Below are 71,553 nucleotides of genomic sequence, written 5' to 3'. Positions count from 1 at the left end.
TTAACCATGTACATACAGTATCCCGTCAAAGGAAATATACATTTCAAAACATTAAGATGTTCATATTCTTTCTACTATAAGCATATTGCGTCCAATAAATCCCAGAAAGTTATTTGTAAAGTCAAAAAGAACCATAATCCTGAAGCCACAGCCATCATCAGTTACTACAAAGAACCGGAAAACATTTAAAAAGCTAGTTATTCAGCAAATTGTCCATCTCTAGTATACTCATCTCTAGCAGGCAGCACTGGTAACACCTATGGGGAAGCAAAGTGTATTTCTGAAGCTCTTCCAGCCATGAAATTCCTGCAAAATCAAAGGCAGGCAAAAAACAAAATCACACAAGTAATGAGAAGAAAAGTGCTCAATTAGTTTTTGATCACTGAACTACAGCCGTGTTTTAATTCAAAAATAACACAAGACAGAGTCATACACGTCTACAAAATTACTTTTAGGTCCTACGTTTCTATAAAATACATTTTTAAGTGTACTAACTACAGGATTCTCTTATCGCCAGCCGGGTTTTGTTAAAACCTCTAAGATGTGTAATTCGGCAATATCTCTCAAAATTTTAATGACACATAACATTCAACCCAAAATGTCGACTTACAGGAATTCATTCATATACATGGAAAATAAATTATTATAGGATTATTCTTTATAGCATAGTTTTATAAATGCAAAAGACTGGAAAAAACTAAATGTTCCTTAGTAGAGGGCTGGGTAAATTACGGTATGCCATACAATGGCATACTATTCAGCCATACTCTTCATTTTCAAAAAACTATGAAGAAGCCTTTAATGTATTGATACTGACATAGACTGATTTCCAAGATATATTAAGTAAAAAAAAAAAAAAAAAGCAAACAGCTGGGCTTCCCTGGTGGCGCAGTGGTTGAGAATCTGCCTGCTAATGCAGGGGACACGGGTTCGAGCCCTGGTCTGGGAGGATCCCACATGCCGCAGAGCAACTAGGCCCGTGAGCCACAACTACTGAGCCTGCGCGTCTGGAGCCTGTGCTCCACAATAAGAGAGGCCGCAATAGTGAGAGGCCCGTGCACCGCGATGAAGAGTGGCCCCCGCTTGCCACAACTAGAGAAAGCCCTCGCACAGAAACGAAGACCCAACGCAGCAAAAAAAAAAGCAAAAAGCAAAATTCAGTAGTCTACCATCTGTGCAAGAAAAGAGAGTGGGGGAAGGCATAGATATATATGCACTTTGTCATACATATAATTAATAACATTAGTGTCTCCAGGGAAGGGTAGATGACAGACAGCAGAGGAGGGAACCTAATCTTTAAATCATGTGTATGTATTAACTGTTCAAAAAATAAATATTTTATAATTTAAAATTTTTAATGCATTTAACTAGCAGTTCTATCTCTCCTTTCTAGGTAACTTAAACAAGATGAAAGGAAACTGCAGGCGCACGAGAATACCCCTGAGGTATGCTTTAAAAAATTTTTTACAGCCAATAATGCATGTAATAAGCTTGTGACTACAATAAAAATTACATAAGTTTAATAATTTCATAACTATCCATATGCAATCTCAATAGCAACCAATTTCCCAAAAGCATACTGTCTAACTCCACCCCAAAAATTCCAAAACAGAATGACTGATCAGTTGATGATTCCAGTAAAATAGAAGAGTCCGGATTTTACTAAGACCCAGGGTTCTCTGTGAGAGGCTAGTTTCAGCCTTCTCTCAGCTAGGGTGCTTTCTTGGCCACTTCACAACATTAGACCGTGGGGTTAACATGGCCAAGAGTCAGGCTCCTTGTCCCCTGTCACAAGCTCCGTCTCCAGCCAACATAGCTCTCTCATAAATGGAAGGCAACAGCCAGGCCCCAGAGTGTACAGCCAGGGGGCTGTGGACCTGTTCAGGGCTTCACATCCTTCCGAGGAAAACAGGAAGGGACACATCCTTCCCCACTGCCGCACGAGAAGCCCTTCCCGCTTCAGCCTTCCACACTGAACTCAGCACGCTCACCAGGGGACTCCTTGCTTGTCCCGCTGCCTTGGGGGCAGAGCTCTCTGGCAACAGGGCTGACAGCCCTGCTCTCTGTCCTCAGGCACACAGTGAAGTCTGTTGAAGATTCTCATCAGAGTTCATAGTGCATTCTCTACTAATTACCCAGATACACCCCAGAAAAACTCTCTCATTTTAACAGCAGTGGTTTTCCTTAAGGGCTTTCAGTGTTTTGGGTCCATTCCTCATGAACACCTATGTACACACCTTCTGTGTCCCCTCCGGTCACCCACGCCACCCAAAACAGATCTAGCGAGCAAATGACTACAAGGTGCGCCTCATCTTCCAGGGCTTAGTCACGCTTTCATGATTCCACAAAACCATTACTACACAATTTGGCTAAATACTGTTACACTGTCTAAACAAATGCTTCTGTGGCAATTTCCGAAATCTACTCCAAATTCTGAAGTGAATGAGAGTAAGAAAAGCTTTTCCCATCGTGTTCCCTTCATAAACGCAGTCACAGGCCACAGGCAATGGCTCCCAACAGGCGAGTTCAATCAGCAACAGGCTGAAGTAGCACCCCGTCAGCCCGCATCACGAGCTTGGCAGGAGAGCATTTCTTTTGAAAGGGCCACCCTCCTCAGAATGGGATCCTATGTCTGGAGGGTGATCTATTAAGTGATAAAAATACTTCTTAAGTCAAACTTTTTAGACAAAGATATAGCCTTAGGTTTAGATACATACCAGGCCCAAATTCTCCATAAATAAGGCCAGAGGTAGCAAAAGAAAATAGCATCTCTCCTTCCTACCTGCCCCCCCAACGATGAATAACCAGTATCTCATGATAAGTGTTTATAACAAGAAGCTAAGGAATATCTACTTAGGAGTCAAAACCTACTGGAAAACAAAACACCAAAGGCCAACCTTTAAAATGAGCCTTCCCCTCCCTGATATCTGGATGGCAGATTACAAAATGGACTCCCAAGGGAGGTCTGATCACTTAGGACAAGTAACATTAGACCCTACTGAACACTAAAGAGTGTGATGGAGGGAAATCTGATAATACGGACCCAGAGAGAAAGATCAGATACTTGTCCACTAGTTAACTTTTCAGATTTCTAGGCAAAAGAAGATTTTCTAATGATACTTAATTCTCTCGTTAGAAAAGTAATATACACTCATTGTATACAAATTCAAAATAATTTTTGAAATTAAAAGCATTTGTTGGGACTTCCCTGGTGGCACAGGGGTTAAGAATCCGCCTGCCAATGCCAGGGACATGGGTTCGAGCCCTGGTCCGGGAAGACCCCACATGCCGCGGAGCAACTAAGCCCATGCACGACAACTACTGAGCCTGAGCTCTAGAACCCATGAGCCACAACTACTGAGCCCGCGTGCCACAACTACTGTAGGCCCCGCGCTCTAGAGCCTGTGCTCTGCAACAATGAGAAGCCACCACAATGAGAAGCCTGCGCACTGCAACGAAGAGTAGCCCCCGCTCGCCGCAACTAAAGAAAGCCCGCGCGCAGCAACGAAGACCCAACGCAGCCAAAAATAAATAAATGAATTTATTTTTTTAAAAAAGAGCATCTGTCAAAAATGAAAAGGCAGGGTCCAGATATACAAAATCACACCTAAAATGAGTAAAATTCCCAATTTAAAACTCATCATAATCTTAAATAACAAGTTAAAAATGTTTTAATCATCCATGAAATGAACACCGTATTATGCAGCCGGACATTTATCCATATAGCTAACGTCACATACAAAAAAATTCCTAAGGCATTTAAAAGGCACAATACTATGATTAATCCCCACATTTGGAAAATGACTTAAAAGGACCTGAACTTAAACTCTTAAAGAACTTTATAATATACTGATCATTATTCTTTTAAGAATAATTTTCTGGGAATTCCCTGGTGGTCCAGTAGTTAAGACTTGGCCCTTTCACTGTCGTGGGCCCTGGCTCAGTCCTTGGTTGGGGAACTAAGATCCCACAAGCTGCGTGGTACAGCCCCACCTGCCCCCCCCAACAAAAGAATAATTTTCTGCGATTACCCAAATGTATTCACAAAGATCTATGTTTAGCTTCACAATTCAGTCAATAAAAGTTAAGCACATCACTTAACACAGTACTGGACTGGGCACTAGAGTGAATGGGGGACAAAAGAAGGTTGGAAATTGAAAAACAGAGATATATAATCTACTCTGAAGGTCCTTATAATCTATATCTGAACACAGGAGACTTAAAAGTAACTATACAAAATCTAAAGAAAGGGAACTCACATTCACTAAGTGTATCTTACACGTCAAGTAGCAAAGCTGCAATACACACACAACATCCCTGAATCCTGTCTCAAGGGAAGAAAACAAGGCAGGGTGGGAGGGTGTTGAGGTTGAGGAGGGCAGGCGGTGAAAGCCAAAAACCCAAAGAAAAACAGAAACGCCAACTGAGTGATACAGAAGATAAGTACAGTCGTCATTAGTCTTCCACAAATGGCGCTGGGACAACTGGACATCCACATGCAAAACAACGAAGTTAGAGCCCTATCTCACACTATTTATACAAACTAACTCAAAATGGGCCAACAACCTCAATGGAAGAGCTAGATCTATAAAACTCTAAGAAGAAAACACGAGAGTAAATCGCCAAGACCTTAGATTTGGCAATAGATCCTTAGATATAACACTAAAAGCATAAGGAGCAAAAGAAAAAATACATTAATTGGACTTCATCAAAATTAAAAACTTTTGTGCAGCAAAGAACATATGTTATCAAGAAAGTGAAAAGACAACCTATAGAATGAATGGGAGAAAAGATCTGCAAATCATATATCTGTTAAGAGTTTAATATTCAGAATACGTAAGAACTCCTAAAACTCAAAAACAAAAAGACACACAATCCAATTTAAAAATGGGCAAAGGACAACAAGGTCCTACTGTATTGCATAGGGAACTATACTCAATATCTTGTAATAAGCGATAATGGAAAAGAATATGAAAATATATATATGTATAACTGAATCACTTTGCTGTATACCAGAAACTAACACAACATTGTAAATTAACTATACTTCAATCTAAAAAAATAAAATGGGCAAAAGACTTGCGATACATGGATATTTCTCCAAAGAAGATATACAAATAGCCAACGAGCACAAGAAAAGATGCTCAACATCTCAGTCATTAGGGAAATGCAAATCAAAACCACAGTGAGATACTACTTCACATCTACTAGGATGGCTATAATTTTAAAAAACAAAAACAAAGAGAAGATAACAAGTGTTGACAAGGATATGGAGAAACTGAAACCCTTGTATGATGCTGTCGGGAATGTAAAAATGTACAGCCACTGTGGAAAAAGTCTGGCAGTTCCTCAAAAAAGCTAAACATGGAATTACCACGTGATCCAGTAATTCTACTCCTAGGTATATACCTAGAATTGAAAAAAAGACTCAAACAGAAATTTGTAAACCAACATACATTACAGCATTAGTCACAACAGTCAGAAAGTGGAAACAACCCAAGTTCCATCAGCAGATAAAGGATAAATAAAATGTACAATATCCATACAACAGAATAGTATTCAGCAATTACAAAGGAATAACATTCTGACACAGGCTACAACATAAATGAACCTTGAAAACATTACGTTAAGTGAAATAAACCAGTCATAAAAGGACATATATTACTCCATTTATATGAAATATCTAGAATAGGCAAATTCCTAGAACTAGAATATTAGAAGTTACCAGGGGCTGAGGAAGAGGGACCAACAGGGATTTACTGCCTAATAGTTACAGAGTTTCTGTTTGGGGTGATGGAAAAGAGTTGGAAGCAGCTTGTGGTGACTGTTACCCAATGTGAATGTCATTAATGCCACTGAATTATATACTTAAAAATGGTTACAATGGCATATTTTATATTGTATATATTTTACTACAATAAAAAGAAAAATAAAAAGTTTCTATAAAGTCTTTAGGAGTCTGGATTGCCCAAAGGTAGACTTCAAATCAGGGACTCAAATCCAAAATGGACTGTAGGTCCCCAGATCTGACTAACCCTCATGGAAACCTTAGTGGGAAGCCTGCATCTCTACATCCTTCCTGACCAGTGAAGAGGCCTCTCCAGATGCTGCCGGATGCTGCAAGCAGACTTTCCCCCAAGGCAGCCCAGTGACCTTCCATGCAGGAAGAATAACCTGTGCTGGAAAAAAACAGAGATAAGTGGAAAGGAAGGTGAAGAATCCAAGAGCCAAACTCTGCTACTCTGCAGCTGTGTGACCATGGACACATTACTCAAGTGCTCTAACGAAGCTTCAGCTTCCTTTCGTTAGGAAATGAAAACAGCATCTACCTTTAAACGTTGACATAAGACCTGACAAAAGTACTCCTACAGCACCCAGCCTAGTGCCTGGCAGGTGGTGGGTGTTCAGTGTATGATGGCTGTTGCTATTGGGACGAGAGGTCTGTTTGTCACCCCAGAGGCAACCAAAGGCTGAGCAGGACATGGCTTGGATCTGGAGAATTCTATGACTTACCAGAACTTAAATAAAACGCAGACTTCAGAGAAGGAGCTGTTTCTATGCAGTTCAAACTCTTAGAAAGACTGGCTTATTGTTCACAGAATGAACCCAGCCACTCCACGTTAGGAAGGGCGCGGCTACACAATTCACTCTCTCTGTACAACAGGCCTCTGTTCACAACAGAGCCCTGCCTTTACCAGCAGGAGAGACACGCTCTGTGGAGAAGCGCAGCAGGAAATCAGCTAGGAGGTGGACCTGAGGCAGCTCTCCAACGCTGGTGGCCTCAGAATCACTTGGGAAATCTGCTAGACACAGATGCCTCACCCCCACCGCCAGACACTCTGATTGCTAAATATTTCAGGCAGGGCCCTTGAGCACAACTGTGTAAAGAAACAGTTGAAAAGGGAAGGCACGGAGATGTTACAAGACTACCTTCTGATGTTGGCAAACAGACCGGTCCGCCCCACAAAGTAAGACCTGCGTTTTCCTCCACACCTGTCGAAAACGCACTAGCTTTGGCAATGCAGAGAGATCACCTGCAGGTGATATTCAATTCAACCTGCATGTTCTGCACCTCTCACAGGAACAAAAAGAACAACAACAAAAAAATGACTTAAATCATATTACCAGAAGTTGGTAAAATTTTTGTCAAACACCCTTAAATTGCTTAGGAAATTATTACCTTGTTCAACTTTTGGTCAGCAATCAGGCAGTATGTATCAAAAGTCACCCAATATTCTCACTTCTTAAAATTGATCTGAAGGAAACAACACAAAAGCAGCAAACTACATGCAAAAAAAAAAAAAAAAAAGCCACCGTTGTAGTATATATAATATCAAAAAAAAAAAAAGATAACGTGCCTGTCAAGGATCCCAGTTTACCAAAATGTGCCATATCAACTCAAATACGACAAAGCTATTAAAAATTTAAATGATGTGTACTATGTCATTACAGGGAAACTATTCAAAAACACGCAAGACCTAAAATTACTTACTAAAAAGCATGGACATATGGACAGCTTTAGAGGGTGACGCATTAAGCAAAAACCTTGTGGTGGGGAGGAACGGGTGAAGGCCATCAAAAGGTGCAAACTTCCAGTTGTAAATAAATAAGTCCTGGGGTTATAATGCACAGTATGATGACCATAGTTAATAGTACTGTGCTGCATATTTGAAAGGTGCTAAGAGAGTAGATCTTAGAAGTTCTCATCACAAAGAAAAAATTCTATAACTCTGTAGGGTGATGGATCTTGACTTACTGCGGTGATGACTTCACAATATACAAAAATATTGAATCATTACGTTGCAAACCTGGGAACTAATATACTATTGTATGTCAATTCTACCTCAATAAATGCAAAAAAAGGGACTTCCCTGGTGGAGCTGTGGTTAAGAATTCACCTGCCAATGCAGGGGACACGGGTTCAAGCCCTGGTCCAGGAGGATCCCACATGCCGCGGAGCAACTAAGCCCATGCACCACAACTACTGAGCCCGCGCTCTAGAGCCCACGAGCCACAACTACTGAGCCCGTGCGCCACAACTACTGAAGCCCACGCGCCTAGAGCCCGTGCTCCGCAACAAGAGAAGCCACCGCAGTGAGAAGCCCATGCACCACAACAAAGAGTAGCCCCCGCTCACTGCAACTAGAGAAAAGCCCACGCGCAGCAACGAAGACCCAATGCAACCAAAAAGTATAAAATAAAATAAAAATTTAATTTTTAAAAAAGCGAGTCACATGAATGTTTAAAAATAAATAAAAAGACAAGACCTTGTGTTAGGACAGCTTGACATGGGTTTTCCCCCTCTGGCCTCTCAACTTTTTGTATTATTGCCGTATCACTGTAATAGGACTCTAAGTAAATTTAACTGATTCTACTTGGAAAGTTAACTGGACAACCATTCTAGAGAGCTGGAAAGTGGATTCACTGACCTCAGCCATCCTGAACGAAGATAAACACACCCAAATGTGCCATGGTAACAAGATGGCCACGAGGCCAGTTCTAGGCTTTTTTTCAGAAAAAGATAAATCTTAACAGATATGGTGACTATTTTTTTAATTTGAATTTTATTTTTTTTATACAGCAGGTTCTTATTAGTTACCCATTTTATACATATTAGTGTATACATGTCAATCCCAATCCCCCAATTCATCCCACCACCACCCCCGCCCCCAGATATGGTAACTATTAAACTTAAATTTACATTTTTTTAAAAAGCAAATATAAACACACTAAAAGAAAGGAGGAAATCTGGTTTGGCAGCTATTCACGTGGCAAAAGATCAGAGGACTTCAGAACCACAACTTCAATATAAGGTAACAAACTCATGCAGCTAGGAGACAATTTACATGAAAACAACATTAGGCGAGAAACAGAAGGCCCAGTTCGCATCCTAGTTCTATCATGTACTGGGATTTAACTTGCAGGTCTTGGGTTCTCATCTGTAAATTGATAGGATAATGATGGTATCTTCTCTGCCTACCTCACAGGATTTTGAAGGAAACAAAGATTATGAATGTACAAGTGCTTTGAAAATCCAGGGTTTGTTCCCCTGAATCTGGCTATTAGTATTATAAAGACGTTCATATACATGCAGCTACTAACAAGGGTAACCGTGTTTAGGAGGTACACTCCAAACCAATAATAAGCGGATATGCCTCCCAAGGGGCCCAGGGTCTGGGGCCAGGCCTGTCCCTTTATCCGGATGTTCAAATCTTTCAGGAGAATCTATTCGTCTACTTCTTGGTCATTTTTTTTAATTCGTAAAAGCAAATGTAATCACTGACAAAATTAATAGAGAATGCAGGATTCTCAAACTGGGTTTTTAAGAATTAACTGGGGATTGTTAAAACTATGGCTGCCCAAAGGCTTCCCTGGTGGCACACTGATTAAGAATCCACCTGCCAATGCAGGGGACACGGGTTCGAGCCCTGGTCCGGGAAGATACCACATGCCACGGAGCAACTAAGCCCGTGCACCACAACTACTGAGCCCGCACGCCTAGAGCCCGCGAGCCACAGCTACTGAAGCCCGCGCGCCTAGAGCCCGTGCTCCGCAACAAGAGAAGCCACCGCATTGAGAAGCCTGCGCACCGCAACGAAGAGTAGCCCCCGCTCGCAGCAACTAGAGAAAGCCTGCGTGTAGCAACGAAGACCCAACGCAGCCAAAAATAAATAAACAAACAAACAAATAAATAAAAACTATGGCTGCCCAGACCCCACGCAGACTGAACTAACCAAAATCTCTGGGTAGCTGTGGATAAATAAGACCCGGCCACCTGTATTTTAAGAAGCTCTCCAAGTGATTCTGGTGACCTGATTACTGCTATTATTATTACGCTGTTATTAATGTTAACTGCCACCATGAATACATGACAGGAATTCCATATACCCACTCAGTATACACCAGTCACTGTTCTCAGCATCTTACATATATTATCTCACTTAATCCTCACACAGTCCTATAAGTAGATACTACTGTTAACCTTGCCCTCCCTCCACCCTCCTTTTATAGAGGTAATCACTGAAATACAAAGAGATGATTTCACTGGCCCATGGCCCAAAGGCACAGGGCTAGCAAGTGGCAGAGCCAGAAAGCACAACAAAGTTTGAAAATCCTTGATACAGTTTCCTAACCTACAACAGTAACTGTATACTCTGGTCAGTATAAATAAATTCTGCTTTATTTCAAACATCGCATTTAAAGGACCCTAACAAAACCAAGTTGTCTCAAGAGAGCGTGGTGACATCAGGTTGAACCATGAGGGGACAAAGGGTCTAGGGCTGTTTACATACTTCAGCATCACCAGCACCAATTCGTAACTGTTTTGTCTGTCTTCCCTATTAGATGGTGAGTGAGCCCTTGAAGTATGGGGACCGGGTATGTCTTTTCAACTGTACCCTCGTGGTACAGTTGTACCATGGTATCTAACTAAAGAAAGGGTTTAATAAATTAATCAATAAATCTAGAGAAGGCCTGATGACTGTCCTGGGAAATTGAAAGGCTCTTTCATAGAAAAGAAACCGACATGATTCATGTTGCTTCGGGGGTTACAACTAAGACCAACAGGTAAAAGGGGAGGGGCAGTTTTGGAGACAGTCTAAAATACCTTTCTAGCAACCAAGACCTGTCCAAAGACAGGAAAGCGTGCCTGCAGTTTGTGGCTAAAGACAAAATATCATAGATAAAAGGCAGGATGTGGGACTATGGGGCCTCTAAGAGCTCTTCCAAGGCTCAAATTCTGTTACTCTAGTTACGACACATTCCTTTATTCCTTCACACATTTTACAGTGACTAGTTACACCAGTGCAGTCGTCCAAGCACAGAGGCTAGCACAAAGTGTTCTACAAACTCCCAGAACCCTCAAGGATCTAGAGAAAAGTAAATCACCAGAGTGAATCTTCCAAGGAGGAAGATAATGGATACAACAGGGACCAGCAAGGAGGCGGGAGAATTCCAAGCAAGAAACAAGAGAAAAGTCAGAAAAGGTGTTATGGAAGCAATGTTGCCATTTGAACACATCTGAGCTACGTCTTTCGGGATCCTTGTGGGGAAGTGGACTGCGGCTGCCGTAAGAATCTGGGGAGGAAATGCATTCAGCATGGCAGTAATGGTCTGAGCAAAAGGGAGGCGGGAAAGCCCTGGGGTGACGAAGACCCGGCTAGAAACACTCAGGAAATGCTGGTGCTAAAAAGAAAAGGCTTTCAGAGGTCAGTCAGCCCAACACACATACTCTTTATGGATGCCAACCTGGTTGCACTGGGTAAAGAAAGCTTAGTTTACTTTCTTAAATTACATTTCACAAACCAAAGACTGAATCATCAGTGATTCTGTCTTTAAACATTTGTTAGTTTCTGCTATGTCTATTCTTTCCACTGTCTGACAACCAGACTTGCAGTTATCAAAACTCTTATAAAAACTCAGCTCTGGGGCTTCCGTGGTGGCGCAGTGGTTGAGAGTTCGCCTGCCAATGCAGGGGACATGGGTTCGTGCCCCGGTCTGGGAAGATCCCACATGCCGCGGAGCGGCTGGGCCCATGAGCCATGGCCACTGAGCCTGTGCGTCCGGAGCCTGTGCTCCGCAATGGGAGAGGCCACAGCAGTGAGAGGCCCGCGTACCGCAAAAAAAAAAAAAAAAAAAACTCAGCTCTGAGCCCAACATTTATGATCCCTGAAATGATTATAACATTTACCAACAGTACTATGAAATAAAAAGTATTACCTACCAATCTAAAAAGCTACAACTTTATAAGTAGAAGACTTAAGAATAAATAGAGCCTGAAAAGATTAATTTATGTCTCAGGTCCAAAAAACTATCTCACCCAATTTATAAACTGTGAGATTAAGCCACCTAAAAACAAAGAGAATTAACAAAGGACTGAAGGAAAAAAATCTAAATCCCAGACCAATGAACAAAATATAACACATCTGAATGATAAACTTAATGGTCTTCTGGCCATTCATTTCTCAACATCACTGTCAAACTATTTTAAGGATCTGAAATCTTGCTCTATAAAAAGCAAGTTCCCATCATCTGAACTACACTTAAGAGATTCTATCGCAGTAGTTACTGAGGCATAAAAAACCAAGCTTCAGATTTTTGCTTCCTGTTAGTACAAAAAAATGCCCACCTCTTTTACGTAAAGTTGAGTCTGTGGCCAAAATCCTGGCACACTAGGAGATCAAGGTTTTCAGTTCTAACACTGATTTAAGGTGCGAAGGCCTTTTCCCTACTTACTACCGCTTAAATTGTGACATGGAGATAAAATATATGACACCTCCACCACCAACAGTCTCTTCAAAGGATTTCTGACTCCGCTTAACCTTAGCTGGGAGAATATAAAACTACGGCTGAAAACTCCTCAACAAAAATTAAAACTTTAGAAATCTGAAACTGCTACACGTTAGCTGATAAACTATTAATTATAGAAACTGAGATCTGAGTAACAATTGCCAAAAAAGGTGCAATTACACAACCTTACAAAAATGGATAAGCAAACAGCTCACCAAAATTTAAATCTTTCTTAGCAAATGGAGAAGATAAATAATGTTCAGTAACTCTGGAACACTGTGGTGTAGTTTTTCTTATCTATATGGTCTCTGCAGCAATGTTACTATTCTCCACTGCTCCCTTTGCTTTGGATGAGCAAAGGGAGCCCACAGTCCAGGATTCCTCATATCAAGAGCACGGCAAATGTCACAATAGTAGTAATAAAAGCAACAATTTCTAAAGCCATCATTTATACCGGACTCTGGCCCCCGAATAGGGTGCAAGGCACATCGCAGCAGGCAACTATTTCTCGCTTCTGATTCTTCTGCATCACTGCCTCCCAAAGGACTAGAGAATCTAAAGCTCTGGACGCCACATCTACAAATCAAAGTACCATGTTTAAAGAGCTCACAGGTTCTACGGATGGTCAGCAGTTAATGAACGAACACCAAGACAGAGAAACTCACCCAGATGCAACAAAACACGCTTCAAGGCTCCTTCTAATTTTTGTTTTTAATTTTTGGAGTAAAAAGAAGTATTTTTAAAAAAATTATGTAATAAGTGAGACTCTGGAAAACCCCAGACTCATCCGAGCGGCTCGGAAAACGGGAAAGCAAAATGCGATTAGCTCCATTGTAGCCAACCAGGCTAACGTGCAAGAGCACACACTCCTCTCCGTCAGAGCGTCCCTGCCAATACCGAAGAACAACAAAGGCAAGTTGAGGAGGCTGCACAAGGCTTAACTCAGCACTTGTCCACTTTGCCAGCCTCCGAAGAAGCTCGCTGCGGGCCCAGGGACCGCGGGCTCCCTGCGCATCCGGCCCGGCCAGCGCTCGGCTTTGTCTGGCCCGCCTGGACCCGTTCCCCCCGGATCTTCCTCCACACCCATCACTCGCCCGTGACTATAGTTGTGGTGGGTTTCTCCCCCTCGACCCCTCCCCTCGCGAGCCCCGCTCTTTTCAAACGCGGCTTCGCCCACCCGGCCTGGGAGACTCGGGTCGGGAAGGGGGCCCGGGGTGGGGTCCGGGAGAGGAGAAGAGAGGGGGACACACAAAGCCGGACTCACCCCACAGCCGACCCCCTCCCTCTGCAAAGCAGCCTGGGATGAGCGACCTGCGGTCTGGATAAACAGCCCTCACCTCCCGCTCCCCGCCCGGCTCCCACCTAAGGGCCGCCCCCTCCCCCCAAAGTGCACCCAAGAGCGGATGACAGCGCTGGACCTCGCCCCCACCCACCCTCGGCGCCCACCACCGCGAGGGGGGGCTGGGGCCTGGAAGGGCTGGGGTCTACACATCCTCGCCCTAACCGGGGACTTACAGCCGTATTAGTTGCTCCTGTTGCCCCTGCAGACCAGACGGCCGCCGCCTTCTCCTCCACCCCAATGAGGTTAAGCGCTTGGTGCGGGGATTAAAAAAAAAAAAAAAAAAAAAAAAAAAAATTAGAAGCCCAGAGCGCCTGCGCAGTGCGGTCTCTCTTTTTTCCCCTTACCGCCACGACCCGGCTAGACCATAGAGAGTGTAAACCGAGACCAGAGAGGCGCCTGCTTCTCTATGGTAACGCCCCCGCGCAGGCGCTGCCCTGGCTGCGCCGGGCTTCGGGACCTGCAAGTCCCAGGAGCTTTTACCTCCTTGGAGAACGTCAATTGGCCCTGATGGGGACCCGTAGGGAAAAGTTCTTTAACGAAAGGGGGGCCAGAATGGAGTTCGCCCCCGCCTCCAAGGAGTTGCGGCAAAACTCAGGCAAGGCGGGGAGAGTCGGATCTAAGCGGCCATGGCAGTAGGGCACCAGAAAGCAGGGAGCGTAGAGCTCAGGAGGAACCAAGAAAGCCTGTGTAAAAGTCGTCCGGCCGGAACTTCCTCCGGTGGGGGCGGGGGGTGTCTAATACCTGAAGGAACCGGCCTTTCACTTCTGGGTTACGCGCGTCGCGTCCCGGCCGGGCGTCCGGGGCGAAGGAAATTGTGCCTTACGACTCTCCGTACCTCGGCTCCCGCTTCCCCGCTCGAGGAGGCGCGGGCGCTGGAGCCGGAAGCACACCTTTTTAACGGTTCTTTTCCCTTTTTGAAGCCGAGCCAGCTCCGTGGAGGCCTCGGAGACTCTTGAGACTTTCTTCCTGGAGCAGCTGCACAGATGAGGCTGCTTGTGTCTCCCCGTCGCGTTGCTCTTGGAAGACGTGTGGGAGAGTGTCTCGGAGGGTTAAAAGTTGTGCAATTTACAGGGCTCCCTTTGAGGACCCCGGAGGCCCCACCGTCGTTCCGCCTCGGGCCCCTGCGCTCGCGAGTAATTTGACGTTGAAAGCTTTCGTGAGATTACACACTGCTCCGTGGAAACCACTGTTAAAGTGTTAATTGGCTTCCCTCCGTCTCGATTCTTGTATCTGAGCTTCTGGTAGTGGGGGGTGTCGTGTGTTGGGGGACCTGTGAGATCCTACCCCTGATAGTCGGGGGCTTAGATGTTGTGGTTGGAGACACCCAGCTAAAACAAAGCCCCGTGTAGACTCCTCTGTGGAGTGCAGGGAAGGCAGCGGACTGTAGTCTGAAGGAGTAGCGATGACAAGGTGGATGTGACTCCCGGTTGGATCTAGAAAAGGGGACATCTTTGGGGCGAAAGCACAAGCGGCCTTTTGAAAATGGATGGGTGATGATGAAAGAGCATTCCAGAGAAGACTGCGTGGAGCAGGGGCTCAAGAGGAAGTGGGTATCATACTGGGAGTACAGTGAAGAGAGCAGTCTAACTGAAATGGGGAAAGAAAGGGGAAAAAAGGACAAGTGAAAAGTAAGGTTCAATAAATAGGATTGGGAATTTATTTATTTATTTATTTATTTATTTATTTTGTGGTACGCGGGCCCCTCACTGTTGTGGCCTCTCCTGTTGCGGAGCCCAGGCTCCGGACGCGCAGGCTCAGCGGCCATGGCTCACAGGCCCAGCCATTCCGCGGCACATGGGATCCTCCCGGACCGGGGCACGAACCCATGTCCTCTGCATCGGCAGGCGGACTCTCAACCACTGCGCCACCAGGGAAGCCCGGGAATTTAAAATTTTTGATTGTGGTAAAATGCACATAACCATTTTTAAGTGTACACTTAAGTACGTTCACATAGCTGTGCAACCATCTTCAGAACTCTTTTCACCGTAGGAAACTGGAATTCTTTACCCATTAAACATTCCGCCTCCTCCCAGCCCCTGGCAACCACCCTTCTACTTTCGGTCTCTATAAATTTGACTATTCGGGTTCCTAGTGTAAGTGGAATCCTGGTCCTTTTGTGACTGGCTTATTTCACTGAGCATAATGTCCTCAAGGTTCTTGCAGGTTGAAGCAAGTGTCAGGATTTCCGTCCTTTTTAAGGCTAAATAATATTCCACTGTGTGTATGTATATGTATGAGGTATACATATGTATGTATCCCACAATGGACCCTTGGGTTACTTATACCTTTTGGCTACTGTGAATAATGCTGCTATGAACCTAAGTGTACAAATATGTCTTTGAGACCCTGCTTTCAGTAGGATGGAGAATATTTTGAAAACAGAGAAATCCACACTGTTTCAGGTCCTCAACTAGGAGTAGTAACATGGTGAAAGAACTGTTTTAGAAAGTGACCCTGGCAGGGGCCACTCAATGCATTCTCCATTTATAGGAAGCATTTTGGAGGCTTTAAGATATGCCAGGCATTGTACTACTGCTTTATGTAAATTATTGCTATGTCACTGAATCCATCAAAATAAACAGCAAGTGATTACTAACCACATTTTACAAGTGAGGAAACCAAGGTTCTGGGTTACAGATGGGCCGAGGGGAAGCTCACCAACCACACATAAACACAAGTGATCAGCAAACAAACACTTCCACGGGAGCTGGGCACCCATGGGCACTGACTAGTCACTGGTTTGGACAAGGGTGCTGAAAATCAACAATTTACATGTAAGAGGGAGGATTCACAGGAGGAAAAAGAGGCTGACACCAAGAGCTTTCACTCTCAAATTACTGATGTCTGAGGGCTTAACACAGCCAACCTGAATCTTCCAAGGTCCCTAAAAGAACACTGGAGTTTGATTCCAGTTCTCCTCATTGCTCTTAAAAAGTATAAAATGCCGGGCAAGTATATCTTTGTAATAGAGAAATTAATAAGACACACCATTGCCTACTCAATACCTCATCTTTAACTTTGCTTTCTCTAAACTCCTGTGAGGCCATTTAAAGCAATAATCTCCTTTTGGCAGATGAGTAAATAGAGGACCCGAAAGGAAACATGATTCCCCAACGTCACATGGCTGATTGGGCCCAAGGCTGCAGCTGAGACCTGAACCTCCAGAATTCCCATCTCTGCTTTCGGCTCCCTTACAATGGTCTGAGTGAGGGGACGGCCTGTCCATTCACTTAGCTTCACCGTCCTCAGCGATACGTACCCAAACACCCATGAAGCCAGTGCCACTTAAACATTGAGGCAGGACTTCCCTGGTGGCACAGGGGTTAAGAATCCACCTGCCAATGCAGGGGACACGGGTTCGAGCCCTGGTCCGGGAAGATCCCACATGCCGCGGAGCAACTAAGCCCGTGCGCCACAACTACTGAGCCTGTGCTCTAGAGCCTGCAAGCCACAACTACTGAGCCCACGCACCACAACTACTGAAGCCCGTGTGCCTAGAGCCCATGCTCCCAACAAGAGAAGCCCACGCACAGCAATGAAGAGTAGCCCCCGCTCACCACAACTAGAGAAAAAGTCCACGCGCAGCAACGAAGACCCAACGCAGCCAAAAATTAATTAATTAATTAATTTAAAAAAAAACATTGAGGCAGAGAATATAAGTGCATCATAAACAGCATTCACACATCAAAAATACTGTGTACTGACTATGTGCCAGCCTCTGAGCAAAGCAAGAAAAAATCCTTGTTCTTAGGAAGAGGAGTCAGAAAACAGTAATAAATAAAATATATACTGTACCAGGTAGAATAAATATGGGAAAAAATGAAGCAGTGAGGGAATTAATTATGGACTGCTGAGGATAGGGAAAGGGATTTCTGTTTCAGTAGGACAAGGGAGGGGAGGGGCCCTGAGAAGTAAACTGAGCAAAGATGTGAAGGAGGTGAGAGAGCAAGAAGTGTCCTTTCCCTGGGAGAAGGGCACCCCAGGTAGAGACCAGGGCAGAAGTCATTCTGAGACAGGAGACGCCTACCACATTCTAAGAACTGACAGGAGAGTCGGAGGGGAAGTAGGAAATGAGATCAGAGGTAAGAGGATGCCAAATTGTGGCCTTCAGGGGCTTAAGTCCGAACTGTGGATTTTAAGGGCAATGTAAGAATTTTGGCTTTTACTGAGCTGGGGAGCTATTGGTAGGTTTTAAGCAGAGAAGAAACATGATTTGACTTCTATTTCTTTTTATTGATAATTTATTGAAGTATAGCTTATTCACGATGTTGTGTTAGTTTCTGCTGTACAGCAAAGTGACTCAGTTATACATATATGTATACATTCTTTTTCATATTCTTTTCCACTGTGGTTTATCCCAGGATACTGAATATAGTTCCCTGTGCTCTACAGTAGGACCCTGTTGTTGATCGACTTCTGTTTTTAAAGGCTCACTTTAGCTTCTGTTTTGAGAATAGATTGTAGGGGAGCAAGAGGGGGACAACTTAGGAGGCTAGTAAAATACTACAGGTGAGACAATGGTGACTTGGGAAAAGTGACAGCACTGGCAGGGTGAGGTGTGTGCACGGCACACGGATTTGTTGACTCAGCTGATGGAGGGAGTGAGAGAAAGCGGAGCCAACAGTGACTCCCAGGATTTGGGGCCTGAGAGACTGGGAGGGGCAGGCCGGGCGTCGGGGGAGGTAAGAAATTCAGCTTTGGAGATACTACGTTCGGGATGCCTATTAACACAGGGAAATATCAAGAAGAAAGTTAGATACATGAATCTGGAATTTAGAAGAGAGGTGCAGGCTGGGCATGGAAACTTAGGAGACATCCGCATTTAGAGAATATTTAAAGCCATGAGATCATCTAGATGATAAGTGTAGAAAGAAATGTGAAAAAATTAAGAACTGACCCCTAGCATTTAGGGCAATTAAGAAGTGGGGCAGGGCTTCCCTGGTGGCGCAGTAGTTGAGAGTCCGCCTGCCGATGCAGGGGATGCGGGTTCGTGCCCCGGTCCGGGAAGATCCCACATGCCGCAGAGCAGCTGGGCCCGTGAGCCATGGCCGCTGAGCCTGCGCGTCCGGAGCCTGTGCTCCGCAACGGGAGAGGCCACAACAGTGAAAGCCCCGTGTACCGCAAAAAAAAAAAACAAAAAAAGAAGTGGGGCACTCTAGCATTTAGGGATCGAGATGGTAATGAAACTAGGAAAGGAAATAGAAAGCAGCACCTGAAATAAGAGCCACCAAGTCAATTACAGTGACCCCCCCCCAGAGGGGATTGGTGCCAGGACCCACTCAGATACCAAATTCAAGGATGCTCAAGTCTCATATAAAATGGCATAGTATTTGCACATAACCTAGGCACATTCTCCCGTATACTTTAAATCATCTCTAGATCACTTATATCACCTAATACAATGTAAATGCTATGGAAGTGGTTGCCAGAACACGGCAAATTGAAGTTTTGCTCTTTGGAACTTCCTGTAATTTTTTTTTTTAATATTTCTGATCCCTGGTTGGTTGAATCTGTGGATGCAAGACCCGAGAATACAGAAGGCCAACTGTACTCATGGACTGTTGGCTGTAACTCGAGTGGTGACGGTGAAAGCCTGATTGGAACTGGTTCAAAAGACAATGGTAGGGGCCCTTCCCTGGTGGCACAGGGGTTAAGAATCTGCCTGCCAATGCAGGGGACACGGGTTCAAGCCCTGATCCAGGAAGATCCCACATGCCATGGAGCAACTAAGCCTGTGAGCCACAACTACTGAGCCTGCGATCTAGCGCCCGAGAGCCACAACTACTGAAGCCCACGTGCCTAGAGCCCGTGCTCCACAACAAGAGAAGCCCCTGCTCACCACAACTAGAGAAAAGCCCGTGCGCAGCAACGAAGACCCAACGCAGCCAAAAATAATTAATTAATTAATTAATTAATTAATTTTTTAAAAAAGCAGGGCACTTCGCAGGTATGGGTGGGTCAAAGCAAGATGAGGAGGAATAAGGGAAATGTTCTTGAGCCTGAACCAAATAAACACAACCTTGAAACTCACCATTATGACATCATCAGATTCTCAGAAGTAGAATGATGATTTAGACTAGTTCCCATTTGGACAGGGTTTATTTATTCTCATAATTTTAAGCAACTCTAAATATTACCATTTTAACAAGTCATTTAGAGTTTTACAGATAATATTTCCAAAGATGGGCACATTTTGCTAGGTGGATCATCACGTACACACACACGTGCACACTTCACAGCCAGACAGCAAAGTGAGAAAAGAATACATTAGCTTGATCAGAATGTATAAATGAAACTGCCCTACTATGTCTGCTTTAGTAAAAATAACAGACCCCATCTTACTTGTTTAGTTATAATAAGGATAAAATAATTCCAACTATCTATTGTACATTTCAGGTTGGCATTCATGGGAAACTTTGACTTGAATGACATGATTATGTTCCTTCTATTTTTCTTTTTGCCACATTAATTATACCATGTAGTACTTGAAAGAGAGGTGGAGTCTGTCTGCCAGTTTGCAATTTAAAAAGTTAAACGATGCCTTAAGAAATCAGCAAATTTTTAGGGAATTCCCTGGCAGTCCAGTGGTTATGACTCTGCGCTTCCACTGCAGGGGGCACGTGTTCAATCCCTGGTCAGGGAACTATGATCCCACAAGCCACAAGGCACGACCAAAAAAAATCAGCAAATTTTAAAATTATTTGACAGGTTTGTATTCATATTTCCTACCTAGTCTTATTTATTTAGAGTTTCCCATTCCTGGATGAAATTTTCTTGCTTTCAGGGGCCTGCCGTAATTCAGGTCCCTTTCTCTTCTTTTCAGATAATTACTCATATTCAGGCCATGTTTTCTAGTTTTCCTTACTGCTTCATCTAATTTTTAAGTAAATGATAGCATACACAATATTAGTCTGTTCACTGTCACTAAACTAATATCCTCAAATGTATTTTGATTTTACGAATTCCCCAGACTTGCCTTTGCTCATGCATGATTTAGCTACCTACCCTCCCTAGCACCATCTTGTCTCATGAACTTGGCTGCACTGCCTTTCCCTACATCACTTACCACACTGCACTGTCCTTTTGAGTCAGCTGGGATTAGGCATCCTCCCTGCTTTTCACTGTGTGATAGGTCAACTCCACCTGCCCATCTCCTTTCTTCTGAGTTCAAACACTGCGTGAATTCAACTGACCTTAGTTGGTTCCAACCTGTACTTCCCGATGGCAGCAGTTTGTGGCCAACTCTTGAACCGAACAGGTCTGACTAGAAGCTGACAGTCCTTACGCCCCATGAGCTTAAGAGTTCACGTTTATGAAAAGTCAAAGGATGGGACTACCCTGGCGGCCCAGTGGTTAAGACTCTGTGCTTCCAATGCAAGGGGCGCAGGTTCAGTCCCTGGTCAAGGAACTAAGATCCCACATGCCGCACATCGCAGCCAAAAAAACAAAAAGTCAAAGACACGATACCTTTCTTAACAATGGTTCCTCATGGTCCGTTGAGAACACAATGTCTCAGTTTAAACAAAAAGTATGTGTAGGGCTTCCCTGGTGGCGCAGTGGTTTTGAGTCCACCTGCCGATGCAGGGGACACGGGTTTGTGCCCCGGTTCGGGAAGATCCCACATGCCGTGGAGCGGCTGGGCCCGTGAGCCATGGTCGCTGAGCCTGCGTGTCGGGAGCCTGTGCTCCGCAACGGGAGAGGCCACAACAGTGAGGGGCCCGCGTACCGCAAAAAAAAAAAAAAAAGTGTGTGTACCATGCCTCAGAAAATAAATTAGATTCCTCTTAGCACCAAGCAGGGGGAAAGTAGGAAACGTCTACTGCAAAGAGACCACCAACCACTTCAGGGGACTTACCAGACAACTGCTGGTATAAGTTACAAAGACAATGCTAGTCCATACCTAGGTGAGCACTCAAGACATTTGCCCCATGGCAGGTGGGGTAACTTTTTGCCTCTTTGCGCTTTCAACTTGGACATAGGAAAAATATAGCATCCCTGAAGGTTGTCCAGAGATTTGAGAGCACACCAGTATTTATCCAACCAGCTTGATGGAAATGACAGAAGAGAGAAAGTTCAGAGCCAAGGAATTGTTTGAAAGCACCTCACATTCTGTCTTAGACTCATGGAATGTTAGATCAAGAAGGTACCTTAGGGATCATTGAATCTACCACCCCTATTTGACTGTGAGAAAACGGAAGCCGAAGCAGTGAAGACATCACCTTTGGTCTTGCACTGCTAGTTAAGACAGAGATTCAGAACTGGGACCGAAGGATCCTGACTCCATTTCAGTCACGTTAAAGCTGGCTGATGAGCACATTTTGACAGCCCACACTTTGAACCCAGGTTCCAAAAGCTATCCTATACGCAGCTCATGAATGCCCGTTTCTCTGAGAATTAAAAAAACAGGTTGGAATATTTTGGAAGGAAAACACTGGTTGTAAAGTGGGGAGAAATTCCTGTATAGACTTGCTCACTGGAAGCGAGTCCTTGGCTTCCCCAAGTCAACGAACATGAGGTTAAAGTTAAAAACTGATTGTGTCACCTGACTGAGGGCAGACAACCTTTCTGGGAAGCCGTGGGCTGAAATGAGAACTGAATAAAGGAGTTGATGGAAAATTGAACTGGAGCTCTCTCCCAACACCGGGAGTTACTATGTTTCGGTTTGCTTGCTTTGAATGAAGTATTTCAGGCAAACAAAAGGAATAGAAACTATGATGAACTCTTTGTAGAGCCCCACCTGATCCCATTTCCTTCTACTGAATTGTTGCTTGTATTTCCATACCCATTCTTGTGTTTTTCCTATTTATAAAGTGTCCATAAGTGATAGTATTTTTTAATTTGTTCATATTTTAGCTTTTATATGAATGCTATCATACTGTATATATCTTTCTGCAACTTGTTTTTTCTCTTAATACTACGGTTTTGAGATTTTTTTCTACAGATGAAGAGGATAGCTCCAGGTCATTTATTTTAACTACTCTATGGTATTCCGGTGTATGAATGTTTTCACATGTATCTAATCTCCCCTTAAATAGACATCTAGTGAGGTTTTTTGTGTTTGTCTTTGTTTTGTTTGTTTTTTGGCCTCGACGTGTGGGATCTTAGCTCCCCGAACAGGGATCAAACCCAGGACCGCAGCAGTGGAAGTGAGGGGTCCTAAGCACTGGACCACTGGGGAATTTCCATCTGGTGAGTTTTGAGGGGTTTGGTTTTGTTTGTTGTTGAACCTTGCTACTGTAAACATTTTTATAAAACTCTCTTCTGATGCTTGAGTGCAAGTTTCCTAGTGATGTTTATGAAGCCTTAGTATAGGCACATCCTCAACTCGACAAAAAGATCTCAAAAATAACCAGTAGAGAATTTCCCTGGCAGTCCAGTGGCTGGGACTCCATGCTGCTTCCAATGCAGGGGGGCGTGGACTCATCCCCCATGCTGCCTGGAGGGGCCAAAAATAAATAAATAAAATAAAATGAAGAAAAAAATGCTTTAAAAAATGACCAGCAGAATATGAGAGTGTTCAACACTAGGACTGTATATTTTCACTAATAGCTAATTTTTCACTAATTTTTTTTAAAGATTTTTCCTTTTTTTTTTTTTTTGGTACGCGGGCCTCTCACTGTTGTGGCCTCTCCCGTTGCGGAGCACAGGCTCCAGATGCGCAGGCTCCGGACGCGCAGGCTCAGCGGCCATGGCTCACGGACCCAGCCGCTCCGCGGCATGTGGGATCTTCCCGGACCGGGGCACGAACCCGTGTCCCCTGCATCGGCAGGCAGACTCTCAACCATTGCGCCACCAGGGAAGCCCAAGATTTTCCCTTTTTTTAAAATAAACCTGTAGATTACAGTTTTGTTTTTAATTTTATTTATTTATTTTTGGCTGTGTTGGGTCTTCATTGCAGTGGCTTCTCTTGTTGCGGAGCTCGGGCTCTAGGCATGCGAGCTTCAGTGGTTGTGGCACACAGGCTCAGTAGCTGTGGCTCGCGGGCTCTAGAGCGCAGGCTCAGTAGTTGCGGTGCACGGGCTTAGTTGCCCCGCGGCATGTGGGATCTTCCCGGACCAGGGCTTGAACCCATGTCCCCTGCATTGGCAGGTGGATTCTTAACCCCTGTGCCACCAGGGAAGTCCCACTAATATTTTTTACTCATGTGAAGAATGTAAAATGGCATTTCTTCATGGTGTTAATTTGCATTTCCCTGGTTCCTGATGAGGCTGAGTGCCTTTCCATGTGTTCACTGGCGATCTGGATCTCCTTCTCTGCCTGGGCTACTTTTTCAGATAGGCTGCTTGTCTGTTTATTATTGATTTTTAGAAAATTTTCTATAGTCAGGATATCAGTCCTTCATTAGTTGTATACAGCCAATACCTTCTCCTAGTCTGGATCTTGATTTTTTACTTTTATAACGGTGTGTTTTCCTGATCAGATTAATCAGTCTTTTCTTTTTTGATTTATGCTTTTGGTTTCTTCTTTAAAGAAAAAAAAAAAAGTCCTTTCCCCACTTCAAGATCATAAAGATATTCTCCTATATTTCCCTGTAGCTTTTTAAGGTTTTGTTTTTTTACAAACTTTGGGCCTTTTATACCCCTAGAATTTACTTTTGTGCATGGTGTGAGGTAGGAAACTAATTTTATTTTTTCCAAATCGACAATCAGTTGTTCTGAAACCTTTTCTTGAAAGTGCCATCCTTTTCCCAAAGGGGGTAATGCCACTTTTGACATATATTCTAAATTCTCTACTGATTCTATCAGGTTATTCTTCCTTTCCTGTGCCTTAGTGCACGATCTTAATTATTATATCTTTACAGTAACTTGTAAGAGCTGGAAAGTCAGCCTCTACCTGTCAGGTGAACAGAGCGGGAGCTACTGCATTTGGGCTCTTGCTCTTGAATTCTACCCAAGAGGATACACACTGCAGGGAGGAAAACCCAGGAAGTGGCTATGGGGGATGCCGTTAGGGCCAGAGCTGAGTGGTGAGGTTGGAATCCTGAAACTGGAGATCAGTATCCCGCAGCAGGGAAGTGTGCTCTGTGGAGACCTGCAGCTTCCTCAGAGAGCTCACACGTGTCCCACGAGAGATCCAGGCCTTGGACGCCTGCCTACACAAGGCCTCTGTCATCACTCAGCGCCACTAAGTAAAACAGCAGCAACCCGGAGAGGATTCCAACGGATCCCAGTGAAGCAAAAAGACATTTGCTCTGAAAAGGAAGAAAACAATTCCACTTCTAATAGCATCAAGAAGAATAAAATACTTAGGAATAGATCTAACAAAAGAAGTAGAAAATTTGTACAATGAACGGTGTTGAAAGAAATTAAGAAAGACCTAAATAAATGGAAGGACATCACGTGTTCATGGACCAAAATACTTTTAAGAGACTTTCCGAATTGATCCACAGATTTAATGCCTTGTGGGTGAGGGCCAAGGCCAGGGCTCGCCTGAAGAATGCCCTGCTGGCAGCCCAGCAGGACAGCTCCCAGAAGGCAGAGTCAGGGTTGGAGAAACCAGTGAGAACTGGAAAATATCGGGCAGCAACCAGGGACGGGCAGTGGGACGGTCACTGCTGGGGGAGGGTCAGAGGGCTGGTGCTGAGGGGATGGCCCTGCCCTCGAGCTGGGAGTAGACATGCTCTCACTGCACAGTCCTCTGTATCGTGTGGGTTCTAAAAGTCTGTGTGTTGGGGACTTCCCTCGGGGTCCAGTGGTTAAGATTCCACGCTCCCAAAGCAGGGGGCCCGGGTTTGATCTCTGGTTGGGGAATTAAGGTCCTGCATGCTGAGGGGTGTGGCCAATAAATATTAATTAATTAATTAATTAATTAATTAAATGGGTGATTTTTAAAAAAGCACTTTGGAAAACTTAAAAAAACAAAAAACTCTCTGTGTTAATTTCCTTTCCAAAAACCCTTTAAAAAAACAGACCAAGGAAGGAATTCCCTGGCAGTCCAGTGGTTAGGACTTGGCACTTTCACTGCAGGGGACAGTGTTCAGTCCCTGGTCAGGGAACTAAGACTCCACAAGCCGTGCTGTGTGGCCAAAAGAGAGAGAGAAAAAAAAAATTAGACCAATGATTGGATTTTTTTCAATGTGGTATATCCATACTATGAAATATTATTCAGCCTGAAAATGGGAGGGAAACCCTGACACAGGCTACAACCTGGATGAACTCTGAGGATATTATGCTCAGTGGAATAAACCAGTCACAAAATGGCAAGTACTGTGTGATTCCACCTGTATGAGGCACCTAGAATAGTCATATTCATAGAGACAGAAAGTATAAGGGTGGGTGCTGTGGCTGGGAGGAGGGGGACAGCGAGTTAATGTTTAATGGGGACAGTTTCAGCTGGAGAAGAGACAGGAAGTTCTGGAGATGGACCATCACAGCGCCAGTGAGAATGAACTCAATGCCACTGAACTGTACATTCAACAGTGGTTAAAATGGGGCTTCCCTGGTGGCGCAGTGGTTGAGAGTCCACCTGCTGATGCACGCAGGGGACACGGGTTCCTGCCCCGGTCCGGGAAGATCCCACATGTCACGGAGCGGCTGGGCCCGTGAGCCATGGCCGCTGAGCCTGCGCGTCCGGAGCCTGTGCTCCGCAACGGGAGAGGCCACAACAGTGAGAGGCCGCGTACTGCAAAAAAAAAAAAAAAAAAGTGGTTAAAATGGTAAATATCATGTTACGTATATTTTGCCACAAAAGGAAAACATGGGCTAATGAAAGATGGACAAGACAACTGTTTTGTCATTCAGTCTGAGTGACTAAGAGAGCAGTGATGCTGTTGACTGAGACAGGAAATGGGGGGGGAGCAGGTTTGTGGGGAAGATGCGGTGAGCTCTGAGCACCCCTTAGGATGTGCCCACTGTGTGTGCGTGTGGGCAGGGCTTTGCGCCCACTGTCACCCACCCTCACAAGGCGGGTGTGTTCGTGTTAGTTTCTTCACAGGGAGCTAACAGGCCTGGGGCCAGGAGGTGACCCCAGGCCCACCCCTCCCCCATGCTGTGCTGGGGTTAGGGTACCAGCCAGCCACCTCTGGGGAGGTGGCAAACAGACAGCGGGGTGGTGTGGGGCTTGGAGGATGCAAGTCAGAGGATCCAAATTTCCTGAGCTGAGAGCCTGGGAAAGCCATGGGCATGGCTAGGCCCCCAGGAGGGGTGGGAAGAGGACGAGGAGGACAGAGGCAGCTCTGGAGGAAGACCTGTGTTACAACACTCCCCCTGCACGGGAGCTGCTGGCATGCCATCCCCCATGTCCCCAGGTTGAGATCTGGGCCTCACTTAGCACCTACCCAAGCTGCCTTGGGGCCTCCGCCAGCTGCAGGAGAGGAGCCGGCGCAAAGTGACCTTATTCTAAATCAGGCCGGCTCCACTGCTGGCAGTTGGATCCCTGTCAACACTTGGGCCTGCACTTGGCCGTGAAGAGCCAGCCAGGAGGAGAGGTACAGGCTGCACCGCTCTGCAGAGAGCTGGCCACCTCGGCGGAAGCAAAGACGCCAGCAGGCTGAGCCAGCTCGGGAAGACGGACAAGAGGGTGAGGCCTCCTGGTGGACTGGGTTTGTTGGGCTGGGGGCTGGGAGGGCGCTATGCAATTCCCAAGTCACGTAAAAAACTATACGCGTTTCAAGGAGGAGGCCACTTCCCAGCTCTAAATAATAGAAGCATCCAGAAGGGAGGAATCAGAGGCTTCTGCCAATTGATCTGGAGACTGGGAAAAGGTCCCACAGTTATTAATAACCCCTGTGTTCTGGGAACTGATTTCATGCACCAGACAAAGGGATTAAAAAATTGCTCTTGGGCTTCCCTGGTGGCACAGTGGTTGAGAGTCCGCCTGCCAATGCAGGGGACACGGGTTTGTGCCCCAGTCTGGGAAGATCCCACATGCCGCGGAGCGGCTGGGCCCGTGAGCCATGGCCACTGAGCCTGCGCGTCCGGAGACTGTGCTCTGCAACGGGAGAGGCCACAGCAGTGAGAAGCCCGCGTACCACACACACACACAAAAATTTGCTCTTGAAGGCAAAGTGGTTTCAGCCAAAGCTCCACTTGCTGTTCTCCCAAGAAATGAGCATTTTTCTTCCCAGGAACGCTGAGAGCTGACTGGCCTCTTGATAAATCTGGTGAGCCATGAGCTGTGCCATTGATTGGCATTGGTATACGTCTAATAACCTCTGTCTTCCTAGTGTCTCTCTGGAGGCGACCTCCATCTCAGCCTGCTGGGGGTGGGATTGGGGCGAAACAGGTCCTTGGGTGGCTTCTGGGAACCAGAGCTGAGCGTGTACCCACTCCGGGCTGGAACCCTAGAAGATAGAAACTATGTTAATTCATCCTTGCAAAGTTAGCGCCGTGAACTTCACCTTGTCCGACGGGGATGGTGCAGGGATGTTCACTCCAGGGCTGTCCTTGGGCATGTCTGGGCCCACTCAGCAAGGGGTTACAAACGAATAGATGAGAGACCTGAGGAAACACTGTCAGAAATGATGGTCAGTTCCCTTCACTCACTCACTAACCTGTGAGCAGCTTTTTTTTTTTTTGGCCACACCACACAGCTTGTGGGATCTTAGCTCCCCAACCAGGGGCCCCGGCAGTGGACCGCCAGGGAATTCCCCTAACCGTGAGCAACTTGACGGGAGGTCTGTGCTCCCAGACAAGACACAGTGCCCGTCAAGTTCAGCCACTTTGGAAATGAATATTGAATGAATCGAGTGCCGTTGGAATGATTTCTAAAGACAACTAACCACTACTTATAACTCCCTTCCTGTGAGGATTTACTTCATCATCTCAGGCAAGGACACAAGAACTACGTCTTTACCTTGCCCCTGCCCTTCTACCGCCGGGGTCCCCAGTCGTCTCCAAAGCAGGGTCAGGAGCAGGTATCCACAGGAGAGTCACTTCCTTCTGGCCCTGCCACTCCCCGTTCAGCGCTGGTCAGGTCCATGTTTCCTCTGTGAAATCAGTGTGCCCCGTACATTCAAAGGTAAACTCTTCTTTACGATTCCTTTCCCGCAGCCCCTCTGTCTGCTGATGAGAAAGTAGACTGTAGGTTTTCTAATTCTCTCAGAGCCTCCCACCTAGGCTCCTGCAAAAGCCACCCAGTGGGTCTTTTGTCCCTTCCAACTCATTTTCCTTCCTGCAGGAAGAGCGATTTTATTAAAACACAATCTGAAATGGGTAAAATTAAAAAGACTGATGTCAGAGAAAGACAAATATCATATGGTATCACTTATATGTGGAATCTAAAATATGATACAAATGAACTTATCCACAAAACAGAAACAGACTCACAGACATAGAGAACAAACTTACGGTTACCCAAGGGGATAGCGAGGGTGGGGGAGATAAATTAGGAGTCTGGGATTAACATACACACACGACTGTATATAAAATAGATATCCAACAAGGACCTACTGTAGAGCACAGGGAACTATATTCAACATCTTGTAATAACTTATAATGGAAAAGAACCTGAAGAAGAATATACATTCAGTATAACTGAATCACTTTTCTGTGCACTTGAAACTAACAAAACATTATAAATCAACTCTACGCCAATAAAAATTAAAAAAATTTTTCATGACAGACCAAGAGTTGACCTGGACGTGGAGGAACTGGAACGCTCACACATTTTAGGTGGGGCACAAAATGACCACTTTGGAAAGGAGTTGGGCCGTTTCTTACAAAGTTAAACATACACTTACTGTGTGACCTGGCGATCCCTCTCCTGGGTATTTACTGGAGACAAATGAAAACACATTCATTCAAAAACCCACATTATTTTGTTTAATAGACTATCTATCCATAATAGGCAAACACTGGAAACAACCCACACGTCCATCCACTGGTGAACAACCGTGGTCATCCACACAATGGAATACGAATTAGCAACTAAAAGGAATGAACTACTGATCTGTACATCAAAATGATGAATCTCAAAAGTATTAGACAAATGAAAGAACTTAGACATGGAACACCACATACTGTATGATTTCATTTCTATGAAATTATAGAAAAGGCAAAACCGTTCTTTCAGAAAACTGATTAGTGGTTGCCCAGGGCTGGGAATGGGGACTGGGATTGACTGCAAAGGGCACAAAATAACTTTTTCGGGTGATGGTGGTTTTACAACTGTATATATTTGTCAAAATTCATTGAATTTCTTACTTAAAATTGGTAAAATTTGTTGTCTATAAATTGCACCTGAACAAAGCTGATTTTTAAAATAAAGGCACAAAACGACTATATATAAAACAGATAACAAGGTCCTACTGAATAGCATGGGGAACTATAGTCAATATCCTGTGATAAATCATAATGGAAAAGAAAATGAAAAAGAATATATACATATATATATACACATATATATATGTATAACTGAATCACTTTGCTGTACACCTGAAACTAACACAACATTGTAAGTCAACTATACATCAATTTAAAAAATAATAATAATAAAGGAAGGCATATAATAATGAAAAACAAAAACCCCACAGTCTGCAAAAAAATTGAAGAAGTGATAGAGGATTGCACAATGTGGAGACTTGACACAAGGTCTGTTAGGAGGCAAGCAAGTTCCATCCGGTGAGGGGTGGTGTTTGGCCTGGTGTGGGAAACGGAGCCTCGTGTAGTACTCTTCTAAGGCCGTGGTTCTCAGGGCGTCAGGATAGCTTGGAGAACTTGGCAAAAACACAAAGTCCCAGGCCCTCCCCTACTGTAATGATCTTGGGCCCCTGTGCTGCTTATGAGGCTCTAGCCTTATCGGACTTCACTTGTCTCATCAAGGTCACCCTGCTTGCCCCCTCAGAGCTGGGCTCACGTTCTCTCCCCTCCTGGAATGCTTGAGCAACTTTCTGATTCCCGAGATTGGGTTAAGTCCACCTGCTATGCCCATGGCTTACTGTACTTGCCTTTCGTCAAGTATACCACTTATCAAAAATTTTATTTTATTGAGGTATAGTTGATTTACAATGTTGTGTTAGTTTCTGCTGTACAGAAGTCATTTGGTTATACGTAAATATACATTATTTTTCATATTCTTTTCCATTACGGTTTATCACGGGATATATATATATATTTTTTTCTATAGTAATCTTTATTTATTTTTATATTTATTTTCGGCTGTGTTGGGTCTTCATTGCGGCGAGCGGGGGCCACTGTTCATTGCGGTGGGCAGGCTTCTCATTGCGGTGGCTTCTCTTTTGTGGAGCATGGGCTGTAGGTGCGTGGGCTTCAGTAGTTGTGGCACGTGGGCTCAGTAATTGTGGCTCACGGGCTCTAGAGCGCAGGCTCAGTAGTTGTGGTGCATGGGCTTAGTTGCTCCGCGGCATGTGAGATCTTCCCGGACCAGGGCTCGAACCCGTGTCCCATGCATTGGCAAGTGGATTCTTAACCACTGCGCCACCAGGGAAGTCCTATCACAGGATATTGAATATAGTTCCCCGTGCTATACAGTAGGACCTTGTTGTTTATCCACTCTCTATATAATAGTTTGCATCTGCTAATCCCAAATTCCCAATCAAACCGTCCCCCGCCCCCCTCCCCCTTGGCAACCACAAGTCTACATATACCATTTTTATAATTGCCTGTTTGGTATCTGTCTTCTCCACTGGACAGTAAGCTCTGTGAGGGCCGGAACCGGGTCACTGATGCCGAGAACCATGCCTGACATACTGGAAATACATCTGCTCTCTGGTCAGGGTCCTGAAGGGATGTCCAGGGGCCCCAGTAGGTGGAGCTGAGTCAGCCCTCTCCTTTCAAAACCAGAGCAGTTGCACATTTAGACTAGTCTTCTCAGCAACAACACAGGTGGATAATGGGTTTTCTTAGTAAACTAAGTTTTGAAACAAATCCAGGTGTGGGGCTTGTCCTCCAAAGCATAGGCTTCTCTCCATGTTTTTTTTTTTTAATTTAAGTGTAGTTGATTTACAATGTTGTGCTAATCCTGAACTCCCATGTACGCTTAAATTTTTTTTAATAAAATTTTATTTTATGTAAGTTATAGCTCAATATAGCTGAGTTTTAAAAATGATGGAAAGACAGGAAGTGCTTTTTTTTTTTTTTTTTTTTTTGTGGTACGCGGGCCTCTCACTGTTGCGGCCTCTCCCGTTGCGGAGCACAGGCTCCGGACGCGCAGGCTCAGCGGCCATGGCTCACGGGCCCAGCCGCTCCGTGACATGTGGGATCTTCCCGGACCGGGGCACGAACCCGTGTCCCCTGCATCGGCAAGCGGACTCTCAACCACTGCACCACCAGGGAAGTCCCAGGAAGTGCTTTTTAAAAAAAAAAAAAATATTTATTTATTTAGGCTGCGCCGGGTCTTAGTTGCAGCACATGGGGTCTTCCTTGCGGCATGCGGACTTCTTAGTTGCGGTCTGCATGCGGGATCTAGTTCCTTGACCAGGGATCAAACCCAGGGATCGAACCCGGGCCCCCTGCATTGGGAGCATGGAGTCTTATCCACTGGACCACCAGAGAAGTCCCAGGAAGTGCTTTTGGAATACCAAAAAAGGGAAAATCAATTTACAGTTTTGATCCCTACTTAAATTAAAATTTTTTTAAAATTATTTATTTATTTATTTGTTTATTTATTTTTGGCTGTGTTGGGTCTTCGTTTCTGTGTGTGGGCTTTCTCTAGTTGCGGCGAGCAGGGGCCACTCTTCATCGTGGTGCGTGGGCCTCTCACTGTCGCAGCCTCTCTTGCTGCAGAGCACAAGCTCCAGACGCGCAGGCTCAGTAGTTGTGGCTCACAGGCCTAGTTGCTCTGCAACATGTGGGATCTTCCCAGACCAGGGCTCGAACCCATGTCCGAGTATATATTTCTTATAGTAATCTTTCATTTATTTATTTTTGGCTGTGGCAGGCAGATTCTCAACCACTGCGCCACCAGGGAAGCCCTAAATTTAAAATTTTGCCATTTTTTAATTTATAGATCAGAAGTGGCAAAAATGCACAGAATGTAGGATTTCGGGTCCAACAGACTCGGGGAATGTGCTCCCACCTGCAAAAAAGCTCTGTGGCCTGAGCCATTTGCTTAGTCTGTCTGGGTCTAAGTTGGCTTGCCTGTGTGATTTTGTTTTCCTTTTTAGCCTTTTTTTTCCTATTCTTTCTTTTCTGTGTGATATTTTTGCATCAAAAAAATAAATGAAACTCATATGCACATGTATATGCTTTATGGATCCTACATGAGTATGTTCAAAGCTTCTCCCAGGACTTGGTATTTATTCTAAGTAACATCAACCTCCCCAGCAATAAGTGCCATAAATAAAGTGACATGAAAGTCTGTATGTATGTATGTATGTATTTATATTAATTGTTATTGGTGTAGAGTTGATTTACAATGTGGTGTTAGTTTCAGGCATACAGCAAAGTGAATCAGGTATACATATACATGTGTCCACTCTTGTTTAGATTCTGTCCCCACGTAGGCCATTACAGAGTCCTGAGCAGATCCCCTGTGCTGTACAGCAGGTCCTTGTTAGTTGGCTATTTTATTCATAGTGGTGTGTATGTGTCCGTCCCCGTCTGCCCGTTTGTCCCCCAACCCCTTCAGTAATGACAGGTTTCTGTCTTGTTTCTGAGGAACACGCGGGAAGCTACACAATGTACTGAAAAGCAGAACGTATTTTCAATTTTTTCTGAACACACAGCTTTTGGAAGGAAAAACAAAGACCTTAGCCCCAGGCCCGCGTTGCGCTGAATGCATGCGAGGTCCTTACAGAGGCAGAGAAAGCCCCGGCTCCCTGACCCCCGGAGCTCCTGGAGGGACAATGAACCGTCCCCCCGCCCTCTGCACAGGTGACCTTTACAGCCTCCACGAAGGGTCAGCGTCCCTGCTGGTGAGCGCGCGGGAAAGTCTTCACTGACACATACCTGCTCGGTGATTTGTTGGCCATTTTTTCCATGCAGCAGGCAGCTGTGGGTAATGTTTAACCAGAAAAAGAGGGGTGAAATTATTCAAGACATGTTTACAATGCAAACGGGGGGCGGGGGAGACTCCCCCATTGGCCACACTGGGGGGTGGCAAGAGTCTGTGTGGGCTTGCTCGCATTTTCCTAGCAAAAGCAGGTGTCAGGCACACACACACCCCCGCCCCCCTGCAGGCTTCACAGAGCTCTTGCCCTCAGTTTGTTGAGACTTTTGGAAGCCCCTTTAAAGGCAGCAACACCTGCTCACAGGAGGCCCGCAGGAGCAGCAGAGGGAGGTTTCTATCTCCCGAGCTCCCTGGGGTGGGAGGGATGTTCTGCAGCCCCTGCCCGGCCATGTCAGCCCAGCAGGACCAGGTGGCTCCAGAAACCCACTTCTTTCCCAGGCTCCTCTCTGACAGCATAATTTCCAATGCTCTTTGTTCTGATAAGACTTGACTCTTAAGCCTGTAGTCTCAAATCTGCCAGTTTTTAAAACTCTGTCGCCTGTATGTGTCAGCCCATCTTTGGTTATCTGTCACAGAAGCCTAATTCAAACTGGTTTAAGAGGGGGAGAAAAGGAGATATTGGCACAACTTACGGAAGAATTCAGGCGGCCAAGCACAGGTCAAGGATGCATGGTTAAGAGCAGGCCAAGGACTCACATGGGAGGAATTTCTGTTACACAAGTTCGGATGCTACGAATCACAGGAGAAGTTTGACCGAGGCTCCCTAATCATCAACAACAATATAATGGTCTTCTCAAATTCGTAATAACAGTTAGAGGCTTCCCTGGTGGCTCAGTGGTTAAGAATCCACCTGCCAATGCAGGAGACATGGGTTCAAGCCCTGGTCTGGGAAGATCCCACATGCCACGGAGCAACTAAGCCTGTGCGCCACAACTACTGAGCCTCTGTTCTAGAGACCGTGAGCCACAACTACTGAGCCCATGCGTCACAACTACCGAAGCCTGTGAGCCTAGAGCCCGTGCTCCGCAACAAGAGAAGCCACTGCAATGAGAAGCCCGCACGCCACAACGAAGAGTAGCCCCCGCTCACTGCAACTAGAGAAAGCCTGCGCGCAGCAACGAAGACCCAACGCGGTCAAAATTTAAAAACACAACCAAAAAAACAAAGAACGGAGATTCAACACTCTTCTTTTGATAGTTGATAGAACAACTGGACAAAATTAGTAACACCAACACTATCAACTAACTCGACCTGGTTGGCACTTAGGGAAAAGTTCTCTTAACAACAGCAGAATGCATATCTTTGTCAAATGTACATGGACTATTTACCCATATAAATCATATTATGAGCCATGAAACAGGTCTAAATAAATTTAGACAGGATTCAAATCAAAGTATGTTATCTTTATACAATGAAATTAATTTAAAAAATCAATAATGAAAAAAATCTGGAAAATTCTCAAATATTTGGAAACTTAATAACATACTTCTAAATAATCCAGGTCAAAGAATAAGGCAGAGGGAAATTAAAAAATCTTTTGAACTGAATGAAAATGAAAAAACAACATATAAAATCCTACAATGCTATGAGCACTGCTTATATGAAAAAAAAATTATGGTCTTCTATGAACATGGGTCTTGTTGCCTCGCACCCTCTAGTGGGGCCCTCTGTCTTAACCTTGTCCCTGAATATCTCAAATATATAATTCTTTTTTTTAAATTAATTAATTTATTTTTGACTGCGTTGGGTCTTCGTTGCTGTGCACAGGCTTTCTCTAGTTGCAGCAAGCGGGGGCTACTCTTTGTTGCAGCGCATGGGCTTCTCATTGCAGTGGCTTCTCTTGCTGCAGAGCACGGGCTCTAGGTGCACGGGCTTCAGTAGTGGTGGCTCGCTGGCTCTAGAGCGCAGGCTCAGTAGTTGTGGTGCGCGGGCTTAGTTGCTCCACAGCATGTGGGATCTTCCTGGACCAGGGCTCGAACCCGTGTCCCCTGCATTGGCAGGTGGATTCTTAACCACTGCGCCACCAGCGAAGTCCCCGGCATTCTGATTAAAGGCAACTTTCCTTCCTACCAACATTTGTCTCTCTCTAGAGCATTGATTTTGAGCGGCGAGTAGCCGGACCTGAGTTCAGAGACATCTCCAGGCGGATGTCTGATAGGCACCTCTGACTTCTGCCTGACATGTAGCTCCTGGTCTCAGCCCTTCCTTGAAGCATCTTCTTCCCACAGGCTTCCTCATCTCAGTGCAGCTCTGTTCTTCCAGATGCTCTGCTCAAAATCCTTGGTGTTGTACTTGACCCCTCCTTCTCACTCACACCTGTGTCATCAGCACATCTCACTGCCACCTTCACAACATCTTCGAAAGGTGAGCGCTCGATGCCTCCTCCGTTGTATCACCCTGGTCCAGCCCACCATGGACGCCCACCGGACGATGGCTAGGGCGTCAGCTTCCTCCTTGGTGGCTTTTCAGTCTATTCTCAGTATAGCAGGGATCCTTTAAAAATGTAAACCCACCGGGAATTCCCTGGCAGTGCAGTGGTTAGGACTTGGTGCTTTCACAGCCTAGACCAGGGTTCAATCCCTGGTCGGGGAACTTAAGATCCTGCAAGCCGCAAAGTGCAGCCAAAAAAAAAAAAAGGAAATCCACCAATGCTCATCATGTCACGCAGGGTCAAAGTCAAGAGTTAACAATGTCCTCCAAGGACCAGCCCCGTCTGGCATCTCTCTCCTCTCCCTCTTCACTGAAGACCTCATCTTCTCACACCACTCTCCTTGCCAACCCTGCTCCAGCTGCACTGGTCTCCTTGCTGTTGCTGGAATAACCAGGGCTGCTCCCACCTCTGGGCCTTTGCACTTACGGTTCCCTCCATGTGGAAAGCTTTTCGGGCAAGATCTCTGCATGGCTCCCTGCCTTCCCACGTTAAGGGGTCTCTGCTCAAATGTCAACTTCAAAGTGAGGCCTTCCTGACCACCCCCTTAAAAGGGCAGCCCCACTTCCACCCCTAGAAGTCCCTGTACCCTTGTCTTATTTTTCTCCACAGCAGTGACCACTTTCTGCACACTATATATTTCTCTTACTTCTTTGATAATTGCTCGTCTCACAGTACTAGCATGTAAGCTGCACGAGGACAGGAGTTTTGGCTGTTTTTTTTTTAGATAGTAGTTGCTTTACAATGTTGTGTTAGTTTCTACTGTACAGCAAAGTGAATCAGCTATACGTATACATATATCCACTTTTTCGTGTTTCCTTCCCATTTAGGTCACCACAGGGCACTGAGTAGAGTTCCCTGTGCTATACAGCAGGTTCTCATTAGTTATCTTTTTATACATAGCATGTCAATCCCCATCTCCCAAGTCATCCCACCCCACTCCTTCCCCCTTGGTATCCATACGTTTTTTCTCTACGTCTGTGTCTCTATTTCTGCTTTGAAAATAAGATCATCTATTAGATTCCACATATATGCATTAGTATACAATATTTGTTCTTCTCTTTCTGGCTTACTTCACTCTGTATGACAGTCTTTGAGGTCCATCCATGTCTCTACAAATGACCCAATTTCATTCCTTTTAAATGGCTGAGTAATATTCCACTGAATATATGTACCACATCTTCCTTATCCACTCCTCTGTCGATGGGCATTTAGGTTGTTTCCATGTCCTGGCTATTGTAAACAGTTTTTGCTGGTTTTTGTTCACTTTGAATCCCTAGTGCCTGACACATGGCCGGGACTCAGATATATTTTGAGTGGGTTAGTTCGTGTACCAGCATTGTCTCAATCACTGGGAATGCAACCAGAGTAAGACAGAGCTCCCGCCCTTAGTAATGTGGGTACCTGGGGTGGGCTGGGGAGATATACAATTAGAATAACAGTAAACAGACAATGAAGGGGAAGGAAACAGGGCCTCTTTCTTCAAGGGACTGGGGAGCTTCCTGGGGAGGCTGGTGGGCTGGAGCACAGTGAGCAGATTAACAGGACGGGACAGACTGACTTTTCCCTCGGTACCTTTTGCATGTATTACCTACACAAGCAATGACTTAAATTGAAAAAAAAGGAAAAAGTCACCAGAAAACCATAAACAGTGAGCTGTTTGACTAACCTATGTCTTTATACGACTGGTTCTACATTAACATCAGTCAGGTAACGGGCTACGTTACATATTTGCAAGGTAGGAAACACTTATTCAATTTGCATTTACTAAACGACTTGTTTGCATTTTTAATTTTATTTATTTATTTATTTATTTATTTTTGGCCACACCGCGTGGTATTTGGGATCTTAATTCCCAGACCAGGAATCGCATCTGTGCCCCCTGAAGTGGAAGTGGGCAGTCTTAACCACTGGACCATAAGGTAAGTCCCTGCAATTTTTATTATACCAGGTAAATGCATCGGCAGTGATTTTTTTTTAAGCCAATTAGAAGAAAGCCACAATATTTATCATCTAGCTAAGTGTTAAAGCAGAAATAGAAGAAAAAATGACACTACCCTCCTTCAGAAGAAAAAAAAATCATCAGTGACGATCCTGTATCCCTGCCAAAAACCATGTGAATAGTTTCTCTTGGATGGGAAATTAGGATTGTTTCCTTAGTTCCTCTTGCAAAAGTTGTGCTCCTCCCCCCATGCCAAGGCTACAGCTCTTCCTTTTGGAGCTCAAATCACAGGAGAACCTGTGAATGGAGCTGCCAGAGACCAGCAGCATTGCTCAGGGCACATTTGCTACGGAAACTATGTTTGGAAAGTATCAAATGTCTGAGCTTCTTTTCCTGGGCACCGTAGGGTTGACAGCACTTATTTATAACAGGGGAGATTCTAAACTTGGCCACTTATCAGCACAGAAATGTAACTTCCATATCATGGCTACAGATTCATCTCCTTCTTTCTGTTAGCACACAGAAGCAGATCAGGCCGCCCAGTTACTTGGTGAGCAATTTAATTCTAAACAGATTGGTTCCTGGGACAGGAGAAGTTTGTAGATAAGCATGTGAAATATTCCCTAATTGGATCAATGGGACAGTAGCTCTCCACCCAGCTGAAAACCTAACTTCCCAAACAACTATGTTTTGTTTGTTTTTGTTCCGAGAGGAAAATGGCCAGAAATATAACACCTAGCTATAACTTGAAACTAATTCCAAATGTGAGATTTACTAATTGAAATAGAAAAATGCACCAAATCCTAAGTCCAGTGTTTACTTCGTGCTTATAATTCAGGCCTCATGAATAAAAAAATAAAACTAAATGAGCACAGAGTGCAGAATAGGAAATACTCTGAACACCATGGGCTAAAGATGTTTACAGTGATGATGACAGTAAAGCCAAGTTCTTGTATGAAATCTTCTTTAAAATACAGCCACCAGGGCTCCCCTGGTGGCCCAGTGGTTGGGAATCTGCCTGCCAATGCAGAGGACACAGGTTAGAGCCCTGGTCCGGGAGGATCCCACATGTTGTGGAGTAGCTGGGCCCGTGCGCCACAACTACTGAGCCTGTGCTCTAGAGCCCGTGAGCCACAACTACTGAGCCGCGAGCCACAGCTACTGAAGCCCATGCGCCTAGAGCCCACGTTCTGCAATAAGAGAAACTGCCGCAATGAGAAGCCTGCACACCACAACAAAGAGTAGCCCCCGCTCACCACAACTACAGAAAGCCTGCGCACAGCAACGAAGACCCAACGCAGCCAAAAATAAATAAATTAAATAAATAAAATTTAAAAATCCTTAAAAAAAATACAGCCACCAAATTCTAATACACACTGGGGAACACCGAATTATAAAACCATTTACCCATAATTATTGCCCAATGACCCTAAGCTGTGCTTGTTCATAACTACATGCAAATTTATAAGCTAAAAACTTTCATGGTTCATGTCATCAGTATGTTGTATTACTGGCGATCTGAAATCCTTTGGCAAATTCATTTTTAACAATAACCAATTACCCAAAGGATGTTATTTAGCATCCAGTTGCTTAAGAGTCATTTCATAGTGGCAGTTTGTGTCTCTAGTTGTCTAGAAATTAGTGCTCTGTGTTTGTGTGTGTGTGTGTGTGTGTGTGTGTGTAAAATGATGCTTCCCAGGGAGGTTTTTTCTTTTAATATTTATTTTATTTATTTATTTGGTTGTGCCGCCTCCTTAGTTGTGGCATGTGGACTCTTAGTTGCGGCATGCATGTGGGATCTAGTTCCCGGACCAGGGATGGAACCTGGGTCCCCTGCATTGGGAGCATGGAGTTTTAACCCCTGCGCCACCAGGGAAGTCCTGAGATTTTTTTTTTAAATTGAAGTATAGTTGATTTACAATGTTGTGTTAATTTCTGCTGTACAGCAAAGTCAGTTATACATATATTCTTTTTTTTATATTCTTTCCCATTATGTTTTATTACAGGATATTGGGTATAGTTCCCTGTGCTATACAGTAGGACCTTGTTTTTTTTTTAATTTTTATTGTAGTATAGTTGATCTACAATATTGTGCTAGTTTCTGCTGTACAGCAAAGTGAATCAGTTATATGTATACGTATATCCACTCTTTTTTAGATTCCTTCCCCATATAGGCCATTACAGAGTATTGTGTAGAGTTCCCTGTGCTATTCAGTAGGTCCGGACCTTCTTGTTAACCCATTCTGTATATAACAGTTTACACAGGGAGGTCTTTGTTTAAAAAAAGTTACCATTAGGGTTAATCCCTTTAATAATTTTGCATTTTGCCAGGCTCCTTTTTTTAAAAAAATTAATTTATTTTTGTTTGCGTTGGGTCTTCGTTGCTATGCGTGGGCTTTCGCTAGTTGCGGCGAGCGGGGGCTACTCTTGGTTGCTGCACGCGGGCTTCTCATTGTGGTGGCTTCTCTTGTTGCGGAGCACGAGCTCTAGGCGCGCGGGCTTCAGTAGTTGTGGCGCTCAGGCTCAGTAGTTGTGGCTCGTGGGCTCTAGAGCACAGGTTCAGTAGTTGTGGCACACGGGCTTAGTTGCTCCGCGGCATGTGGGATCTTCCCAGACCAGGGCTCGAACCGTGTCCCCTAAATTGGCAGGCGAATTCTTGTCTTAAGCGCTGCGCGACCAGGGAAGCCCCCAGGCTCCTCAAGTGAATGGCGTGGATTGTAGATTTGAAGTGCCTGGGTTCTACTGCCACCTAGCGTTCTGTTGCTGTCAGTTATTTCGAAGCCAAGCTCCTAAGAATGCATGCATCCCATTGGCCTCCTGCCCCCATGCCTGCCCCATTTCTGCCTCCATTTCAATAAGTCACCAGGTCTTGTCAGCGCAAGGCTTTTGCGTCACCTCTTTTTCCGAATGTCACTAACAATCTAGCTTTCATGCCCGTCCCTTTGGAGGGCATGAGTAATGGCCTGAGTAAGCTGAACTGGCTCACCATCTTTAAGCTCCCTGGGCTCCAGTCTCCTCAGGATTCAGATGTATCTATTTCACAGGTTGTCCTGATTAAATTAGCTAATATGCTGAAAATGCTTACAGCAGTACTTGACACATGCGAGTATTTAATAAATGTTCCTTATTATCTCATATATCATGCCTGAGTCCTTAATGAGAATACAAGTATTGAAAATAGTCTGGGGGCCTGGTGGTCCAGTGGGTATGACTCTGTGCTCCCAATGCAGGGGGCCCAGGTTCGATCCCTGGTTGGGGAAGTAGATCCTGCATGCCGCAACTAAGAAGTCTGCATGCCGCAAGGAAGATCCCGTGTGCCAAAACAAAGACCCAGCACAGCCAAAATAAATAATAAAAATTTTTTAAAAATTAAAAAAAAGAAGAAGAAAATAGTCTGAGGAATTCCCTGGTGGTCCAGTGGTTAGGACTCGGCTCTTCCACTGAAGTGACCCAGGTTCAATTTCTGGTGGGGGAACTAAGATCTCGAAAGCCGCATGGTAAGGCAAAAAAAAACAGTCTGTATTACTTTCCATTTTATGGTCAGAAGGCAGAAATTGGGTTCCATAAGACAATTTGGGCTGCTTGTTTTGTTTCTATTCTGGGAAAAAGTCCTTCGCAAATATTTTCCCCCAGGCCATAGCTTATCTTTTTTTAAAAATTGGAGTATAGTTGATTTACAATGTTTTGTTAGTTTCAGGTGTACAGCAAAGTGATTCTGTTTTCTAGTTTATGTTTTACACTTAGGTCTTTGATACATTTTTTAAAAAAAATTAAAAGTCCGCGGGCTTTTCACTGCAGTGGCTTCTCTTGTTGCAGAGCACGGGCTCTAGGCGCACGGGCTCAGTAGTTGTGGTGCACGGGCTTAGCTGCTCCGTGGCATGTGGGATCTTCCCGGACCAGGGCTCAAACCCACGTCCCCTGCATTGGCAGGCGGATTCTTAACCGCTGAGCCACCAGGGAAGTCCTTTGATACATTTTGAATGAATTTTCACAGAAGGTGTCAAGTTACTGTTTCCTATGATGAAAGTCATTTGCAATGTTCGTTTTTTAATGTTGATCTGTAATCATATTTTATGTATTTCATCTTCTGAAATGATTTTTCACACAGATAGGTACTGCCAAGTACTGAGATCAATCCCCAAACATTTGAGGATATTCCTCACTTTGAAGGCATTTGTACAATTCTCTCCGCTTCGTGTTGACATGTGCCCTTTAGCACGTCATTCATTACATTGCAGGTAATCACCTTCAGCTGAAAGGTAGCTGGAGGCCATCCATCCCACAGAATTTAATCCAGTTAGGATTCTGGAATAGATTTCCTTTGCACTTGTACTGAGGTCTGAAAAACACTGCTGGAACTGTAATTTGAGGTTGGAAACTATATCTGCTGCAAATTTGTGTGGGTATGGGGATCTCACTTCATTTTAACTTTTGACAGCACAGCAAGTATATAAAGCAGCAGGACATTTCTTGTGTTTAAGTGTTAGTTGTGATCAAAGTGACTTTAGCACCAATAAGTTTTGAATATACATGATGCTTTGACTATTCTTAGTTGAACTCACTGACTTAAATTCATTAAGAAACATCAAGTCTTCAGCAAAAGTTAATTTCCAAAGCCATTCAACGTTCCATGACGGTCGAGATTGGTTCTTCTCAGTCAGGAATTTGCAATCTTGGTGAAGTCAGAGAGTCTCAGTAAAACTTTACCACAGCTAAGCCATCAAACTGCTGTGTAAAGTCAGGACTTTAGCCTCTATTTCTATCAAAAAACTCATGGAACCAAGTGATGATGGCTAAGGCCACAATAAATGAAGTACACCAGTGACACTATTGGTTCAGCAACAGGATAGATTCACATATATTCACATGTGTTTTTCTTTAATTTTAGAAATTTAGTTTTAAAAATTAACATACAGTAAAATTAGCATCTTATGTTCACATACATATTTTTGAAGTACTTGCTGGTGAATAGCACAATAATACAACAGTAAACACTTTGCTTTCACAAACTGTATGTTTGTCTAAGCCTTTTTCTGTTTCACACATATTTTTATACCACCATTGGTTGTGGCACATGGTGGAAGATTCCACTCCAGGTTGTACTGAATTTTTTCTCAACTATGGAAGTATTTTTGCTTATAGTTAGTTGTTCCACACAGACTACCCAGAGAGGCTAATGCTTCAGTCATTTCTAGGGTGGTAAACTCTCCATGTGAGCCCTGGACCGAGGGGGTTCCCACAACGTGGGACGTCCAGAGTTACACCCAGAAAGATTCTGGGCAACCAGGCTGAGCTGGTCATGCTTGCCCGTCAAACTTGGCGAGGACTCTTTGAATAATATTCAGTTGAGCAGTATTGGGAACACCTTTTAACTCATCAAGAGCCAAGGAGAAACATTTGAAATCATTTGCCTTGTTTTTAAACGGACTCCTGTTGCTTCCTTTATTCAAGCAACTGTTCTTGCTAAAAGGCCGAGTCTTTAAACGTTTATCTTATCTGGACCCATTTCTTCAGCTGCTGCAATCTGACACAACTACCTTGTCACTGGTAAAAGGCTTTCCTTGCTTGCCTGTCAAATAAGCCACTTGGAAACTTTAATTACAGTCTCATTCTCACTTTTGGGGGGGATCGAGAAATCGTGTGCTGAGATAACTCCATTTAAAAATTCTATTTCTTCTAGCTGTTGCTTTCCTGAGTTGGGAATACTGTGATGGGTACTTGGCTGGGTAGTGTCAACATATATTGTATTTTTTAAGCACAGCTGGAGGGTCACTGCAAAACAGACACGATGCTTTGCCAATCTAATTTAATAAAATAACCCACACTCCACCGCAAGCTTAAGTATGATACTCGAAGTCCACCTTCTCTGCTTGTTTTGACATGATGGGTATGCACTCGTTAAAAATACACAAAATTCATGGTACCACGATACACGTGGCAAAGTGTGTCAAGCTAAAACCACGGCACTGCAACTTGTAGTGCAGCCAGGAGTACTAAACACTGAAGGACCACTCACGGCCTCTATCACAACGAAACTATTCTAGCAAAAACGCAGCCATACACAGGCAGCAGGTACATAAACGTGGCTGTGACCCAATCAATCTTTATCCATGAACACTGAAATTCACATTTCATAGAATTCTCACGTGCCATGAAATTTACTTTTTTACCTGGGGCTTGCGGGATCTCCGTTCTCCGACCAAAGATTGAACCTGGTGTCACAGCAGTGAAAGCCCGGAATCCTAACCACTAGGTCACCAGGGAACGCCGTGAAATTTACTTCTAGATTTTTTTCAACCATTTAAAAATGTAAAACAAAACTGCAGCAGGTTGGGCTTCGACCCAGTATAGTCAATCGCCTTGTGGTCCACAGGATGACCTATGGCATAGTTAGGTTTAAGCCACGATTATTTCCGCCTACAGAAAGTGCAAAATTATGTATATACATGTATCACACTTGTGGGCTAAGGAGAGCAGCCATCGGCATCACAGCCACTGCATGGGCACAGCTGCCCTATCTCGCCTACCTTGTGTTAGTCTTTGAGCCACAGCCTTTGCTGTACCACACTGAGACTGGGGTTCATATTAGCATACGGTCAGTCAGGGCGACAATTTCCAGTCACAGCAATCAGTTGCCTTGGATATGGCCACACTGTATTCCAAATAATGCTAGCAAAAGGAGAAAACCTCTTTTCACACCATGTCAAGCATTTATTCACTTGCTGCCCCGTCTCAGGGCAAATATGACGCAGCATGTGAAATGTCTGGCTCCAACTGAATCTTGTCTGTGGAATAATGCCTTTTTCCTCTACAGCTTTTTGTAATGATTATATATAAAAGCAACAGATGCTTGTTTCCAAATTAGAATTTTCATGTTTAACTTCCTATTTAAAGAAGAATGCCATTTTACATACTTGTGCTCATTCTGAATGTAGTTTTGAATTGTATCCTCTTCACCTTATTTACCCCGCATACCGCAAAGTTTCGTGTTTTATTGGCCCATGGGGTTTCCGCTTGATTCATGATTTTCTCCCCACAAAATTTGAAAATCAAACCCACGCTACTTCTTCTGAAGATCCTTACCTAGTCCCCAGGAAAACATTCTTTTAACTTCAACTCTGTTTCTTGTAGGAAATATCCACTGCCGCGATATATGCTCAAGATGGAATCACTCTATCCCAGCTCCAGGGCACAGCACGCATCAAGTGATGATATGCCACACTGGGGTGGCCGGGTTGTAGGTCGGGAACTGGGAACTATTCAAAACCCGACAGGCTGCACTGATGAGCTTACCTGGTGCTTTCCCAGAAGGGGACACCAGATGGACTTCCGGATCGACAAGTTCAGACACTGTTCAAAGAGGGAGGCAGTTCTGATACTCACGCAGCTCAGTGAACACAGGGCGAGCATACTCTGCGTCAGGGACTATCCCAGAGGTAGAACACGCTCTTTGTATATACTTAAACCCAACTCACCCAGCCCAGTATCTTGTAAGAGTAAGTATTTAACAAGTATTAGATGAAAAAAATGTTTGGTGGTAATGAATGTTTTTAATGAACCTGAATTAGCTGATACAAAAGCATATTTCAAGAGCATCAGAAACTTAAAGATAGTTGAAAAGGCAAAAACCAGCAATTTTACTTCAAGACACCCAAGTCCCCCTTGCATACAAAAAAATATAGAAAAAGTTTACCTGGCGGTCACTGCTTGAATGTTGAAGTCTAATTCCAGATTGATGATACTGATACAGGATGTAGTTACTAATTAATCCATGCTAGCCCGCCCCAAACTAACTTAACGTTGGTAAAAATGATCACATATACATAAACGAATCCCAATTACTAGTGACGCTGCCTTCTCACCCTTCATACAATTTAAGGTCCAGTTTCAGCCATCTGATGGGTCTAACAGAGAACCATTTACATGGTCACTTAATGAAGATTTGATTTTCTTTATTTGATGGTAACGACAAAGGCTACAGCCTAGTACTTAAGCTACCCAGGCAGAGCCACTAAAGGCAGCTATGAAAGCTGAAGAGAGCCGCAGAGGCAGGACACAGGCAGCGTGAGCCGGGCTGCTGAGCTGGTGCTCAGCCCTGCATCTCTGCGAGGGCGGGGAAGCCAAAATCACTGACTGCTCTCCCTGCTGACTTGGATTGACAGTTTTTTCCTCCGACCATCTCGTTACTGATTGCATTCCGCCGTATCTAGTTAAATACAAAGAATCAGCCTCCGTAATAAAATCACCTTTTCCAGAACACCAACCATACACAATACATTCAGAATTATTGGGTGCTTTTTCTTCGTCTTTTTTTCCTTGAACTTGTAGGCGTCTGAGTGTCTTTTGTTTCTTCTTTTACACCAGATGTGGGCTGTTTGAAAACTATCTCATTATCTTTATCATCATCATTCATTTTAGCCACTTCAGATCTTCGTTTCTCCAAAAATGTTGGTGTACAAACCGGTGTGGGGCCCTGGGTTCAAGTTAAAGATTGTAATACATGAATGTGGGAAGATGTTAGGAATGACCGCCCCCCCTTAACCTCCCCTCTCTTATTAAAAGTTACGCATATTATTTTAGGCCTGTTTCCATCTTCTGGTGATACAGCTGCACATAATCAAGAGCTTAGGTGCTTATCACACTTACTATGAAAATTCACAATTAATGGATATGATATGTTCCATGACAGAGTATTAGATAGAAGACTCTACTATGCCTGCTAAATCATCAGTAAGGATTTACCAAAAAGTCCCAAGATTAAATGAAATTTTAGCAAAGTGACAGTCGCAGCAACTGCTTTTCCTCTCTTAAATTGTAGTTCCTGATTCCCAAAATTCTGAAGACGATCTTACCTGGCTATCCACAGTCTTCTCAGGAGTGTTAGGAGTGACCAAAGCTGCTTTTTTCTTCTTCTTACGTAAAGCCTTAAATAAATTTAAGAGACTTCATCAATCTGCATATTTATCAGCTATAGTAGTCTTGAATGTATTTCCCCATTTATCTTTCTCTAATATCTGGTAGGTAATACGATAAATTAAAGTTTTACCTGGTGCTTTCTGGAATTTTGAGGACCAGTGTTTGAAGCATTTTCCTCATTTTTATGTAACACCTTAACATAAGCAAACATAAAGAAGTTGTAAACCGGCAGTGTCACATATGTACACTTTAAAACTTACCACTAGGTCCTTATACATATTATGAATAAATTCTATATGACAGAGCATTTCAATTTATTTATTTGTTTGTTTGTTTATATGGGGGGTACCAATTTATATGGGGATCAGGGAAGACTTTATTTTTTTTATTTAAAAAAATATTTTATTTATTTATTTATTTATTTATTTAATTTTTGGTTGCATTGGGTCTTAGCTGCGGCACGCAGGATCTTCATCGCAGCATGCGGGATCTTTCACCGCGGCGTGCAGGCTTCTCTCTAGTTGTGGCGTGCAGGCTCCAGAGCGCATGGGCTCTCTAGTTGAGGCATGCAGGATTAGCTGCCCTGCAGCATGTGGGATCTTAGCTCATCGACCAGGGATCAAACCGGAGTCCTCTGCATTGAAAGCAGATTCTTTCCCACTGGACCATCATGGACGTCCCCGGAGCATTTCAATTTAAAAAGCAAAATCCACAAATACAGTGAATGATCTTAAGTAAAGGGCAACACTACAAAAGGGGCCTAGCTGAGGAGCGGGCAGAAGTTGCAGAGGCTGAAGTGAAGGCCCAGAAGCCGGAGCTGGCCAGAGAATCCTGTGTCAGGAAGCGGGGAGCCAGGACGAACGTGGAAAGGCAGGCCCTGGAGGAGGTCTGTCCTGCTTAAGTCCAGGACTGAATGCAGCAGCCTGCTTCCTACAAGGTAACAGACGGGGCACAGGAAAAGCAGTTCTCCAGCTCCTGAATGGATCACAAGAGTACCAGGGCGCAAACTGTGATATAATGTTGTTTTAACATGTATCATTACAGGCTGTGTTTGGGATTTGGGCAAAGAATTAACCACCAGGCACAGTGAGGTATCTATCACCTCACACCGGTCAGAATGGCCATCATAAAAAAGACCACAAACAGGGACTTCCCTGGCTGTCCAGTGGTTAAGACTCTGCGCTCCCAATGCAGGGGTCATGGGTCCAATCCCTGGTTGGGGAACTCAGATCCCATATGCCACACAGCATGAACAGGATTAAAAAAAAAAAAAAAAAAGACCACAAATAACAAATGCTGGAGAGGGTGTGGAGAAAGGGGAATCCTTGTACACTGTCGGTGGGAATGTAAATTAGTGCAGCCACTATGGAGAACAGTATGGAGGTTCCTTAAAAAACTAAAAATAGAATTACCGTATGATCCAAAAACCCTACTCTTGGGCATACATTCAAAGAAGATGAAAACACTAATTCGAAAAGATACATGCACCCCAATGTTCACTGCAGCACTATTTATTACAGCCAAAATATGGAAGCAACCTAAGTGTCAATCAACAGATGAATGGATAAAGAAGATGTGGTACATATATACAATGGAATACTACTCAGCCATAAAAAAGAACAAAATTTTGCCATTTGATGGAATGGAGGGCATTGTGCTAAGTGAAACAGGACAGAGAAAGACAAATACTGTATGTTTTCACTTATATGCTGAATCTAAAAAATAAAACATAAATAGATATAACAAAACAGAAACAGACTGATATAGAGAACAAACTAGTGGTTACCAGTGGGGAGAGGGAAGGTGGGAGGGGCAAGATAGGGGTAGGGGATTAAGAGATACAAACTACTATGTATAAAATGGGACTTCCCTGGTGGCGCAGTGGTTAAGAATCCACCTGCCAATGCAAGGGAAACAGATTTGAGCCCTGGTCCGGGAAGATCCCACATGCCGTGGAGCAACTAATCCCATGTGCTATAACTACTGAGCCTGCACTCTAGAGCCATGAGTGACAACTACTGAAGCCTGTGCACCTGGAGCCCGTGCTCCGCAACAAGAGAAGCCACCGCAATGAGAAGCCCGCTCACCGCAACTAGACAAAGCCCGCATGCAGCCACAAAGACCCAACGCAGCCAAAAATAGAAACAAATACATAAATTTATTAATAAAATAAAACAAAACTAAAAAAAAGCCACAAGGATATATTACAGCACAGGAAAATACAGTCAATGTTTTATACTTTAAATGGAATATAACCGATAAAAATATTAAATCGCTGTTTTACACCTGAAACTAATATAATATTGTAAATCAACTATACTTCAATGAAAAAGAAAAGAAAAAAAGGAAAAAAAAAAAAGCAACAACAACAGAAAGGGAAAATAAACCAACCAGGAACTGGGCCCAAGGATAGCAGCTTGGTCTTCCAGTTTCTGGATAAGGTTAAAAGACCTAATAAACTTGGTAATAGATACCATCTCTTACCAACTAATTAACTGTTTGGAAATAAGCCGACAGGGCCTATGGAAGACCCAAAACAATCTCAAGATATAGTCAAGAAAAAAAATAAGATCTTTACCTATGCTATCCACACCCTAATGACCTGCATTCTTGTTTTTTAATTATAGACGTAGAGTTCTCCTTACTATGAAAGAGGGAGGAAAGATTCAGCAAGGTCTCCTTGTTCAGCAAGCAATGAAGTAAGAACTGGATGAAAATCTGTTAACCCATGCATGTAAGGAGCCTTCCTGTATTTCAACTCCCACTCATTTAATCCACAGAATTCATGCTTACTGGTTAATTCTGACATACACTTTGGGAGTATTTCCAACTTAGAAGACCATGAAACAAAAAATTTAACTAGAGGGCTTCCCTGGTGGCACAGTGCTTGAGAGTCCACCTGCCAATGCAGGGGACACGGGTTCATGCCCCGGTCTGGGAAGATCCCACATGCCGTGGAGCGGCTAGGCCCGTGAGCCATGGCCGCTGAGCCTGTGCGTCCGGAGCCTGTGCTCCGCAACGGGAGAGGCCACAACAGTGAGAGGCCCGCGTACCGCAAAGAAAAAAAAAAAAGAAGCAAAAAAAAAAAAAAATTAACTAGAATGGCATAAAAAGGATGGTCAATTTACAGTCTTGATATTTACTGATAACATATAATAAACCAAACATTTAATTCTGGCAATGACACCTTTACTAGTAATCTACAAGCATTATGGTGTTGGGTCAAATAGGGTTTAACTTCAATAATCTAAAATTACTAAATCAGGTAAATGTTGCAGATCAGCTAATCCCTTTCAGGAGTTTCCTTTTCTGTATAATGGAGATAATACGATTGCTATGACAAACTTACAGAAACAAACCTTTAATGCAAGGTTTCAAAAATTTAGTCAAAACCTAGCATGGGATCAAAGTACTGGGTTAGATACTTTATACAAAGCAATACCTACCAGTGAAGGGAAGTTATAATCAATTCCCTTCATAGCCAATCTCTTCCTGAGTGATTTTTCCTTCTTTTTAAATCGCTCTTCCATCCGTAGCTTTTGAAGAAGTGTCCGATGCTGATTATACCGTTTCACTGCTGGATATGATGGCCTTTTAAATGGCATATGCCACTCTCTAAAAAGTTTTTCATGTACTTTTTCCGGTGGTATAAAATGACCTATAATAATAATAAAAAAGGTTTTCAACCACATGAGAGGAAAAGGGTTTTCACATTAACTGTAGAATTTCCCGTGTCATTCCTCACTGCACAATCAAAATGACACGTCCCCCATTTAGTGGAGAAGCCTGAAAGAATAAAGCAGGCGCCCAAGGGAAAGTCATACAGCCCACAACTATTTATCAAACACTCACTGTGTGTGTGCGCCAAGAGCAATTCCAGGACTAGAGGTTCCTGAGTGAACAACAAGTAGCACAGAGGAGAGTGTGGATGGTATCAAGTCTCAGGGTTCCTGAAACTAAAAGGATCACTACTTTTAGACTGTGTGACCCACGGTAGCAGAAGTGCTGATCCTCTGGGCACCTGCCCAGGACTAAGGCAGCTCACTGCTTATCTGCATCTCTCTGCTCACGGACGCACACTGGGCCTACATGCAAGGGAAGCCAAAACCCCTGGAATCCACCCTCCACCAGTGATGGATGGGGAGTTGGTACACCAATACCCCAGTTCCCTTGCTTGTCAGGTGGGATAATTCTGTCTCCCAGTGTTACCAGCAGGACGGAGCCCAGCTGCCTAAGTGGTAACCTGCTTGCTAACACACCCTTTTTACTGACTTATTATCGACTTCCTCCCCCTGCCCCATGTCGCCACTCCTTACAGGTATTTTCCTGGGATCACCTCCAAGATAAACTGCTTCCATTAAAAGAAAAAAAAAGGGGGGGGGTGTTTGGGAATTCCCTGGCAGTCCAGCGGTTAAGACTCCACGCTTCCACTGCACGGGGTGCAGGTTCGACCCCTGGTCGGGGAACTAAGATCCACATGCTAAGCAGTGCAGCCAAAACATTAAAAAAGAAACAAACAACCGGTGATGACGTGGCTAATCTCACTCGTATCCGGGTTCAGAGCCCTTTGTGCCATCTTTCAAAAGTCAGATACAGCACAGCACTGATCTGATACACGTGGTTACCCACTCAGCCCATTTCGTCCCGGCAAGAGCCGCGTTTTTAATGTGTGAACGAACGCAGGACCTCAGGAGTTACTGGGACTCTCTTAGCAACAGGAACCGAGGTAGAGGGGTGCTACTTGGGCACTGGGATGGGCGCCCTCCAGCCTGAGCACAGGGCGGCCGGAAGCTCGGCCCCGCCTCCGGAGGGTGCTGCTCTGGGAGGCTAGTCGCTGGTGGCCCTACCCCTGCAGGGTGAACTTCTAATCCGCGGCCATCCCGCCACTCCCGATGGCTTCTCTGTGGAGGTGCTGCAGCCACTGCCATGCAGGCCGACTGAAACGTGACTCCTCACACTGAAGGTCGTCCGGTCTAGAACCCATCAGTGGGTCCCGCTGTCCTCGGGGTCCACTCCGGACTCCCCCCTCCCTTCCTCTAATTCTCCTCCTGCACCTCTTGTGATTCTCCTCGCGGGCGAATACGGTCGGTCAGCCTGGTTCTGCATCTGCCGTCCCCTCAGCAAATCCTCACTCCCACCCCTTCACCTGGCTCGCTGTTACGTAATTCTCAGGTTTCAACTTCAGTGACTCCTTCTCAGGGAGCCCTTCCACATCCCGCTAGGAAGCTCTTCCTATTTACTCAAGGAACCTAACCAACCCCATCTCAGCCTAAAGCAGCTCTCACTCTGGAAGATTTAGAAGTTCCCATTAGACCCCATCTGGAAAATGCACTTAAACCCTTGCACCACTGCTTAAGAGAATCACCCCAGGGGTGGGGGTGGGGATCCAAGCAGCTAAGCAACCCGTCCTTCCCTCCCGTCAGCGGGAGGCGTCCCCGCAGCCCCACAGGTAAGACGGGTACTCACACTTCAAGAGTCTTTCGCCAAAAAGGTAGTTGTTCATCGTTTCAGCAGCTATTTTGGCAACATCTTCAGATTCAAACTCCACAAAGCCATAGCCTTTGCTATTTCCGGTCTGCAATGGAAAACCCACCACAGAAAGCAGAACAATTAAATTCTGATGTGCCATCAAACTCCTAAAACGTCATTAGTTTAAATAATGTACATTAGCCCCCTCACTGAATAACATTAAGGCACCTTTGATTCCAACTTCAAATCACATAGTCTGGGGACTGTTATGGGGAAAGAAAAGTTCAGAATAGTCTGAACTTGCCACTGATTTTGAGGCATTCCTGGGACTTTGATTACGTATGATGAATACGTTACTGTGGTTGGAATTCATCCAATAGCAACAGCCCACCATAAAGGAAACGTGGGAGGCCACCCAGCCCTTTACTTGTTATTGATCTCACGGGTGGTCACGTCATCCATGTATTTAATACTACCCAGGAGATGGTATAATACTTCACAAAGAATGCAGGTGATATAATTCCCATTTTATATGGAAAAACTGAAAAGAAATGAACTCAGTGTCTCTAAAGTTAATCAATAAAATACTGATTCACTGTCATGTTTACTAGTGACTGGGCTTCTCCACGGCTGGGGCGAAGGACATCCTCTGACATGGACATCCGGAGTTCTTGGCTTCCGCACTGCAACATACAGTGGATTTTTCTCACCGAGCTCGGTAACAAGAGTTCTAGAGTCCAAATGCCCAGGTTTGGACCCTGGCTCTGACACTTCATCGGGTAAGGAATGTTCAAGCCTCAGTTTTTCCTTCTATAACCACCCTCACAGCATTGCTAGGAAAATACGAAATAATCCGTAAGCGCTCCACAAGATGTCTGTCGAGTACTCAAAACATGTTACTGCAGGGTGGCAGGGTATGCCTGCCCAACATCCGCTCCTTTGGCATAGGATTATTTTGAGATGAAGGAATTGAGAAATAGATACAAGAAAAACTCTGTCCTCTCCTTATTTACCTAAAAACAGGACATGAATTTACAAAGGTGTCTTCCTCCCTCTACCAGAAAGACAGAAGTTAGAGGACTCTACACAATAAACTTTACGAAGTAGATCTTATCCATCATTAGTCTCCCATATATTTGCCTTCCCACAATTTGCAGCTCTAAAAACTCAAAGCACTTTTCCTTCATCTTGTCGCTCCTCCAAAAATGTTTTGCTCCTTTGCCAAGATGCTGTATAGGCCCAAGTTCTAACCAACCCTTTGAGTTATTCCTCTCTGAGCAGTGCCACGTGTAAGCATACATTTTAGGTGTTTGTTTTGGTCTTGTTAATCCCTTTTTGCAGTCCAATTTATAGGGTGCCAGCCAGGGACCTTAGGAGGGCAGTAGAAAAAGAACTTTTCCCCACTACAGATCCAGTTCTTAGCGACAGCGACTAGAAATAGTTTACAATCTTGCATTAAACAACATATTCTCAGATACGGCTCAAAACTGGTCATGTGATCCTGGAAATGAGAAACCATTTAAAGGGTGTGTGGCTCAACAGAGCTGGAGGCCAGGAGGCTCACTCCTAGCACCAGCTGCGCCACCGACTAACAACTCGGACACGGCCACAACCCAGAGTCTCAGTTCAGTTATCTGCAACAGGACAATTCTGGTAAAACTTTAAAAATCTGACAGTCCTTTTACAATCCCAACTCAGGTGGGGAAGGATGGTGGAGTGTAAAACACTGTGAAATCTAGCTCAAGGTACCACACTGTGAACTAATAACTCTTTTGAAACCTGATGTGGAAATACATGTCAGGTATCCAAAAAACCAAAAACTTAAAAGCCAACACCTCGACCTAGTAATCCCAGAATGCTGGCAATACCAAGCAAATAGTCAAAACGGGGGTGCGTGGGGAGGCGGTAGCTTTACTACTATGCAACAAAGCTGGAAATGATGCATTTCAGTGCATCTCAGCAAGGAGCAGGCTTTCCAAGACAACTGGCCTAAACTCTCCAAAAAAGCCTATGTCAAGAAAAATCAAAGCAAAACAGGAGTAAAGAGATGGTTCGAGATAGGATGAAGACCTAAACAAGCACGTGCAATGCACGAACCCTAACTGGATCCCAGGGTGGGCAGGGACCACGGGGGTATGTGATGATGGACAGTAAATGAGATTTTCACACTGGGATTACATAGCAGAATGTCCTCATTCTTAAACTGATGATTATACCTTTAGTATTAAAGCATTACAACTGCCACTTGCTTCAAAAGGTTCAACAAAACAAAGAGGTGTGTACGTTTTTATAGATACGGGAAGAGATGAAGCTTATGTGTCAGGATATTAATAACGGGTGAATCCAGGGGAGGGATGTTCATCACACCATTCTTTCTACTTCCCTGTAGACCCGAACATTTTCAGAATACAAAGCTGGGGAACAACTATACTCAATATGGAGAAACTCATTCTGCACTCAGTCATCCTGAGGATAGGCTGTAAAGCTCTATTTTTCAAACTCAGAGTCTGACCTTTTAGAGGGCAACAAAATGAACTTAGTAGGTCAGAAAAATATTGTTACAAAACTGAATAGAAAGGTTAAGTATCATCTCCTGGGACTTGTATTTCATTTATGTTTATGTACACGTACATGTGTGTTGCCTTGTGGATTTCTTACTGTGGACTGAAGGTCTGAAAAATACTGTTCTAGAGAAAGTTGCCTACACCTGCACCAAGAATGTCCCTAGCAGCTTCACCTACAAGACTGGAAAAAACCTAGGCTTCAACAGGAGGGTGGATAAATAAACTGTAGTTTATTCAAGCAACGGAACAGAGCAGTGACAACAGATAGCTAATTCTGATTTGCTGTAACTCAACCGGGAAAATGTGGAAAAACCGTACTGAGAAAAAAAAGAAATTCCAATAACAAGAACTCTGCGGTTACAACCAATAAAGTGTATGTGTGGGAAGAAAATAAAGTGGGCCACTCCTCTATTAATGAAATATTTTATTAGGACGTAGGTATGAGACAACAATAACGTTCATATGGTACTTCGTGTGTCAGGTGTTCTAAGAATCTTACACTTATTACCATATTTATCTTCGATTAGATACTCCGAGGAGGTCCTATCTTACAAATATGAAAATCAGAAGACAGAAGCATGGAGAGGTTACAGAATTTGTCCCTAGTCACACAACCAATAACATGTAGAGACAGGCCTCATACCTACTAGGTAGTCTGGCTCCAGTGTCCTTATCCAACTACCCACCATACAAACCTTTGCTGTCACAGGGATGCTACCTATCAGAGGCTGATACAAGAAGATGTATGAACCTGTCCCTCAAACTGAAGTTCACGTACCCGTAGCTTAGCAGTCACATGACAAACAGGACTCATTTATCGGGACTGCCGATTTAGTTTGAGGACTTGAAGCAATTACCTTTTTTTCTTAAAAAGCAAAGCAAACATTTACAGGAATACTGATTTTGCTCTCATGGCTGCTTCAGGTTCTAGACCTTATCCAACCCCTTTCTGGAATGAAGAGTGATAAGTGATAACATGCGAACATGCTCCATAAACTGTCAAGGATGATACACTTTTGGAAAATAAAACCATCTAATTCAATACAAAAATCCTACCTTGGTACTCCTGGACAGTCTGAATCTTGTAACAGTGCCAAACTGGGAGAAGTATGCTCGGATCTGGGTTTCATAAAGCGACGGAGGTAAGTGGCCCACATAGATCACTCCAGGAGTAAGTTTTTGTTTCTCCTGTTGCTGAAGACACAAAGACCAGGCAAATATTTTCTTTGTAATAAGAAGTCACAATGCAACAAAACTTGTGAAACTCCTTGCTCTCAGTCTAAGACAAGAGGTCAAGAACCTACTCTGTATCTCCACTTACCATAACACACTAAAGAATTAGCTGTTTAGACACAGAGAACAGACTAATGGTTGCCAAGGGTGGGGGAGGGATGGAATGGGAGGGTGGGGTTAGCAGATGCAAACTATTATATAGAGAATGGATAAACAACAAGGTCCTCCTGTATAGCACAGGGAACTGCATTCAATATCCTGTGATAAACCATAGTGGAAAAAACATGGAAAAGAATATATATATGTATATACACACATACACATATAAATATAACTGAATCACTTCGCTGTACAGCAGAAATTAACACAACATTGTAAATCAACTGTACCTCAATAAAAATAAAGGTTAAAAAAAAATTGGCTGTGTAATGTCTATCTCCCCAAGAGGACAACCATCAAGCAGTAGGCGGTCTTCTCAGCCTCCCACTCCCAGCCCGAAGTAAGTGCTCAGTAACTACACGCTGGATCAACAGATAAAGTAAATCTTTGAACACGTTATTTTAAAATCTTCTGGTCTAAGAACTCCACCTAAACGTACCCTTCAATTCTGTTTGCAGACCATCGTTAAGTGTCCCACGTAAAGGAACACTTTTAAGATGTCAGTTAAGGGGAAAGTGGCGGGGGTGGAAGTGGGATGAACTGGGAGACGGGAATTGACATAAATACACTAATGCGTATAAAATAGATAACTAATAAGAACCTGCTGGATATAAAAAAAAGACGTCAGTTAACCTTCACGATGCCCAGTAACCTTTCAGTATCTCAGCCACCGTACCCCTGCCTCCCATAATAAGGACTTTTAAGTTTTCCACACGTGCCTTTTATGCTAAACCCCTGGGCAAACAGAACTTGATGTCAGGGTCCCTAGCAAATACTGTCTTTCAAGAATTCCAAAACCACTAACCGGGCAAACCAACCTCCCCAGTTCGGGGGGAAAGCGGAAGCAGGACGGCTCCGGGGTGAGGCTGATCCGCGCACGGGACGAGGGCCGACCCAGCAGCTGGCTCTCCTCTCCTCTCCTCGTGCACCCCTCCCCTATACCCACCCCTTACCCCCCGGAGGACCCTAAGGCCCACGGCCCAACCGCGTCTTTTCTCGGTCCTCCCGGGGAAACCTCGGCCTCCTACCTTGTGAGGTCGGAGCCCGCCCGGGGTGACCCCGGACGAAGCACAGGCGTGGGGAGGCCAAGGCGCGCCGGGCAGGACCCCCAGACCCCGTCCCCCGCCTCCCCTCGCGGCCCGGGCCGCGCCGGCCTCTCACCTTGCTTGCGCGCCGGCGAACCTGCGCCACCTCCTTCTTAAACTTGGTATCCTCCTGCGGGTTCAGGGACAGGAGCGGCTTGGCCGGTCCAGTCAGGGCCGCCATGTCGCCAGCTCGCAAGCGAAAGAGGCCCACGCAGCGCTCCCGGAAGTGACGAGCCTCTGCTTCCCCAAAGCGGAAGTGACGGCAGGGGCTTGGGGCGGGGCTTGGGCACGGCGCGGGGGCGGGGCCTGGGGCGCCACGCAGCGCAGCGCGGCCGGAGGGCAGAATGGGCTACTTGTTTGGCAGGTGCCGCGGGGCATGTGCAGGGTTGCTACTCTTTGGAGGTGTTCCCTCGGCCTGCTGCTCCGTATTTTGGCAGCCTGCCTGCCCGTGGTTCCACCCGTCCGCTGAGGTCAGCTCTGTGGCCAGGTGCTCGCCTTGGAAGGGCCTTTGTACGCTGATCTCATCCTTTAGTAAGGACCTCATCTTCTCTTGTCTCTGTTGTAGGAGATGCTTTTTCCTCTTTGCATTGTTGCAGGGCAGGCATCTTGGCTGTTCTCAAAGTTAGATATTTGATGTATGAGTCAGATACTGACCTCTGTGTCCCCCAGAGGGGGACTGACCAAGAGGATACGGACCAAGTTCTATGGTTCCCTGAAGGCCCCTCCCTTGGGTGTGTGTGTGAACAACCCTCTCTTTCCCAGGCTTGAATCCCTGACTTATCTTAGTTCTTATGGGGAGCGGAGGGCAGGAGCAGAGACGGGAAGAAGGCAAACTGGCAATTCTTTTCTGGATGATTCCCCTCTCGAATCTTCTCAGTCCCCTCCAGGAATTCCTGGCCCCCAAAGAATCAGGTGGTGACCCAAGGCTTCTCAAAATTGAAAGAGCATAGGGACTGCCGATTCTGATTCCTAGGTCGGGGGCAGGGCCCTAGGTTTTGTGTCTCTCACAAGCTCCCAGGTGAGGCTGATGCTCCGAGGATTACACTTTGAGTATCAGGAGTAGAGATATGGGGAACTGATCTCTGAACCGGGTTGAAATGCGTCCCCCCAAAAGATATGTTCAAGTCTTTACCCCAGTACCTGTGATGCGAGCAGGGTCTTTGCAGATGTAATCAAGTTCAGATGAGGTCGTGCTGGAGAAAGTTGGGCCCTAATCCAATGACTAATGTCCTTATAGTAAGAAGGACGTTTGGGGACAGACACACACACAGGGAGAATGCCGCGTGAGGACAGAGGCAGAGGTTGGAGTGATGCTGTTGGAAGCCAAGGAACGCCAAGTATTGCTGGCAACCACAGGAATCTGGGAAGAGGTAAAGGAGGATTCTTCCCTAGAGCCTTCAAGAGCATGGCCCTACACCAACATCTGGAACTTGGATTTCTAGCCTCCAGAACTGTGAGAGAAGACATTAGTGTTTTTTTTTTTTTTTTTGCGGTACACGGGCCTCACTGTCACGGCCTCTCCCGTTGTGGAGCACAGGCTCGGGACGTGCAGGCTCAGCGGCCATGGCTCATGGGCCCAGCTGCTCTCCGGCATGTGGGATCTTCCCGGACCGGGGCACGAACCCATGTCCCCTGCATCGCCAGGCGGACCCTCAACCACTGCGCCACTAGGGAAGCCCGACATTACTGTTTTAAGCCATTCAGTTTGTGATCATTTGTAATGGCAGCCCTAGGAAACGAATACAGTTACCATATTTGGTGCAGCCTGAAATGGTTTTCTGAGGAAAATACTTTGATTGGTCCTGGGCCTGTCTTGGCCTCTTAGGGCCAGGTGCTGCAGGAGCTCCTGGATGTTCACAGAAGGCTACCAGGCCACCCTCTCCATGGCCTTCACCAGACCACAGAAGTCAGCCCTTAACTGGGGACAGGGTCTCAGCCCCTGGGTCGCACCGCAGCCCAGAGAGGACCTGTTTCATTTCCCCGCTTCTGAGTCTGGGTCATTCACAGCACCTTCCAGTGACATACGCTTTGGCCCTGCTGGGGACCATCTTATTCTGCTGTTCCTCGGCTGCCCAGGGCCCAAGGGTCACTCTGGGACCTGGGCAGGTGGTCACGGGAGCTGATGTGGCATCCTGGTCAGAGAGTCCAGAAACCCCCGCCATGTGCCTGGGGAGATCCTCCTCCTCTCAGGTGGGGCCTCAGTCTTCTCAGCCGTGAAGAAGACTTTGGGTGAGATGATTGTTAAGTCTCCTGGGGTAGGGGCGGGGGAGTCCGCACTCTTTAGTGGCAGCCGCAACACTACTAACGATCAGACTGGCCGCTGGCCTTCTGCGTGCCCCAGGTGACAGGCTGGGGTCGCCTGTGTTTGTCCTTCCACCCTCCCTCCCTCCCTCCGTTCCTTTCTTCCTTGTTTCTGATTTTGTATGTAGGCTGGGAGGCTGCTTGAATGGGGCAGCTCTCACTGAGCTGGACTGTCCCGTACACACTGCCTTTGCATCCTGTCCCCAGCACGCGTTGCCAGGGCCACCCCAGCCCTCCCCGCCTGGGCACTTAACAACCCACATGCCTCCAGGCACGTCCGCAGACCCCTGATTGGGCGGTTGAGTGTGCTCACTGCAGGCCTCTCCCTTCCTTTTCCCCCACTGCCCTCCCATATCTGCTGGGACGGAATAGTGGCATGTCTTTCCCACGGTGCCACCATCACCACCTATGGGCTGGGGGCCCAGCATGGCGAGGGCTGCTGGCTGGGATTTGAGGTGGGGCTGGCGGCAGAGCGGGACCAGCTGCAGGGCGAGGAGGGATGTGCTGAGTGTCCGGGCAGCTGGGCCTTGGGAGGAGAGGGCTCTGCGGGGTGGTCCTGAGAGGGGAGACGGGGGGCACCGGCAGGGGCCGAGGTGCCTGCCCAGCCCTGCCCACCTTCCTCCTCCCCTGCTCTCCCCCCTTTCCATCGCTCTTCCTGGTCCCTGCAGGGCCGTCCAACATGCCACCCCTGGGACATGGGCCCAGCTACCAGAGCCAGCCCGCTTGGCCCTGCCCCTCTGCTGCTTGCTCGGGCACAGGGCTTCTGGGCATGGAACCGAAAGGGACAATTTTAGGGGAAGAAGTGGGGAGCAGTTCTCATCTGTGTCACCCGGCTCAACAGTGGAGCCTCAATGCATGTCACCTGACAAACTAAAAATTCAGTCTGCAGACCGTTTAGGGCCACATGACCTGAGGCTGGGAGGGACATTTTTTTCCTCTGTCCTGTAGATTACTGTCACCTGGGCCACATCCTGCCCTGTGCTGGGTTTAACGTCATGCACAGCCCCAAATCCTGACCCCGAGTGTGGCAGTGACCCTGGCAAAGCTGGGTGGACCGCCGGGGGGATGGGGGTGGGGAGAGTGGAGAGTGAGGCCTGCCTAGAGGGTCCAGGTTCCCTCTGAAAACCCATGGACTGACTCACCAATGCCCTCCTTCATCCCAGGATCCTTTCCTGCCTTCAGTGGGGCTGTGGGTCATGGTGTCCTGGGTCCTGCAGTCTGAATCCTGGTGCCCTCTTCCCAGCCTGTGTTAATCATGTTTGTATTTTCTGATGTTTTGACACCTTAAAAAGCTTGCTGGCGGTTTGGGGTTAGCAGGTGCAAACTATTATATCTAGAATGGATAAACAAGGTCCTACTGTAGAGCACAGGGAACTCTATTCAATATCCTGCAATAAACCATAATGGAAAAGAATATATATATATTTATATATGTAACTGAATCACTTTGCTATACATCAAAAACTAACACAACATTGTAAATCAACTACACTTCAGTAAAGAAAAAAAAATCTTGCTGGCTGCAGAGAGACTGTCCCTCCCAGTGCTAGCCAATTGTTAGAGACAGCAAAGGGCTCAGCCTGGAGCATCTCCTTACCTAACTCTCACACCCCAAGCCAATATGTCCCCTCCCCTAAATCATGCCAAGGCGAGGTACCAGGCAACTTGAGACCACCCCTATAGCCTGAAGTCCACCAGAAGTATTCACATTGGCCAGTCCTGAGCTCATCGCCCTGCCCCGCCCTGCCCATGGCCACAGGGACACAGGGACACAGGCTCTAGCTTGGCTCTCCCTCACTCCTGCTCCTCCTTCCTGACCAAACCTGGTGCTTCCCCGTGTGGCCCTGCCTGGCACAGTGCGCCCTGTCCTCTCAGGAGACGCAAGGAATAAATTCTTCTGTCGATGGCACTGGCCTCTCTAGTTGTCATTATGTCAGCTCTATAAATTAAAATCTCCTGCTTACACAGCCCAAGGCCCATCTCTTTTTTCTCTCTCTGCACTGACTCCCTAACCCCTTCTCCTGTTCTCAGACTGCAGGCCACAGCTCCCACCCAGACTTCCGTTTCTCCCCTCTTGCCCTTCAAGGAACCTTGCAGACGTGCACCACCAATGACCTTGTCTGCAGTACTATTAAATAAGGTATAATTTCACCCTTAAATTAGCCCAGAATGTGTACAGTGTTAATATTCACACTGGGGAGAGGGCAGCCAAGCTGGCTCCTTCAGGCCCCGGTGGGCAGGGGAATGCAAACGAAATCAAGCTCTTTGCAGAGGGACTTGGCAAAATATGTCAAGAACTTTAAAAACAGGACTTATCAAGAGAATGATCTTATTATCATTTTTAAATGTCTAATTTTTTTGATTGAAGTATAGTTGACTTACAACACTGTATTAATTTCAGGTGTACAATTTGGTATTTTGACATTTTAATAGGTTATACTCCGTAGAGTTATTATAAAATATTGGCGTTTTCGCTGTGCTGTACATTACATCCCTGGTAACTTATCTATTTATTTAGTTTTAACTTACCGATTTCGTATCTTGTAGTTTGTACCTCTTAATCCCCTTATCTATTTTGCCTCTCCCCTCACCTCTCTCTTCCCTGGCAACCACCAGTTGGTTCTCTGTATCTGTGAGTCTGTTTGTCTGTTTCTGCCTTGCTATGTTTGATTATTTGTTTTATTTTTTAGATTACACATACATTACACATATCATATAGTATTTGTCTTTCTTTGCCTGACTTAGTTCACTAAGTATAATACCCTCCAGGTCAACCAATGTTGTCACATTTGGTAAAATTTATTCTTTTTTTATGGCTGAGTAGTATGCCATTGCATCTATATACCACATCTTCTTTATCTATTCATCTGTTGATGGACACTTAGGTTGCTTCCATATTTTGGCTATTGTAACTAGTGCTGCTATGAACATTGGGGTGCATGTATCTTTTCACATCTGTGTTTTTGTTTTCTTTGGATAAATACCCAGGACTGGAATTGCTGGATTGTATGCTAGTTCTATTTTTAATTTTTGATAAATCTCCATAGTGTTCTCCATAGTGACTCCACCAATTTACATTCCCACCACCAGCGTAGGAGGTTCACTTTTCTCCACAGCCTCACCAACACCTGTTATCTCTTTTTTTAAAAAATAAATAAATTTATTTATTTATTTATGACCGCGTTGGGTCTTTGTCGCTGTGCGGGCTTTCTCTAGTTGCGGTGAGCGGGGGCTACTCCTCACTGCGGTGTGCCGCCTTCTTATTGTGGTGGCTTCTCTTGTTGCAGAGCAAGGGCTCTAGGCACGTGGGCTCAGTAGTTGTGGCTGGTGGGCTCAGTAGTTGTGGCTGGTGGGCTCTAGAGCACAGGCTCAGTAGTTGTGGCGCACGGGCTTAGTTGCTCCGTGGCATGTGGGATCTTCCCGGACCAGGGCTTGACCCTGTGTCCCCTGCATTGGCAGGTGGATTCTTAACCACTGCGCCACCAGGGAAGTCCCTTTTGTCTTTTTCGTATAGCCATTCTGACAGGTGTGAGGTGATATCTTATTGTGGTTTTGATTTGCCTTTCCCTGATGATATCTTTTCATGTGGCTGTTGCCCATCTGTATATCAAAAGGAAATGATCTTACATACTGATAAGGGCTTACAAAGACGTTCATCACAATGCTATTTATAATAGAAAGAACCGAAATAGCCCATAAGGGACTGACTGTGTTAATAAACAGGACATGTCCATTCCACCAAAAAAAAAAATTCACATTAACAATGTCTGCATTTCAAAAATTATTTTTAAAAATGGTAAAAAAATGAGAAAATGTTAATTTTTAAGTGATAAGGATTACTAGAATTGAATGAGAAAGATGAAAACTTTATAGTAAGATGTGCAAAAAGCATAGCGAATTCCCCAAAGAAATTTCAATATATACATGATGATAATAGCATGGTGATGAAGACAACTCATTTAGATTACAGCTTCATCTTGTAATAGCTGCATATGACCTTAGGCAAGTCAATTAATCTGTTAACATAGTAACATCATTTATAAGATAAAAATAGTATCAAATTCGCAGAAGTATAATGGAGATAAAATATGATCTTTCATGTAAAGTTTTAGAATAACGTCTGGCGCAAAGCAAACAATAAACTATCATTTAGTTGATATAAGTAATCATTTAAATTCGTATGGAGTGTATCCTACACACACATACACATTTGTATTTGTAGGGTAGATGTATGGAATAACTGCAAGGTTAAACAAGAAATCATTACAGCCCTTGCCTCAAGGAAGGGGAATGAGGGAAGGTGGTAGTTGAGAAGGAGAGAAACTTCCCACCCGGCACGCTTAAAAATTCATGTAATCTTAAAAAAAAGCAACACAATCCTACAGAGAAGTTAAAATTTTAAAAAAGTACACAGAGAAAAATTTCACTTTCAATCCATCCCCTTATTTACAGTCCTGCATACACTTTTATTTTTACCGAGTATTTTTTTGCAGAGACGAATGTACTGTTTCCCTTTTTACGAAGATTGCAGTCTACATTCTTTTTATGCGTACGCTTCAGTATCGAAGCATCTTCCCGCCAACTGCTGTTGGATAAAACACCATGTACAGTAGTCAGCCCTCCGTATCTGCGGTTCCGCACCGCAAATTCGACCAACCCCAGGTAGAAATATTCAAAAAAAATTCCAAAGCTCCGAAAAGCAAAGCTTGAATTTCCGTGCACCAGCAACTATGTACATATTATTCGCAGTGTATTTACAACTGTTTACTTAATGCATTTTATTAGGTATAACAACTAATACCTAATTACAAGTAAGTAAAGTATTACAGGAGGATGTGCGTTGGTTATGCTCAAATGCTACGCCATTTCATATAATGGACTTAAGGATCCTCAGATTTTGGCATCGTGCAGGGCTCCTGGCACCAAACACCCAACAGAACACCTGGGTGGATGGACTTCACGAGCTAATAGCGGGCTGCCCCACACCTGTAAACCCAAGCCCCAGTCCTCAGGCCCACGTGGTCCGAGGACCCCTTCCCGGGCTGTCTCCGGTGATGCCTGTCGGAAGAGCCCCGCCCACCTTGCTATGTCTTCCGGGCAGCGCCTCAGGCAGAGCGGCGGACAGCCCAGCCTCCTGCGCGCCGTGGGCCTGGGAGGGCCCCAGCGACAGCCCCAGAGCAGGGCCCGGTGGACGCGGCCGCGGCGGTGGCGGGCGTTGTGATTGACTGCGGCGGTTGTTTCCCGAACGCACTCGGCTGGCTACCCTCGCCGCCCTGGCTGACCCTCGTGCGGCCGGCGCCATGTCTGTGAGCGAGATCTTCGTGGAGCTGCAGGGCTTTTTGGCTGCCGAGCAGGACATCCGAGAGGCGAGCCCCCTCTCTCCCCATCCCCTTTCCCTCTCCTTGCCTAGCTGGGCCGCGACGCCCGGCCCTCCTCCGTCGCTCAGATTCGAGCGGTGGGGAAGTCTCCGGGGGTGGGTTGCTCCCCGTCTTGTTTCGGCTCAGGGCACTTCCCTCCCCCGGCCCCCGATTCTACTGCCAGGTCCTGGTTCCCTGTGTTCGGGGCTCGGTTCCTTAGCATCACCTACCTCATTTGGGTGTTAGTTTTCCTCCTTTTTAGCGTATGTTTATGTCGAAGCCTCAGTTAGCGCTTGGGACTCAGACGACACGTGTTTGTTGTGTTTATTGGTGTCTTAAAAGCACGTGTGCTCTCCTCTTTAAAACTCTCCTATGGCTTCACATTCCACGTAGGATAAAAATCCAGACTACTGTGGCCCACAAATCTCTCTCTCTCCAGTCTCACTTTACGCCTTCTTCCGTTGTGTGTTATGCTCAGTTTACCTCCCTTTTATTCCTCTAGTTCCCCAAATAGCTTCCTGCCTCAGGACTTTTGCATGTACTGCTTGCTTTTCCCGGAATGCGCTACTTTCCCACTCTTTTCCTGGTTATCTCGTGTTCACCTCCTTGCTGTCAAAATGTAAATAATTTTTTACCCTGTTATGTTTATTTCTAGTAGTGCATCACCATTAAAAAATTGTGTGATGGTTATTTTTTAAACGCCTCCCCCGTTATACTCTAAAGGAAGGAAGGGACTGTCCGCTTGGTTCCTCAGTAGTTACACAGTGCCTAAAAATGTGCTCAGTGAATATTTGCAAAATGAATGAATGAAAAATACCCGATCCTTGTATTGCGTTTCATTCTTCTCTTGTTGGTTTACGTGTGGGTGCCTCATCTCCTTTAGTGTTGGAGTGGGATATTTTGGGTGAGTGGGTGGCAATTAGCCTTTGAAGTCTATATGAGGAATCTAAGGCTTTTTAGTGACTTCCTGAAAGTCTCACAGTGGAAGTAAGTGGAAAAGTCAGAATTCAAATGTGGATATTTTGTGCACCATTCATGTCCTTGTAAAGGTTGCTAGTGTTTTGAATCTATATGAAGGTGTCATAGATCAAATATGCTATTTAGTATATTTGGTTTGAGGCTATGATAATATAATGATTATGTTGGATTTATTTCATATTTTCATCTTTAATTCTTTCTAGGAAATCCGAAAAGTTGTACAGAGTTTAGAACAAACAGCTCGAGAGATTTTAACTCTACTGCAAGGGGTCCATCAGGGTGCTGGGTTTCAGGACAGTAAGTTCTTTGTTTTGATTTTGAAGGTTTTTATCCAATTTATTGATCTCTCATTTAAAGAGTTAATTTACATCCAGAAGACATACCAAATCTGTATTATTTACTCTGCAAAATGTCTCTCATGCTTTATGGTGAGTAAAAATTGGTGAAGTGGGTGAGTTGATCATTTTACAGGTTTCCAGAATTCTGTGTATTTTGATTTTCTACTTTCACGTAGGTGGAAATAGGAATGTTTTCTCCTGTGATAGAGTTATACTGATGATAATTGTGGTAGTTTCATAGCTGTCTTGTGTATCTAGCAACTTTTATTTGGCTCTTTTTCTTAAACCCAGTCTTGCAGTCATTGAAAGTAATTTAATATGCATTTGTAGATAATGAAATGGCCAGTGTAAAATGTTGTCAATGTGTTTACAGTCAGCTCTTGTTTGGGTATGAAGTATGAGAAGTTTAGACACGGAACCTCCATTGTAAGATGTCGTCAGCACAACTGAGAGAGCTGAAATATAGGTTCAGATAGATAATGATAGAGTGATGTAATTAACAGGTGTCAGGGGCAAGTCATTTTTGTAGGTGATGCAGAGCTGGTCAGCCTGATTGAGAATAATTATAAAGCTGCCTTTTGACCAAATATGGGAACTAGAAGCAGTCCAATTTTAGGCATCCTTTGGGGACTGACTAGGAAAGGCAGCTTAAAGTTGAGGTTATTTATGACAGTTTACCAGTATGTTACCCAACATATTCCCTTTTAGCAATTTTTTGTTTGTTTATTTTTTAGTAGGGAAGCTAGATATGAAATTTTGAGAGCCAGATTGAAAGCAGAGATGCATACCCTACATTTGGTCATGAGATTTTTAAAAAATTTCCAGGTAGACTACATAGACTGTTAAGCAAGAACTGTATTTGAAATTTGCTCAGTCTGTCATTATGTTCGATTATCTTTTTGTGATCAGTTCCAAAGAGGTGTTTGAAAGCTCGAGAACATTTTGGTACAGTAAAAACACATCTGACGTCTTTGAAGACCAAGTTTCCTGCTGAACAGTATTACAGGTTTGTAAGACAACTAGCATCTTTTATAACGTTAAGTAAAAAAAGGCAAGAGAAAAATTATATGTACTAAATGATTGCTTCGGTAAAAATCCCTCTACTTAGAAGAAGCAACAGAAAGGAAAAGGAATTGTTAATAGTGGTGGTATTTTAATGGTGACAAAGTTGTTGATTTTACTTTTTTCTCCCTTTTACTTTCAAAATTTTCTTAACATGTATAATTTTTGCAATGAAAAGATAATTAAAAAGAAAATATGTATTGTGTGAAGGTCAAAATAGAGAATATCTTTTTAGTATATCCAAGTTACTTGTGAAGTTGGATGAACCCTATCTTTGCTGTTAACGTTATGGGATTAAGTGGCAGTGTATGTGTGTGTGTGTATAAATATACTGAATATCGAATTTCACTGCCAAGTGACATATGTGGGTAATATATTATGCCATATCTCGTTGAATGTACAACACTATTAATTTTATGATACAATGTTATTTTTCATACCACTAGGGAAAAAATTTGTTAATCATAATTGTGAAACGTAGATTGTACAATACATCCTGATTTCACAGATGTTAAACTGGGAAAAACTGAGTGTTGATGAAATATAGTAAATAGGAACCTAAACTTTCTACTTACGCTTGCTTTCTCACTAGAGAAGATGTTCTTTTAAGACACGTTATAGGCAAGAAATAGTTAGGACATGTATATGGGGAGTGAATAGTATAAGCTCACAAGATTCTTTAAAGGTAGGGGCTGGCAAACTCCCGGGGCCTTTTATATTTTATATAAATATATTTATATTTTAAAGAGTTGTTAAGAAAGAAGAACCAAATAAGAGTATGTGACAGAGACTGAAAGTGACCCACAAAGCCTCAGTCACAGAAAAGGTTTGCTGACCCCTGCTGTAAGGTAATAACTGAAGCTTAGAGAAGTAGGACAGTAGAACTGGCAGGGTCTTTAGAGACCATGGTGTTTGGAGTTCACACACAGGCTGCCCTCTGGCTGATCTGGACCTCAGAATGTTTTGTTTGGCCTGGGTTTTGTTGAAAGATGGTTTGGAATTTGTTGCCACATTTGAAAATCAGGAGGCATAGCATAAATATCTAGGGGTTGTAAAATTTTTATTTCTTTTTCAGGCTCCTAGCTTGGTTTAACTGCAATATCCCAAGGTTTTAACTTCACCTGTTTAGTGACTGCAAATGGTAGTTATTTCCTATGTGTGTGAATCAGGAGTTTCTTGATACCCTGCACTCAGTTCAGAGAATAACACAGTCAGGTTCTGAGGCTGATGTACAGTTGCGGTTCTCATCAATCTTCATTCGCCCACATTTATTTTTCTCAGAGCAGTGTTATTGTATTTACTGATTAAACTTCTAAAGCACAGTTGCTCTTGTCCATAGCCTTTGGTTGTAAAGTTTTGCATTCATCAAAATTGGATCATGCTTCTCATTCATTAAAATTATAGTAAGTAATTGTTATAAATTTGGACTGGCAAATCCAGTCCAATGTACTTACGCTGAATCCATCTCATATACTTAAATGTCACGTTGCTCTTACACATTTTATAAGTTTTATTTGAAAAAGGGCCCCACTCCTCACGTGTCTGGCCATGGCTGCCCCCGTCCTGTCTTTCTGACGCTGGTGCCTCACGCTCGCCGCAGGTTTCACGAGCACTGGAGGTTTGTGCTACAGCGCCTGGTCTTCTTGGCAGCCTTCGTCGTGTACTTGGAGTCGGAGACCCTGGTGACTCGAGAGGCAGTCACGGAGATCCTTGGCAGTGAGTGTCCACAGGCGTGTCTACCTGCAGGGCCAGCTGAGGTTTTGGCGGGGGGGCTTTCTATTTATGGAAACAAATGAGAGCTAAATGGAAAACTGGTTACTTGGAAACAGAAAAACTAAAAATCTGTAGTGGCTTGCTCTTTGTACTTGGGCGTTCCTTTGAGTTTTTAAAAACGTCAAGCCTACAGAAGAGTTGAAAGAACAGTGCAGTGAACCCCTGTGTACCCCTCACTTAGATCCTCTGCTTGTTCACGTTTTGGCCCATCTGCTTAGTCTCTTACTGTGTGTGCCTTGGGGGCATGTGTGAACCGTTTGAAAGCCAGGTGTATCTCTACATGACTTCTTATTTCAGTGCTTCAGCGTGCACTTCTACAAACAAAGGTATTCTCAGACATAACACATATTCTTGGTGATATTATTATTATTTTTTTAGTTGAAAATTTATGTATTTATTATTTTTGGCTGCATTGGGTCTTCATTGCTGCGTGTGGGCTTTCTCTAGTTGCGGCGAGTGGGGGCTACTCTTCATTGCGGTGCGTGGGCTTCTCATTGCGGTGGCTTCTCTTGTTGCGGAGCACGGGCTCTAGGCGTGGGGGCTCAGTAGTTGTGGCGCACGGGCTTAGTTGCTTCGCAGCATGGGGGATCTTCCTGGACCAGGGCTCGAACCCATGTCCCCTGCATTGGCAGGCAGATTCTTAGCCGCTGTGACACCAGGGAAGCCCTTTGGTGGTATTATATTTTGAAAGAAGAATGGAAGGAAAAATTGGATTCTGCTTGAGAGCATGAAAAATCCACAGTGCCAAGGATATGTCCACATTCAAAAGATAGTTTTGAAGCACTTGTTCCTTTTTCACTTTGAGAGAAATTACATGTGTGTGTATGTGTGTGTGTGTGTGTGTCTGTATTTTAAAAAATTTTTAGGTGTAAGTTGTATTTCCATCACGACCTTGTCTTTACTTTGTTATATTTTTTAGTTGAGCCAGATCGGGAGAAGGGATTTCACCTGGATGTAGAAGATTATCTCTCAGGAGTTCTCATTCTTGCTAGTGAACTGGTAAGAAGCTTAGTGATTTGTCATTTGCTCTTGATTTTTCCACTTCATTGTCAGTTTTTTTAAATGGGTACAAAAATTCAGAAGCCTCGTTCTTTTCTCAGCCGCCTGTCAGTCACAGGGTAGTCATTGACTGTGTACTGTGTGTGTTAGGTTTTGCTGGGATAGCGGTTCAGATGATGAGGTGGCTGTGTACACTTAACTATTGTTCGCATTTTTAGAAGGTGAGAATACCTCCTGCTTTCAAAGTAGTGGTAAGGCATATATTCCTGGTGACTGCGTTAATTCATATAATTGTCTGGGGGAACAATTTAACTATATAACTGTATAAATTATTCTTGCCTTTATCTCCTTCATCTCTCTCCTGAGAAATTATCCTATAAAAGTAATTCAGAAGAAGAGAATAAGCTGTTATAAAGGTGTTCGCTATAACCTATTCATATTTAGGAAAAGTTGGAGGCCACAGAAACTCCAACAAAAGGCCAATGATTTCTTAAGTTATTAAGTAAGTTAGTCAGATCAAGCAGTTGTCAAAACTGGAATTATGAGGGGCAGTATGGAGACGTGTTGCGGCCCGCGGGCCTGGTGGCCGCGACCAGGAGGAGGAGCCCTGCTGTGACGTCCTCGCTTCTCTGTCCCGCAGTCGAGACTGTCGGTCAACAGCGTGACCGCCGGAGACTACTCCCGGCCCCTGCACATCTCCACCTTCATCAACGAGCTGGATTCCGGCTTCCGCCTCCTCAACCTCAAAAACGACTCCCTGCGGAAGCGCTACGACGGCCTGAAGTACGACGTGAAGAAAGTGGAGGAGGTGGTCTACGACCTCTCCATCCGCGGCTTCAACAAGGAGACGGCGGCGGCCTGTGCGGAGAAGTAGGGGCTCTCCGCGCGCCCCGCTGGCCCCAGCCCGGCGCCTCTCACGGTCGTTAGGATGCCCATCGCTAAACACCGCGCTTCATTTTCTTAACCGGTTGTGTGGTGTATCAGAGTTGAAACACTTTTTTGGGGGGTGAAAGAATAGCCTTTACAAGGACAGAGTTTTCTTTGTCGTTTCAGTGAATTTGCTCTGTAACTCAGTGTATTTCAGTTCTGTCAAAAAGTGTAAATGCCGACCTCTTGGTAAAGTTCTTTTCTTGCTTACCCTGATGCTGTCGATGTACTGATGGAGAGCTTTACTGTCTTGTTTGTGATTCTTCCAGGAGTGACCCTTGATGTTTTGTATATCCAAATTAGCCATCCATACCCAGGTATGCCCTGGATACCGTATAAAAATAGTTAACTCAAAAGGATGGTTGCCAAGCGAAGGACAAGTTATTTTATATTTTCCTTCCTCATTTTAAACCTTCTGAGTGAATCAGATGGTGAATTTTTTTGCAAGGGAAGTATAGCCCCAGGGTTCTCTCTCACTGCCATCAAAATATCAAAGATTAAACTGCAAAGTCAAGTTCAGCAGATTATTTGGGGACATTTTTCT

At 44.7% G+C, this 71,553-nt stretch overlaps 3 protein-coding genes across 7 annotated transcripts in view; 1 reads left to right on the top strand and 2 right to left on the bottom strand.

The window, feature by feature from the left end:
- The window catches only part of CLASP1 (cytoplasmic linker associated protein 1), a 268,761-nt gene extending 254,860 nt beyond the window's left edge, over positions 1–13,901 (bottom strand). For 2 of the 3 annotated variants that reach the window (XM_081241674.1, XM_081241676.1), the window contains exon 1: positions 13,804–13,901. The gene's annotated coding sequence lies outside the window, so the exon portion shown is untranslated. The remainder of the gene's footprint in view (positions 1–13,803) is intronic. The other variant, XM_081241675.1, reaches the window with a different exon arrangement.
- Positions 13,902–45,378: 31,477 nt separating this feature from the next.
- Positions 45,379–57,512, bottom strand: NIFK (nucleolar protein interacting with the FHA domain of MKI67). Of its 2 annotated transcripts, none has more exons than XM_081241550.1 (7): positions 57,351–57,512; positions 55,854–55,991; positions 52,231–52,339; positions 50,211–50,422; positions 46,895–46,957; positions 46,701–46,772; positions 45,379–46,321 (listed from the first exon to the last, which is right to left on the bottom strand). In XM_081241550.1, exons 1-7 carry the CDS (start codon positions 57,453–57,455, stop codon positions 46,133–46,135), a joined length of 888 nt encoding a protein of 295 aa, XP_081097676.1. In that variant the 5' UTR covers positions 57,456–57,512; the 3' UTR covers positions 45,379–46,132. The 2 variants fall into 2 exon arrangements, with proteins under 2 accessions (XP_081097676.1, XP_081097677.1); XM_081241551.1 differs by having other exon boundaries at positions 55,854–55,985.
- A 7,206-nt stretch (positions 57,513–64,718) lies between these two features.
- TSN (translin) overlaps positions 64,719–71,553 on the top strand; it is a 7,978-nt gene continuing 1,143 nt past the window's right edge. The window contains exons 1-6 of one of the 2 annotated variants that reach the window (XM_081242609.1): positions 64,720–64,941; positions 66,114–66,207; positions 67,158–67,254; positions 68,911–69,026; positions 70,003–70,082; positions 70,723–71,553. The exon at positions 70,723–71,553 is cut by the window's right edge and continues 1,143 nt beyond it. In XM_081242609.1, the coding sequence (XP_081098735.1) occupies positions 64,876–64,941; positions 66,114–66,207; positions 67,158–67,254; positions 68,911–69,026; positions 70,003–70,082; positions 70,723–70,956 (687 nt within the window). In that variant the 5' untranslated portion in view covers positions 64,720–64,875 and the 3' untranslated portion in view covers positions 70,957–71,553. Of the gene's footprint in view, positions 64,942–66,113; positions 66,208–67,157; positions 67,255–68,910; positions 69,027–70,002; positions 70,083–70,722 lie in introns of both variants that reach the window. The other variant, XM_081242610.1, reaches the window with a different exon arrangement.

The sequence above is a fragment of the Mesoplodon bidens genome, assembly GCF_964165515.1.
Source record: "Mesoplodon bidens genome assembly, chromosome: 8".
Classification (NCBI taxonomy): Eukaryota; Metazoa; Chordata; class Mammalia; order Artiodactyla; family Ziphiidae; genus Mesoplodon; species Mesoplodon bidens.
Note: the sequence above shows the minus strand (reverse complement) of the source record. Positions and strands in the feature narration are given on the sequence as shown.

Excerpts from the sequence above, each read along its gene's own strand:
- NIFK (XM_081241550.1), bottom strand. The coding sequence starts at position 57,455 with ATGGCGGCCCTGACTGGACCGGCCAAGCCGCTCCTGTCCCTGAACCCG. Across the intron at positions 55,992-57,350 it reads TTCGCCGGCGCGCAAGCAAG|CAACAGGAGAAACAAAAACT; the intron begins GTGAGAGGCCGG and ends TTGTGTCTTCAG. Across the intron at positions 46,958-50,210 it reads ATTATAACTTCCCTTCACTG|GTGTTACATAAAAATGAGGA; the intron begins GTAGGTATTGCT and ends GCTTATGTTAAG.